Genomic DNA, 72,089 nt, shown 5'->3' with positions numbered 1-72,089 from the left:
GCATTGATATGATGGTCTTGTTAATGAAAGTACATTTCCTGGAATTTTTCTACTGGTAACCTTAAGTAATACGCTGAAGCTCTTTTACAATTATTTTCATACTTTATTATAAAGGGAAAAAATCCATTCATTGCAAATATATTCTGCATTTGCAATACTGTACTGTAAATGCAGAAAATTAACACTTAAGGGCAAAGTCTGTAAATATACAAGTGGATATAAGTGACGTGTGTGTAATACGAATAGAACACGTGAAAAAAAACAAAGAAAAATAATTACTGCAAACACCATTGCTGTAAATCTAATTTGATTCAACTATAACTACAAATTTTTATTATTTTTATTGTTATTTTTGTCTCAGTAATTCACAATAAAACTAAACTCATTACAAAACAGACTAATATCAACAACATTTCTGGTCTGACAAAATAATCCTCCACTTTTTCATCCATTAACATATACCAACAATCGAGTTCTGACTGTAATAAATCTTAGATATTACACTATCATGCAAAGACTCTCCTTCTCCAGAAAATATCAAAAACAGTACCAATTCCATATCAAATCAGACTCAGCATATAATATACGTTACAAGTAATTATAACAGTGAATATGGGAAAGCAACCCATCAATTCTATGTACCACAGCTATTAAATAGGATTCCATACAATATTCTGTTAAACACTTATAACAAAAATTATATCAAAGCAGCTGATATAACCACAAGAACGAACATGTTAGTAGCACAGTTATAATAGTAACTTATGTTCTTCTAACCTCGTATGTTCTTTCTAGTACTAGTAATCTCTAGTAATAATATACAACCACGAGTAAATATTACAGAATATGTAATATTTAGTTGTGTAGACGAAGGGATATTGCTACTCCATATACGCATGACGATGAGAATAATTGTATTATTATTTTGTATTATTAATATAATTTGTCCACGTTTGTACGAGGGAGGGCTAAAAAGTTGTGATAAACACCTAGAACAAAAGTGATATTAAAGCAACTGATATGACCACAAGAAAGACGAAGATATAAGAATAAAGAACATAAATTTCCTTCACAATTCTGTTATTAGTATGTTCTTTCTTTTCGTTATATTAGTTGCTTTAATATCATTTTGGCGCTAGGTATCTATTACAATTTTCCTGGGCTCCCTGGTACTTTCTTACAAATATGCGCACATGTATATACTGTACATGATATGTATAAGCAACAAAATGTATAATCAATTGATTATTCTTATTATTAATAATAATATATAAGTAATTATTATTCAGTACGATAAAGAGCCAAAAGGCTATTTTTCCGGCGACATAAATTAAGCTAAGGGGATAATAAATCCCGTATTATTTTATTTAACAGCCGGGTACGAAACTCGGTGATCGAAATCCATCGAAATCTAAGAGTTTCATGCCGAAGAACTATCGGCGAGTCCAAGCATAAGTCATCACTTGGGTAGTACAACACCAGGCAACTCATGTCAAAGGTAGAGCAAGCTCCGTCACTATCCTTAATATTTTCTCATAATGTAAAACGCAGCTCCTAGGAGATGTATTACTGTTTTACATTATGAGGAGAGGTCACTACCCAGACCGGTTTCGACCTTTATTGAGGTCTCCGAGTTTCGTCTCGGAGACCTCAAAAAAAAAAAAAAAAAAAAACTGCAGCCACATCAAATGCGGTATAGAAAGAATCATAACAAGCTACCAGGTTTACGGAATACCGGGTAGATCGATGGAATGAAATCTCTTTTTCTTAAGAGATGTAATCCGCCTGGCCAAAAACAAAAATTACCCTTTGGCACTTCTCTCTACGGATCTGGAAAAGGCGTTCGACAGCGTCAGACACACGTACTTGCAGAACATCCTTCAGAAAATAGGTGTGGGCTGGAAGCTTCGGAGAACAATCAAAAATATCTACGCAGAGGCCTCCACCCAAATAGCTATCAACGGGTTACTCTCGGAAACCGTTCCTATTAAAAAGGGGGTAAGGCAGGGCTGTTAATACTTCGAAGAAAAAAATTAAAATCTTTGGAAATTTCCATAGAAATAACCTTTCCTGTGGTTTATTCCCGCAAACTCGGCCCCTAACAGTATTAAGCGTCCCCTTCACGGAGAGCCTGGTACTGCCTGTTAAGAAATTGCGGGAAAAGTGCGCAAAGAAACTAAAACCATTTAAACCCAATTATTTCTCCTTCTACGGAAGAACAGTAATAATAAAAACAGTAATAATCCCCATGCTAATGCATACAATAAATATAACTAATATAAAAAACCCCAAGAGAATCAACTTTACAAAATACTAATAGATTTTTTTTGGAACGGAAGAAAGCATGAGGTTAAGAAAGAATATCTACAACCCGAAACCAATCAAGGGGGTTTCTCACTTCCGAAATTAAACTACCGATTCTATGCAAACACTCTCAAAACCATAGGGAAAGCCTTAAAATCTAACCATATTTCAGAATCCCTAATTAAATACTTTCTAGGGCATTTTCTCCCCTACTTCGGGACCACGGGACATGCTGATCCCAGCGTAGAGGTTGTGCCAGAATGGTATTACTCACTATGCCAACAGCTTAAAAAATTTAAAACCGAAGGGAGGGAAATCCTAAAATTAAATCCACAAGCAAGTTATTGGGATTTCTTTCAATTTTCCAGATGTGATACGACAAATATAGAAACTAACATGGAAACGCTATTTCAAAATATCAGAAATAGCTGGGGTCAGCCATTTCACTGGGATCTGGCATGGCGAATAGCCTATGGTCGGCTACCGGTGAAACTGGTTATGTCCCGATACAATTTAAGACCGTGATACCCCTTCTACGACGTCTGCCAGAGCGTTGAAACGGTGGGACATTTTTTTACTTGTGCCCCCCGGCCCGTCGTATCTGGCAGAGACTAAGCACAGTACTACTGGGAATCCAGCCGCTTACACTAGAGGAGGTCTTGTACCTGCAATTTCCCCCACCAATCAAGAAAATTCAGAAATTTACAATTTTCCTCATCAATGTAATCAAGTATCACATCTGGAAAGTGCGAAAAAAGTCCCAAATCAGCGATGAAAGCAGTATACAAGCCAGAATACTCAGCGGGATCTATTTCGACCTCCCTAGGTTTTTCGCACAAGAAAGGCATATACTCGTACTAGGGAATGGGAGGTTTGTAAATAAATGGTGCAAACCTCCTATCCTCTGTGTCTTGAGACAGGGCCTAATCATACCGTGTCTCTTCCTTTAAAAAGTAACATCTTTTCTGTTACAGTTCATATAGGAGGGGGAAGATCTGAGAACCCGGGCTGCGAAGGCTTACAGCGAGGCGGTGCTGCTACTTGTGAGCGGCATCTATCGGACCAGATTCTTCCCCGAAATCTTGTTTTTCTTCCTGGTATAAGGTTGGCCAGTTATTTATGCTTCTTAAAAAAAAGAAGAAGAAAAAAAAAACGCTCACAAGTTTTATGCTCTAATTCACGCACTAATGCTTTAATTCACGCAGTAATTTTACCATTTGACTCCCGTAGTTAAGTGTTCTTTTTTTCTTCTTTTTTCTGAAAAAAAAAACCGCCTTAAGTTTTATACTAAAACAGGTATTAGGAGATGACCTCCATAGACACCTGGTTAGTTAAATTGTTAATTTAAAATTATTTTACTAGCGCAAACACGATAAGTTTATTTCAAAGTTTTTTTTACAGAACAGATGCAAGGAGATGATGTTCACAGACCTTTTAGCCACAACCTCTGGGTTATACAGTTAAACAGGTTGACTGAGGTCTCTTTACTACCTCCTACTATCATACTCTACCTTTCGTTCTCTTCCCCTCTTATTACCTGCTGACTTTCAGCAATCTGTATACTCCAAAGGCCGATGATGAAAGACATGAACTCCCATTCTACCTACTTACTGATGAGACCTCAATAAAGGCAGAAACCGGTCTGGGTAGTAACCTCTCCTCATAATGTAAAACAGTCATACATCTCCTAGGAGCTGCGTTTTACATTATGAGAAAATATTAAGGATAGTGACAGAGCTTGCTCCACCTTTGACACGAGTTGCCTAGTGTTGTACTACCCAAGTGATGACTTATGCTTGGACTCGCCGATAGTTCTTCGGCATGAAACTCTTAGATTTCGATCACCGAGTTTCGTACCCGGCTGTTAAATAAAATAATACGGGATTTATTATCCCCTTAACTTAATTATTATTCAGTTTAGTAAAATGGAAACAGCACTCACAATGAAACTTATGCAACTTGATAATTATACAAGGATAAATATATAACTACTACGAAATGTGCCCAATATACAGGGTGTTCGGGATAAATTTGACGTATTTATAATTAATTATATTTTTCCGTAAGTTACATGTATTAACACACACTTCTATTCATTTAAAAGTTTGGACCCTTCTTCATTCATATACAAGATGTCAGAAAGGATGGATAGCTGGAACCCACCTGAATCATGGAAGAGAATAACTTGTATCATGATGATTCGTGCCCGCCATCAAAATAAGGATATTACGACTGCTGCCCAATGCTCCCTGAATACAGTAAAAACAATCAGGCATGAACTAGAGACTTGCAATGGTGACTACGAGGATGTAGCAAGAAGAAAGATCCCTAGCAGACGATCTGATTGCGTTCGTACAGCAGAATTCCTCGCAAATCTGCAGGAACAGGTGTTGAAGAACCCTGGCATTGGAATTCGGGCTTTGTTCGTGGAGTTGCTAACTGTAGTCAAGCCCTGGATAACAAGGGTAGCCAATGGTAGGCCGTATGTATGGCAGCAGGATTCGGCCCCTTGCCACACCTCTGGGAAAAGTCAAAAATGGTTGTCTGAAAATTTCTACGACTTCACCAGTCCAAATGTTTGGCCTCCGAACTCCCCAGACCTTAACCCCATGGATTATTTTGTATGGGGCGCAGTTGAAAAAGACACCAATCGCACTTCCAGTAATACAAAAGCCCAGTTAATGGATAAAATTAAAACAGTTTTTGCGGCCCTTCCCAGGGAGACTGTAGCATCAGCTTGTTCGAGGTTCCGAAGCAGAATTGAAGCTGTGATCGATGCTAATGGTGGTTATTTTGAGTAAATCTTGATGATAGTATTGTAATTAACTCTGCCTGTAATGTTTTTTTGTCAATTCATTAAATTTAATAGATACAAAGAAGATTTTCTTTTTCCTTACGAAACTGTCAAATTTATCCCGAACACCCTGTAGATTTAATGATGACAAGAAATCGGTGCACCTGTAGAAAACTCGACCATAGAGCCACAATCGGAGATCCACTGACTTTACGCACGAAACCGATACCCTTACCACCAAACTCACCACTCTTGTACGTAGAAGATTGCTTGCATTACCTTTAAGTGATGCTTAGGTAAAACTTTCATCCTAAAGATCGTGTGCTTTAGACTGGAATTCAAACACTATTATTATTATTATTATTATTTTTAATAGTTTTATTCTAAACATGCTGCAGAAGAGAAGCGCTTCATGAAGGGATACGAACATTTTATGAATGATTTGGGATTACGTAAAGCACTAGAACGGCATATTTAATTCCAGTTGAGGTGGGTAATAGTTTAGGCTAAATGCAGAAAATATAGAAACTATTATATTCAGTAGTGCTACTAGCCTGTTGCAAACTAATCTGGTAAGTGAGCATGTTGCACATAGCGAAATTCGGTAAAAAGATTAATTGATTAATTAATCAATTAATCTTTTTTTTCTGTTCTTATTTTTGTATTCCTAAAAATACGTGAAAAAATAAAATGAATAAAAATGAATAATCAAAAACATTATTCACATTTTAAACTTATCGTGAATTATGAGCATCCCTGTATTTCAATCATGTAATAGCTTTTTTCTGTTTTCGAAATTGCAATTTAACTTGGTATTTTGCTAACACTCTTTTATTATTAGAACTAAATTTTCTAAATTTAGTTCTAATTTAGTCTTCTACATTTTCATCTATTAGTCTTCTAAATAGTTATCTATTGAAAACATTAATAATCTTTTTATATTGAGATTTCGAATCATCTTTGGTATCTTTTATTGCCCTTTTGATCGTCTCGTTTCTTCCATTTCTTAGATTTTATGAAATATCCTGAAAAAATATAACAAAATATTTTGCCAACTTTATATTATATATTTGTTGTATTTTTCTGTTCCATGATTTATTTCACACGTAAATATATAATATTGTAAAATCATTTTACAATAACAACGCACCTAAAATGATGCCTTTCTGGATTTTTCTCTGCACATTATTTAATCAACTCACTGAAGGCTATTCATAAAAATATCAGTTCACTGATGGCAGACAAGAGTAATGCCTCTGTTTTGTAAAAGAAGTCGGAAACTCTAAAGAATCTCATATTATATGATAATCTTAATTATTTCTACTTATCTTATCCAGTGGCTTTAACAGGCCGCGCCCACAACCTTCCAAGCATGCTTGGATTTCATAGCCGAAGTACGAGGATAAGATGGTCAGCCCTATGCCTCTCTTCATGACCGTAATCCATGTGCGTTCACGGGGCTCGGTTTGCCTGTTTGCGGTGGGAAAACGCCAGATAAATTGGGGAGAAAAACCCTGCTGTCCACGTCCGGCTAACTTGGCTATATCTGAGAATGATCCTTAAGCTGCTTAAGTCAGACGGAATCGAACCCAGGACAATCTTTTCACAGGCATATGGTTGCGAAGCGCATCACCACATGGCTAACCGTGCAGATATTATTAATTTTTTTATAATTAATTATTATTGCATGAATCTTTTAGCAGCCCTAAATGGAAATCATTGCATACACAATTATTCTGATTTAAGTATTCCACTACTTGTGGAATTTAAAATATCATACTATTTTGACAGTTTTTGTGTTCGTTTCAGCAATAAATACTGAGAATATTTAGTCAATGAAATGAAAATGATGTTCATGATATTTAAGTCAATTAAATCATTTTTTCAGGCTGAAAATACAACTTATTTGTTGTCTCAAATGAAGGTTGAGAATCCTACTGTGCAAGATCAAGTTCAGGTGAGTCTTCCGTGTTTCATTCAATAAAATAAAAATATAATGAGACTGATTGACCAAATACAAGTTCTGCAAGGCAAAGATGCAGAGAATGTTGATTTTTTTTTTTTGCAACAAAGGACAGTATATACACGTATGCATTGTATGTGTTATGGTATATATTGCAGATTAAATTATGGATATACTAACCACCATGTCATCAATCTCCGTTTAAATTAATTCGATTGTTTCGATCCGAATTATTTAAATTTCCAGAGTTTTCCGGTATCGTGATGTTGATTGTTCCAGAGCCACTCAGAGACATGCACATAACTCATATCGGCCTCCCTCATGTTGAAAACGTGTGATGTATTAGTGCCATGGTTAGGATAAGGTTAAATAATGCGAGCGCCCTCCCTACAGACCAAACATGGTAATTTTCAAACCAATTCCGTTTCGCCATAATAATCGTGGTGGGATTGACACCATTGAAGAAATATCTCTCCATCATGATATTTTACAAAAATTCCTGATTGATATTCGAATGTAGTGTCTGCAGAGTGCAGAAGGTAGCCATAAGAATAAATCAGGCAGGAAATTCGAAACGAGTTACGTTGAAATCCGCTTTATCAGTTGAAAGATAATACAAAGAGTTTCCTGCATAATTCGTATATCTTAAAATTTGCCACAAAACAAAAAACACGTTTAGCTTTATTTGCTGAAATTACTTATCTTATTTATTCTACAATATCATAATCTAGAATAGCTTTCACTATACTTCGAGAAAAGCACATACACACACACACACACACACACATATATATATATATATATATATATCCATGTAACTTTAGACTATGCATGATCGATCAACTGATGAAGTTTATTACTTTAAATACTCTATCAAAAGATTTGCGCAATAGGATTATTACATATTTCTCCATCATGCAGGATAAATGCTTATTTTACTTATATTTCAGATTTTGACATATCTTGCCATCTGCCGTGAACAGAAACCAAATATATCAGGACTTGGATATTTTGATGTGGACCTTGTGCTTATGAAAAATGTACGTACTTTATTTCTTATTTGCTTTTGTTTAGCAGATTAGCATATCGATTTCACCATGAGTAATTATTTCATAAATGGAACTGCTTAATATATATATACGTATATATGGAACATCATATTATATATATATATATATATATATATATATATATATATATATATATATATATATATATATATATATACACATTTCCAGAATTTTCCGATATAATGATATTGATTGTTCCAGAGCCACTCAGTGCTGTTTGTCGGAAAGCGGACAGAAAGAAAGTAGAACCTAATATCGCTTGTTGAACATCTGAAAGTTTTCTTCCAAAGCTCTGGAAGACTTTAGAAGACTGCACTTTTGTACAATCTTCCAAAGAATGTTTTGAATCAGTCTAAACACCGTTTCAAAGCTATCTCTACCAAAAATCTCTGTTTTATCGATGATTTGGGAAAGACGTATGGCCATTCTTGTATAAAATAAAGCTGCCTGTGTTTTAGTGGCACTGAGGGTGAACAGGTTTTTTCTCTTCTGACTAATTATGAATTATCTTGTAGAATGGGATATATAAACACTGCGTGGACAGAAGGGGATGGAAAGAGGGGAACAAAAAGTTTGTTTGATCTGTTTGGAAAGTTTCGTTATGATTGGGTCAAATTTATTTTGAGGTGGAATGGAGGGTGAGCGACATCATATCATAAAACACAGAAAGGAGATCAGAGTTTAAGGCACTCATTATGGAATATCTTGTAGAACAGAATGTGTGAGCGCTGCAAAGATTGTGCGATGAAAAAGGTGAATGTAGAGTATTGTCTTCAAACCTATAGACAAATGTCTCGGAAAAAACTTCTAAACCTGTCACATAGGTTTCGAAGTTTTAGATTATTAGCCATCAAGTCTATTGATGGCTAATGATGGAAAAGGGATCTATTGTAGATCGGTATGCCGACATCCATATTGGTTGTCACTGATAAAGTAATAGGCTTTGAAATGTTGCGAGAGTTAATGTTTAAGTTAATGTTCACGCTTGGCCTTTGTAATGAAAGAAAGGAAGCCAGTCTGAATGGCGAACTGTGAACTCACGAAGAAAGTGTAATTCAATATTTGGTTATTTGGATTCATATAAATACGATTGAATTCAAAGATATATAATCAAAGAATGTTAATGATTTTTTTCATAACTTGGAGAGTCACAGAGACACCAAATGATTTCACTGAATGGAGCAAAGGAATTTTGTGTCACAGACGGTAATGAGTTACGATTTGCCATTCACGGACACGGTACGTCAGTTTCGACAAATGTGCAAGATCCTCCTTGTATCGATATGAATCGTGCAGGGTTTTATTAGAAAAGTTGAGATGGAATGTGTTTGAGGCTGCTTGTAAAGATTCTGTAAAAATATATATAAAATACGTGTTTATATCTTTGTATCGTCGGTAATTAAATTAAGTTTGAAACACTACTTGAGTAAGAAAACGTTTTTGAAGAAACGAGCACAAAAATAAAACGGAATACTAATATTGAAAGGAAAATAATTAGTGATTTGTACTCTTAGGAATACTCATTAGCAGCGTCTCAGCGATTTTTAATTACTGCAAAAAAAAAAGATATTATTAGGTTATTCTACTGAGTTGAAATATTTTTTTAGATTTGCACAAATATTACTTATGGAATTTATTCGTTCAACGATGTCTAAGTAGAAGCAGTTCAAAATAAAATTTATTATTATTCAACGAATCTCAAAATCTTGATATGATTTAGATTTTTTCCTGGACATCGACCATTCATATGACATATAACAATTATGCTTGCGCATTATTTTGATATAGAAGACACGCAGAAAAACATAAATATAACGACATGCATTAGGAAGACAGAAACAAAACAAAGAAAAACAACAAAAAACATTTCGACGGAAGTGAAAGCAATTTTCCTTATACAGTATGTAATGAGGTAATAATCTTCAATTCTTATGAAGTGTGAGAGACATTAATGGAGTTTTTATGAATGATGAATATGGTAATGATAAATAGCGGAAAGGAAACAACAGTTCTGTTTACCTATTTCAACTTTGTATTATTATACGATATCTTATATAGAAATAAGATTAAGAAATAAATGAAGGAAAATGACTAATGAAATGAACTAATGATATTGGAAGAAAATACATCGCTGATCGACAAGCTTTATTCATTAAGCAGATTTAATCTAAAATTGTTTAATCTAAAATTATTGTTTGTACAAAAAGCAATTAAAATATTATTACTTAACAATGTTTCTTTTTTTTTTCTTTCAGATAATTGGTACCATCATCACCTACATCATCATACTAGTGCAAACAGTGCCTTACAAGCAGAACTAAATATAACGTTCTTATTCATCGTAAAGAAAGATCAAGATAAGATAACTCAAAAATTTCTTGTTGGAAAAAATCACAAGCCATTTCGTAAACGACACCACAAGAACCAAAGACAGTGAAAAGATAAGATACACCGAAGTTTACGAAATCATTGATAAAATCTTTAAACATATAAGCCTTATATGAGTTGTTTTGAAAGTGTATTTGAAAAGAGTATCACGTGCAAAGATGCTAAAATTATGACGCCGTTCTAATTTTATGCGCATGTGAAGAAACGAATATATATATATATACTATCTCTGCACCAGAATTTCATGTTCAATTGGTATGTGTATAAAATCCACTAATGGAAGTTTTGAAATATTTCGCTTGAGTTCTGCTAAGAACATAGGAGACACGCACAAAATCTCCTGGTTAGCAAAGGTTTTAGATTTTAGTCGTTTAGAAATTCGTTTTCTTATCATCTATGCATAAACTTTCCACTATCTCCACTGAACGCATTTTATGCATTAAAAAAATTAAAGAAATACAATTTAAAACGATTTTCTTCAACCATTTTCCCTAAAATTTTTACATTCTTTTTATATTTTTACCTTTCGTATTGGCAGATAGAAATACTAATATGGGGATTTCAGTATGAATATATATATATATATATATATATATATATATATATATAGTAAATTAGGATTTACTCGGGATGTATACATTTATAAAAATAAATTTAACTGACTAGAACTGAAATTTAACTGAAAGGTTTTTGTTATTCTTTCTCGGGTTCTAGTCAGTTAAATTTATATATATATATATATATATATATATGTGTGTGTGTGTGTGTGTGTGTGTGTGTGTGTGTGTGTGTGTGTGTGTGTGTGTGTGTGTGTGTGTGTGTGAAACGTGCTAAGAGAGTTACTGTGGTTATTTTAAAAAAGAAAACTTCCAACAGTTATGTATTAGAATTTATAATTATGCAAGATAGTTATGTGGGCATCAGTTTATGTAAGATAATTTTATTGAGAAATACGATTTCAGCTGAAGATTTTCTTGCATTGGTATTCTCCTCTTCAACGAGTGTCTCTTTCGAAGGTATGTTGGTGAACAGTGAAGTAATGTCAAAGCCAAATATGAAGTCAGAATCTGTCAGTGCTAATTTTAGTTTATTAACCTTTTGAAGTGTAGAGAAGTTGATAAATATTTGGCCAGTTTATACGTGAGTCTAAACTGGCGTGGGTCTGTACTATCAAATATTGGACGTAGGGAGGATTATTGGGTTTGTTGAATTTCGGGAACCCCATATATCTAAAATTGTTTTACATTTTAGATTTTTGGTAATCACTTTTGCCGATTTTGTGCTTTTGTTTTAATAATTGGTATAGTTTTTTTCCTTTCATTCATTTTTCTGGTATAATTCTTCTGGTCCATAATAACAATTGAATTTCCTTTGCCTGCTTTGGATATCATAATGTTTATGTTCTTGTAATAATTTTTAAGTGATGATGAGAGGAGTGGGTTTTATCAGAATAATAGCCACATATAGACGAATGTTGTTATTCACTGTGGGTGAGAGATCATAGATACTCCAATTGAAACGGATAAAGAGATAATAAAGGGTGATTGATGTGTTAGTGATGATATAGATCGTCTAGTAGATAGGAGTTGATAAAGTTAACAGAAGTGTAAAGCGATAGAGGTGCGGATGATTTTTTCTATTTTCTTATAATAATATATATCATACCCTCATTGTTATTTAAAACTATAAAAGTTTTTACAGTTGAAAATAACTTTAAATTTTTACAAGATAAAGAGATAAAGAGTTTCAAGATAACTATGTGTGTGTGCCTGTGCGTGTGTGTGTGCGTGTGCGTGTATTGTTATACCTTTGAAAAACTACATCATCACTCAATTTCCAAATAATCTCTTTTTCTGCTAACTCTAGACAAGTTTTGAAATATTTCCTTCGATGAAGATATATAACAATTTCAGTAATTGGATGCATCCAAAACCAATTTTGCGAAAACTATAAATCCGGAATATATGATATGAAATATGTTTTTCAAAATTGTCAGCGTATTTAAATCTACCAAGCATTCTACACCATTTTCATTAAGTATTACTCTACACAATTTTCCATCATCAGCAAACAACTAAATATTTCACTTCAAATCAATTTCTATATCGTTTATACACAGATTAAACAGTAAGGGTCCAAGCATAGTGCCATGAGGCACACTTAATTTAAATAGCATATTAGAGAGTTCCCATTCCTTTGGAACATTTGGTAATCCGCGATCTGATACCTAATCAAATCACAAAGTTTCACGAGCATTGAGAATTAACAATTTCATAACTACTTCCGATTTATCATCTTCTATTCACATGTCATTGCGAGTCATATTATACAGAAATATCCTTACGTGGATGATAGACCCTTTAAAAGTGGTCTCTCAGTCACTCCAGTATTTCATCTGCTGTCTTCTTACTAATATCAGACCTGCTAAAGTTATCCTTTTATTTTCATTCTTTTTTGCAGACGATACAGGAAGTAATTCTGGGATTTCCTTTAGCCTACTTGGCTAAATATGATCCCTTAATCTGATTTTGCCTCCTTACCATGCTGGTCAGCTTTCTTAACTGCACGTGAGCTGATCACATTTTTCATTATAAACCCTAAAAAAGCACTTTTTTGTTACAACTCCTCTTAATAATGGTAGCATTCATCTATCTGACACGCAATCTTTAGCTTTTTTAGTCTCCATAATCAACTGAAATTCCTAACACACCAAGACACGTTTTTTATTTTTTTTTCGCAGCTACGAATGCATATCCGTTATACTGATAATTCAGATTTGTATCCAGGAGTATGTTTTTTTTAATCCTAATATGTTAGAAGCTGTGAAGAAACGCAATCGCCATCGAGTTATTCTTCAGCTTTCAATTCGTCTTAAAGTTATCATGCGAGCATTTTCTTTTTCTTTCTTTTTTTTTTGCTTTTCATTATTTTCCATTTAGCACTATGCAAAACTAGAGTTTCATTTTTTTCTCTGACATGAGATGGCTTTTCGTTCAGGGACGATATCACAAAAAAACCTTTACAGATTGAATAGGAATGTTTTTCATAGTTGGGAATAGCAAACTCAAACATGAACACAATGCATAAGCAAAACGAAGTTAACGAGTTTTAATGGTAAAAAAGGATTGACTGATAAATAAATCCTTTATAATTTATAGCACCAATAGTATTTTTGGGTGTGTTCTGAATAAACAGACCATTTTGATCAACGAAAGAGCCATACGACTTCAAGGGTGGATCTATAATATCTCCTGTTTCTATAGAGCATTTTCATTTTATTTTATATTGTCATTAGTTATTGTTGGTGCAAAGAAGCACCAACAATAACTAATGTACACTAGTCTCCAGATGTTTGCAGCTACCTGCGGGTTTTTCCATTCGGGTGTGTTCTGAATAAACGAAGCGTTTTTCTATTATTTGTTTTGATTTGTTTTGTAAATTAAATGAAACATTAAAACCTGTTGATAATTAATTTTACAGATATAATAATTTCAGGCGTAAATGCATGCGTGACATTACACTTGCTCATGCATATTAAATTTATTAAGCTGATTGTCTTTAATTTTAAGAAATTTCCAAGACAGTGATGACCTAAGGCTGTGGTGGCGAACCTTTTTATGTGCGCGTGTCAGAAGTTTACATATCGAGTTGCTGGCGTTGTCGACGCGTGCCAAAAATTTGCAAATCAAGTTGCTGACGTGCCGGGCAGTTTTTAGTAGGGGACATATTAATAGAAAATTAATTAGTTAATTAATTTATATTATACAATAATGTATAAATAATTATTTATAATTTTATAAAAAAATATTTATTCTATTTATAGTATTTATTTATATAAAATTTATTATTATATTATTAAATTGATTTTAATGATGTTGGTTTGAAAAAAAAAAAAACGGTAGTGAGAAAAATATTTCTGCATTGTAACTCACCGTAGAAGACAGCAGAACGATGTCAACTTGTCGACGAAATACTTACCGTATTTACTCGAATATAACTTGCCCTCGCTTATAACTCGCATCCCTGATTTTACTTTATGAAAAAAGACATAAAAAAGTTTTGTCCACTCCCACAGAAATTATGCTGTATAGACTTAAGGGAACCATATGTTGCACTGAAACACGGTATCTAACTAAAAAACTGTTGTCAATTTTTCAAATACATGAAATAAGTGTGAGTTTTATTGCATTTGAAATTCTCGATGTCATTGTGACAGATCACAAAGGCTAACTTCAAATAAAATTCTACCACGACTTGAAACGTGCGATATAATTTCGGTGACCATACGATCTTTATAAGAGGACAGTCCTTTATTTCACTGATTTTTTTTCTAAAATGTCCATTTCGTCCTTTATTTTTGAATTGAAATAGTAAATTGAATATTAATGCCAACATATTTAAAGATGCAATTCAAAAATTTTACCAAACCTACATTGATTATTTAAATAACTGGGACAGCTGCTTCGTGGAAATGAAAGTATTTGAATGGGTCCTACTATGAGAAATCCCTCTGCGGGCGAAGATCGAGGAAAGTGTTTTGTTCATTACCAGCAGAGGTGACTCGTGCATAGGCACTGCAGAACTGCAGTACCTCGAATTTTTCTTGATATTAAATATGTTTATTAATTTATTTATATTTGTTGTAATATTTAATTTTATCATCAACAATCCTATACAAATCTTATTTTGTATAAAAATAATAAAAATCCATCTTGTAGCACTTAGGAGGGCGATGGACGCTAGCAGCACTGTGTTAAAAACAGAGTCAAACTGCTACGCGTGCAAGTATATGCATGTCTTAATGATATGCGAGCTATTAGCGTAATGCAGCACTGTTCGTCGCACAGTTCCATTGTTGTTTTTATGCAGTTTTGGGCCAGTAGTAGCGCTTTCGTAGTGCTTATCGTGTTTACTCCGTCTCTTTAAATATTTGGACATTACAATTAAAGGATTTAATTGTAATGTCCAAAAACTGTAAATCCATTCCTTTAATTACAATTAAAGGAATGGATTTTATTTTCAATTTTCGAATTATACTAAACTGTATAATTTTATCGATAATAAACAATATTTTTTCATGTTTAATTTTTTTTTTTGAATTTCTACCATAATTTTGATATTTTATCCAAACTCATATACACTGTACTTACAGTGTGTATGCATATTTCGAAAGTTGCAGCACTCTCACGATTTCAAGCCACGAGCCGTCACTGATTTCCAGTCACTGAAACTTAAACATAAATAACGTCAAACTATTTGATGAATTTTCGTACATTAAAAGTTATGTCACCAGTGAAAAGATCGAGGAATGGCGACAAATTGACGAGTCCTGCCGACATAGATCGGTTGAAATTTTTAAATATTTCGCAGATAAATGCGTATCTTTTAAAAACATTGTAAAAAATAGTTGACTTTTGCTTCTCCCTGGATCTAATGCCTCCACTGAACGAGTATTTTCATTAGTGAACAATAGGTGGACCAGTGAAAAAAAAAAACAATTAAAAATCGAAACATTGAAAAGCATGAATTTATATCAAATGGAACTTTGTCATGAATTGTATACAGTTTTATGAATTTTTAAACCAGAAACCTGATTTATTACAAAAAGTTCATTCTTGTGAAAAGAATAATTTTTTTTTAAGTAATAATATGATTGTTTAAAATACTATGTATATGCTTATATTGTACAATAAAGCATATACATAGCTTTTTAAGCTATGTATATGCGTTATAAAGTTTTTTAGGTTTAGTGAAACAAACAAACCAAATTTTTTTTTATTATTATGAAACAATTTCTGATTTGTCCTTTATTTTCTCCACAAAAATATGGTCACTGTACATATAATGCCCGTGTGAGTTGCCCTGCTACCTCAAACGCAAACAAGCAGAAATAAAATTCAACCAAGCGTTGAAACTTTGTGTGAGTTGAGCCCGCAGGTAATGAGAAGTTCCGTCGGAACGATAAACGATACCCAGTCATGAACGTGTTAAAACTAAGAAATATATAGTGAATGTTGTTATGACAGTTTCAGATATTATGGAATTCGGTTGAAGAGTATTAGCATTTCATCTCAACACTTGTCGGTTGCCTTTGTGTTTGGGCCGCATGATCTTTCGTTAATTCCGCACCAATCACATGCACGTCTTCATAACTGCTCTCTCGTGTAAAACAAAATGTAACTTGCACGTATTGTAATAACTGAAAAAAAAGTTAAATAATTTATAAGCATATAAAAGGATATCACTTGTAAATCGTTGGCGTGCGAGCAAAATTCTTGTAAGTGCCACTTCTGGTACGCGTGCCATAGGTTCGCAATCTATGATCTAAGGCATCAGAGTTATACAGATGTGTTCGCCAGTCCAGTCATTTTACAGAGGATTCCAAATAGCAGCACCTTTATATATGCAATTTTTGGATTATCTTTTTTCAAGGCAATTCTTTCGAACCAATTCAACGGTTTGTACTGGAAACGGTGCAGTTTACTAATCATATATTCTTTTCTTACATTTTTTCCGGGTGTGGTACTACCACACCCGGAAAAAATGATCTGAGGACCATGCAAAACGCATCTCTAATGCGATTTGCATGGTCCTCAGAATGTTCAAAATAAGTTGGCCCTCGTTAATGCTATTTACTTCATCATCTTTGAGTTGCTTGTTTGACTATTAACGTATAGAAATACAAGCAACGTAATTGCTTTAATCGGCAAATGCTAGAAATTAGACCGTGCAATTAAGATTGCGTTATGATTATGTTCATTAAATTCATGTTTTTCCTTTTCGGACTCATCTGGGAATTTACGTCGTGGAAAGTGCCTCCCAGTAACTGCTTAATCAATGAATGAATTCCATACAAGAGATGGTACTGTTTCTTTTTTCTTGTCTTTTGGACTCATATGCAATGTTAACAGCTGTAGTTTTCCCATCTTGAATAGCATTCTTTCTGTCGTTCTTGCAGACATTTCAAATAATATTAACAAAGAACTTAAATGCATTACATTGTTTGCTCATATCTTTGCAACTGGATCGTCTGAAAGAACTGATGGAGATTTACAAGAATTGTGCAAGGATTACAAAAGAAACAGGAGGTATTATGTTCATAGGTAATTTTGTGGTTTTTCCGGGATGTGTTGTCTTTTGGCATATGAGGTGTTTAGCTTAGAAAGTCAGGAAGAAAGTATATTTTCCACAATTGCACTTTTGACGACATTTTCCTTAATGCTTTTCCATCCATTTTTTCTAGTAAATAGAAAAAAGAGTTAGGTGAGCTCTACTTAGATTAGTCTTACATAAAAGATGACTATTAATGCAGATCTTCATTTAGTAAATGTTAATATGTTTATAAAAATAATTATTTTATATCTTTACGAATGCGATAGTGTTGCCTGCTGGAGTGGAATGGACAGGTTATATTACATCATAAAAGACTCAAACCATACATTCAGAATATTTAGTTTGTATGCAGTACAACTCAGCAAGTCCACAGATTGATTGAGTTTATAACAACTAGGTTCAATTGGAGACAACATACAGGAGCTATCTTTCTTGATGCTGCAAAAGCCTTTGATTAAGTTTGTCACAAAGGTCTAATTTACAAATTAATTACAGCCAACATTCCACAATACCTTACTAAACTCATTGATTCTTATCTAAAAGACCGGAAATTCCCAGTTAAGCTGATCGGAATCAGATACTCTATAAAAAGAATCACCGCAGGTGTACGCCAAGGTTTGCTGCAATACCCACTTCTTTTCAACATCTACGTTGTAGACATCCCATGCACGGCATCAACCACCATGGCTTGCTATGCAGACGATATGACAATTTTGACCAGATCGCTTATGCTGCACTTAGTTACGCAGCAATTACAAAACGCAGCAACCAACCTGGGAAAAAGCTTTAAGAAATGGAGAATAGATGTTAATTTATTCAAGAATCATCCAACTACGATGAGAACGACACAAGCGCACGAAGGCAGCTCTGCTCATCGATACAATCGCTCTCACACTGCTCTAAATTGGGAGAGCCAGGCTCGATAATCTTTTATACATTTAATCGACTCCTTAGAGATGAAGGGATAAAAATCCACGGGATTGTCGTCCACCTTTCCATAAAAGTTAACAGTTAATTTTAGTTGGATTGACATGACCGATTCTCGCTTGGACGTTTGACGAGAACGAACGTTTTCACTTCTTTCCCCTAAATAACTTCGTTTCATTTCAGTGGCATTTCATGTTTTTTATATTGCAAGTGCTCATTCCAGCTTGAATTTATACTTTATCTCCTCTACATGAAACGTGCATGAGGTTAATGACCACGTAGGCCCCCACCGGCGATGAGTACCAGTGGTGGATGTATAGTTTAAAGGAAGGTAGAAAACTCTAGTGAGGCCTAGTAAAAATCACGATTCTTCCACCCTTACTTTGAGCGCTTTTTGTGTCGCTCGTCTTGTCGTCAGCCCTTCGGAACTGCAAGATTCTTCTTTACTGGTAGATTCTCGATTGAATCTATGGGATTCATATTTCTTCGCTGGTAGATCCTCAATTGAATCTACGGGATTTCATACGTGGATTCTAGGATCCAATTCTGAACGTGTGTTCTAACACTTCCAATCTTTCGCAATAAATGACGTCGTTGACACTGACGCAGTGATAGAGTCCCTGGACAGAGGACTGGGCTCTATGCCTACTTAAAAAGCTACTCAAAAAAGTTCGAAATGGAATGGTCAGGATTTCTGAACCTCTATTCTATGACGGGAAATGACGATGAGAGTGAAGATACTGTTCTGGTAGAGGAAAACCTAGATTGATGATCATCACTCTCTCAGACTGCTGAGAGGGCCATGTGCTCAAGAAGTGAAAAACACAAGCCACACAACAACCCAAGTCTGATGGCACTGACGAATATGGACCTACCTCTGGCTCCTCTTCTCTCCCAACGAGGTTACCTCCAATCATACTGAGGGGAAAAGCGGAAATGGACAACCTTAGAGCCATCTTGGATAATCTACAGATAGCCTACACAATGGGCAAGAACATGGACGAGGATATCAAGATACAACCCACCACGGTGATGAACTACAGAAAATTAACAAAAGAAATGGACACCAGAGATATTCAATATCATTCTTTTTCCCTGAGCTCAGAGAAAAATTTCAAGGTGGTGCATCGTGGAATTTCTGAAGACATACACCGAAGAAATAGTTGCGGATCTCTGCTATCAAGACCTGCCACCCATCATGGTCAGTAGAAATCGGAAACCACAGGTCTCCGATGCCATTGGTCTTGGTTGAGATCCACAAAGCTTACAAGGATATATACGAGTTAATATCTACCTTTGGGTTCAAGATTACACTAAAGCCCTGAGGAAAAAGAATCTCAACTGGGTAATGCCACAAATGTCAAACATTTGGCCATGCTCAAAAGTTGCACATTACAGATGCTTAAAATGAAGTGAGATCCATTTCCACTAACACCTGCACCAAGCCGAACAACACCTCGGCCAAATATGCTGATTGTGGTGGGCTCACACCGCAAACTATAGAAGATGTACCATCCATAGATTACCATCCAAAAAGAGGCAGTTTGAACTAAACAAACAGTCTACCTCCTTATCCAGAGTAAGATACCCAGAAGTCCATCACTATTCAACACGGGACAACAGAAGCCTACCTTCCCCAATCTGAGGATTCCAACAAAATCTAACAACAAACAAGTACATATGCCGATGTGGCCCTCTCAAAAAAGACAACTCAGGATCAGAATCAGATTAAATCACATTCAAACCGATCAGCTATAATTACTTCTTCACTTGCAAATATGCTCAAGGATATCAGAAAATCAAACCTCATTAAACACCACAAAAATATTTCTACATGAAACTCAAGCCACATACTAAGTGCACTCTCAGATGTATAGAAATAAACTGACCTCAGATTTTCTAAAGATATATATATATATACTGGGAGTTCAGGAATTTGCAGTAAGATATAATCCAGATATTATCTTAATAAATGAATCGCAATTAAAACCCGCAGATAACCCCAAACCTAGAGAATACCTCCTCTATAAAAGCGACAGACTCAACTGTAGATGTGGTGTTATCGCCATCTTCATTAAAAAATTACATCAATCAGCATTCTTTAACCAACCTTTCAACCACAAATATTGAGCTTACAGGAATAGAAGTACGCACAACCTCAGCAGGAAAACTAAAAATCTACGCAGCCTTCAACCCACCGTTAAAAAAGCTGCTACATTCAGATCTGAATGCCATCCTGTGCTCTAGAAAAGAAATTATTATTTCTGAGGACTTAAATTCGAAGCATCCTGCATGGAATAGCAGAACATATCCTCTTCAGCTACTCAGGTTTCAATTACGCAGTTATGGCATGCCCCACTGAACCAACGCATCACGGTATGTATGGCACTGCTGATATCCTGGATATATTAAACTCCAGTACAACCTAGAATCATTAAACGAGCTAAAATACGATCACAACCCAATTCTGCTCCAGCTAGGAAATCAAGATAAACTGTCTTCTCCCCCTCACGCCTTCATTTCTGGGGAAAAATTATTAAAACCTCTTCCAGAACATATTGGCCCTGTTCCTTATATTAGTTCCAAGGATGAAATAGAATCTGCAGTCAAAATTCTTACTCAGCAAATCAACACTGCTTTAAACCACTTACCGGCCATTAAAGATCAAACACGTATCCATCCTCTAAAGCTTTGTATCCATCATAAATTTCAACGTAATATCAATGGTATTACAACTTTAATATGCACTTCGCATCCATGGTAATGTAGACGTATATATACGTCCTGGCCGGTAGCGTGGTTAAAGGCAGTCACCTGAACCAAAACAGCCTGTAAGCCTAATAGATTACCAGAAGATATCATGAACTTAATTAGGTAAAAGAACCAAAGAAAGGAAAAGGTTTCATCATACAGTACCTGCGCGCCGCAAGATAAAAAGATTGTCAATAGACTGAAGAGCGAAGTTAGAGATGCACTTAAAGTCCATAAGGACCAAACTTGGGAAGCAAAATTAGCCTCTATATCACTCGGCGACCGCAACATCAGGAATCTTTTAAAATTTCTCAGAAACTAAAATAAATATCTTCCCCTTATCAAGTCAGACCTGGGATTTATTCATTCAGATGCAGAGAAGGCAGAAGTCATAGCAAAAAGTTTGAAGGAAAATGTAAGCCTGTATACTCGAAAACTTGAAGTTCATCCACTTGTAAAAAACTCATCGAAATGTCAGATACCCATTTTAACTCCCGGTTTCCCATACTAATCAAATTGCGCCTACTTCACCAGCGGAAATGTATGATATCATAAAAAACTTTTATGATATCATACATTTTACGATATTATACATCAGGACCAGGCGCTTTTTTGTTTCTAATCAAAAAGCGCCTGGTCCTGTTGGCATCACTAACAAAATCATCAAGTTGCTGCCTCGCAAAGATATTGTGTATATCTTACAAATATAATGAACGCAGTCCTCAGATTTCAATATTTCCCTTATCTTGGAAATTCGCATTTATAATATTAATTCATAATTAGGAAAAGACTCTCACCTACCTCAAAATTATCGTCCCATCAGTCTGATCTCTAATCTTGGCAAAATTGCGGAGAGAGTCATCCTCTCCAGACTTCAGGCCTCAGTAACTAAGCTAAACATTCTTCCTAAAGAGCAATTTGGTTTTCGGCAATATCATAGTACTACTCATGAAATTCATAGAGTAATTGAGAACATTACTATAGCTTTTAACTGGCATCAATACACAGGAGCGTTTTTTCTTGATCTTGTGAAGGAATTCGATAAGATATGGAACTTTGGATTGTTGCACAAACGTCATTGTTTGTATAACACTTTGGATTGTTGCACAAACGTCGTTGTTTGTACAACAATCCAAATGTCGTTGAAAATGGTACACCTAATTAAATCATCCCTTCACGATAGACTCTTGCAAGTCAGGATAGGTGGAGCTATTTCAAACTAGCGCTGTATCTTGGCTGGAGTTACACAAGGATCCTTACTGGCTCCGATTCTGTTTGCAGTATACATGTAAAATATTCCGCACAACCCAATGTCGTCCATCATGGCCCTCTGTGCAGATGACATAGCAATATTAGCCAGATCCCTTCGCCTTTGTTACCAAAAATGAACTGCAAGAAAACCAACCTTCTAGAGCAGTGATTTTCCTAATGGAGATTACATGTAAACCCTCAAAAGAGCACAGCCATACTCTTCACGTGCAGACCAGCAGCTCCTGTAGGGGATGTTTTTAACCCTCTGGCTTAACTCCTACTTCATAATAAAATTCCTTGGCAGACAGAAGCAAAATATCTCGGTGTAATGCTGGACAAAAGATTGATTTTCAGCCATCACATTACGACCTCATGTGCAAAGGCTTCTGAAGCTATCGCCCAGATCTTCTCCCTAAATAACAGAAACAGCGGGTTAAATTTCAGAATTAAAGTGCTTCTATACGAGCTAATGATTCATCCTGTAATTACTTATGCCTCCCTAGCCTAGAGCCATGCCTCCAACACTAATATCCTCAAATTGCAGCGTCTGCAAAACAAATGTCTACGAATGATCCTGAACACTCCATAGCTTGTCAGAGATGTGCAACTTCATCGAGACACAAATATCCCTTATATCTATTCCTTCCTACAATCTTTAGTTACAAAGTTCTTCCAAAAAACATCTACACACCCAAATGAACTAGTTCAGCAAGCTGTCAACTACGATGAAACGGATCAATTTAAACACCAAAGACAAAAAGCCATATTAATCACCAGTAATGATGCATAATCTCCATGCCCTCTCAGGGCGAGCAAACAGCTCATAAATTTCTTTCCTCATTGTATTTATATAGCATTATAAAGCCTCTGGCTTAACCCTTGGAATCAGTAAAGTTCATCTTTCATTATCATCGTTAATTTTAGCTGTGTGCTGTATGATCATACGCTGTTTTGGATGCATCATGCTCAGTTTCCTTCTTTTCCAGGACCGACTTCAGCATAGAGCATCAGCGCCCATCTTAATTTGTTCAATGCAATTAATTGTAAGATAAATTTGAAGACTTTAATTTATCAATTAGTATAATTTTAAATATGGAAAGCATAAAAGTCAAATGAACAACAGTATTTCACGAACGCCGTTTATGTGAGAATCACAAAGGATTTACGCTTCGTGTCGGATTAGATTATAATTGGAAAATACTGTAGAGACACACGGTCCGCGCGGTTAGCCTAGTGGCTTTGCGCTTCGCAACCATATGCCTGGGGAAGGAGTGTCCTAGGTTCGATTTCCGTCGTAGACGTGAGGAGCTCAAGGATCTTCCTCAGCCATAGCCAAGTTAGCCGGTCTTGGGTGGGCAGTAGGGTTTTCCCGCCAGTTTATCTGCTGTTTTTCATCCCGCAAGCAGGCAAACCGGCCCCGTGAACACACAGGGATACAGCCAAGAATACCTTGAGGCATAGGCGTGACTATTCTATCCTCGTATTTCGGTTACGAAATACAAGCATGCTTGGAAGGTTGTGGGCCTTAAAGGCCTGTTAAAGCCATTGGGATAGATGTAGAGACACACGGATAATTTGAATTTTGAAAAGATTTTTAAATAGAACCATATAATACGCACAGAAATAAGTAATCACTTGGGAAATTATTATTTTCCGAATTGAACCAAAGAAATGCCGAAATAACTCGTTTTACTTATTTATACAGGTTCGATCTTCCTTCGACTATAATCATACAGTCAGCGAAAACTTTGGCAGAAAATGGAACATTGAGTTTCCCAATGGGCAAAAAAAAGTTACAAATTACTTACAGAAAATTACTTGTCTACATCGGTGTCCTAAACCGTCAATTCACACTTCAAGCACGCAAAACAAATAAAACTAAAAAAAAAGAAAAAAAAAGCAACTCATAACAAAAGACAACATTCAATTGGATTGGTTGACACAATAACCGATCACGGCCGCTGATTTCTAGGTGCCGTTTTCTCTGCGCTTACCTGCCTCGCTTTGTGGGCGATTTAAAGCCACTGGAACGCTAAGAATTTAAGCCGCTGCGAATATGATGCAAGGTTTACGCGTCTAAAATTGTCCTCTTCATGAAGCATTTGCATTGCAAGCGAATTTTACAGATGAACAATAATTTCGGACCAGCCAATACAGCAGCTATTTTTGCAGTATTTGACTCATTGAATACTCTCCCCCTTCACCTTTATTGGCGTTAATAGATTAAAGTTATTACAAGCCCAAAATCTACCAGATGACTTGACTATAAGTAGAAAAGGAGCTCCTGAGAGCAATAATGTGTACCGTGTAGCCGTGAGTTTGAGCTGTCTGGTGTGAAGTGGAGCTAACAGGAAGAAATTTATGATGGGGACGTTGTTACATACTTTGCGATTCAGCTCGGATTAAACACACATTATCAAATTACCCAGTTGGATACTATGCGAATAATTATTATGGGTGATATCAAATATCCAAACATTGATTGGGTAGAGATGAAAGCTCATGATAAAAACAATGGAGAATTTATTAAGCTGCCACTTGACAGATTTATCCAGCAGAATGTGAAAGAACCAACTCTAGGACAAAGAGTGCTTTAAACCACTTACCGGCCATTAAAGATCAAACACGTATCCATCCTCAAATGCAGTAATTGAATTGTTTCTCGGGCTGTATGGCATGTGGCACGGTCTTGTTGAAACCACATGTCGTCCACATCCATATCTTGCAATTTAGGCACAAAAAACTGGATTATCATGTCGCGATAGCGAGCACCCATTAACTGTTATTGCTTACCAGCCGCATTTTCGAAGAAGAATGGACCGATGATGCCTCCAGCCCAAAATCCGCACCAAACAGTGACACGTTGTGGATGCATTTGTTTCTCAACAATCACTCGTGGATTTTCTGAACCCCAAATGCGAAAATTTTGTCGATTAACAAAGCCATCATGATGAAAATGAGCCTCATCGCTGAAGATGATTTTGTTCGAAAAATAAGCATCCACTTGTTGTTGTTCCATATTCCATTCACCGAACTCTCTTCGCTGTGTGTGTGTGTGTGGTCAGTAGGTTTCAGTTCTTGAGTGAGTCAATTGAACTTTGTAAGCATAAAGATGCAAATCTTTCGTGAGAATACGCTGTAGAGAGCTTCTTGAAATGTCCAATTCAAGACCACGGTGCCGAATTGATGTTCCTGGACTCTCAGCAACACTCTCATGAAATTCTTCGATGTTTTCTGTTGAACGACTTGTTGAAGGACGGCCAGAGTGTATAAGATCACTAATTGATCCAGTTTCCTTGAATTTTTTAATTAATCATTTTACAGTTGATGAAGTTAAATCACTATTCCGACCATATTTTGTACGAAAGTTGCGATGGCAACTTGATGGCAAAATGACAAGTTCTATATATATATATATATAATTTAGTTATTAAATTATTTCTAAAAACAATTTTGCAAACTATAAATCTGGAATCGATGATATTAAATTTTTTTCCAAATTGTCAGCGTATTTAAATCATCTAGCAAGCTCTCTACACCATGTTCATTAACTATTGCGCTACACTCTTCCAATCATCAGCAAACAACTAAATACAGCGTGGCCATAAAATAACTTTCCCTCTTTGGAGACATCTGTAGCTAAAACTAATAAACGGAATGAGACCAAATTTTATATTGAGACTTTTGAAAGAAGCATGGGGAGATGATTTCCGCCAAAAAAAGATTTAGTACCAAAAGTCACCGATAAGGGATATATTGGCGCTGGAGGAGCTGAAAACAAGCGGATAATTACATTAAAGGCAGATAAAATGAAATAATAACATTTCGACGGTGTAAGCGACAGCCGCGTCACTCATTCCAGCTGGATATGTGGTGCGGTACAATAATAATAATAATAATAATAATAATAATAATAATAATAATAATAATAATAATAATAATAATAATAATAATAATAATTTTGGCTGTGAGGGTATTTGAAATCCGTTGTGTATGTAGGTGGCGTTCCCAACTTGCATGTCTTGAAAGAGAAGATAAAACGGACTGTTATGAACATCTAATCCGACTCCTTACGCTTAGCTGTAGAGCATGTCGCACACCGGATGCAATTTGTTGTAAACAAGAAAGGTCAGCACATTGAAAATCATGTATGTGGTCCAGGGGACCCTGATTCTGATAAATAAAACATTATTTCCTATGAGTTAAATCACTACAATTTCTGTGTCTCTCGCAAGTCTTTGTTTTACTTTAATTATTATTATTATTATTATCATTGTAACGCGCCACGTATCCAGCTGGAATGAGTGACGCGGCTGTCGCTTATATCGTCGAAATGTTATTATTCCATTTTATCTGCTTATAATGCAATTATCCGCTTGTTTTCGGCTCCGTCAGCGCCAAAATTTCCCCTGTCCCCAACATTTGGTACCAAATGTTTTTTTAGTGGATATCAGCTCTCCATGCCTTCAAAAGTCTCAGTATAAAATTTGATCTCATTCCGTTTATTGGTTTTAGCTACAGATGCCTCAAAAAAGAGGGAAAGTTATTTTATGGCCACCCTGTATTTCACTTCAAATCAATATCTATATCGTTTATACACAGATTAAACAGTAAGGGTCCAAGCATAGTGCCATGCGGGGCACTTAATATAAAAAGCATATTAGAGAGTTGCCATTCTTTTCGAACTGAGACCGATCTGATATCTAATTAAATCACAAAGCGTTATACGCAATGAGATTTAACAATTTCTTAAGTACATCCGATTCATCATCTTCTATTCTAAAGACATATCATACACAGAAATATGATTACTTAGATAACAGACCTTTAAACAGCAGTTACTCAATCACTCCAGTATTTCATCTGCTTCTGTCTTCTTACTAATATCAGACCTGCTAATGGTATCTTTCCTTAGTCATTAGTGAATGACTCTGGGATTTCCTTTAGCCTACTTGGCTAAATATGATCCCTTAATCTGATTTTGCCTTCCTTACCATGCTGTTCAGCAATTTTAACTGCACGTGAGCTGACAATTTTTCCCTTATAAGCTCTAAAGGAAAAACTTTTTTTTTTGTTACAGCTCTGTGTAATGATAGCACTGGTCCATCTAACACGAACGTTTTTGCTTTATTTAGTCTCTCTCTCTCTCTCTCTCTCTCTAATTAACTGAAATTCCTATCACACCGAGACCCGTTTTTATAATATATATATTATTACGAATAACCTTTACTGATCACTCAGTTCTGTATATGTTATTTTCCCCTCTAATTGTTCGAATATGTGAGGAAACTTCAATCGCCATCGAGTAATCCTTCAGCATTCTACTCGTCTTAAAGTTATCACGAGAGAATTTTTTTGGCTTTTAATTATTTGTAATTTGCCTTATGCAAAACTAGAGTTTCATTTTTTTTTTTCTAACGTGAGATGGCTTTTCGCTTAAGGACGATATGTCAAAAAGCTGTTTTAGATATAAAAAATGTTTTTCTTAGTTGGGAACAGCACACAAAAACATGGATACAACACATAAGCAAAATGAAATTAATCAGCTTTTGATGGTAAAAATGCTAATTTTTACTATCATTATTTTTTAGCACGCAACAGTGTTTTTGGGTGTGTTCTGAATAAACAGACCATTTTGATTAAAGCAAGATCAATACGACTTCAAGAGTGGACCTTCAATCTTCTACTTCTATAGAGCATTGCTATTTTAATACATATTGTGAATTAAAAGAAGCACCAAAAATAACTAATTTCCACGCAGTGCTGTGCAGCTGTTTGCAACTCCGTGCGGTTTCTCCATTGGGGTGTGTCCTGAATAAACGTAATACGCATGCGCGACATTAAGCATGCGCAGGTATATGAAGTTTATTAAGCTGATAATCTTTGTAGGAAGATTCATATAAAGAAATTTCCGAGGCAGTGACGATCTAAGGCATCAGGGCTTTATACAGATATGTCCGCCAGTCACTTTTACAGAGGATTTCAAATCATAGCAGCATTATATGGAGTTTTTGGATTGTCTTTTTTCAAGGGAATTCTTTCGAATGATTGCAAAAGTTTGTACTGGAAGCGGTGCAGTTTACTAATCATATATTCTCTTCTTACATTTTCTCCCCGTATTGTAGAAATCGCTCATGACATGAAATGCAATTCGCAGCGTCATCAGAAAGTTCCAAATGCGATGAATATCATCATTGTTATTTACTTTCTAATATTTGAGTTCTTTGTGAGATTATTAATGTACAAAAATACAAGCAACTTAATTTCTTTAATTAGCAAATGCTGCAAATTAGAGCGTGCAATTAAGAAATGTTGCCATTTCAAGGGATCGCATACAACAACTTCTGTGATTATGTTCATCAATATCATGTTTTTCCTCTTCGGATTCATCTGGTCATATATTTCGTTTGAATTGGCTGCCGGGGGCTGCTTTATCAATGAATGGATTCCATATAAGGTACAAGAGATTGTACTGCTTCTTCTTTCTTGTCTTTCGGGCTCATATGCAATGTTAACAGCTGTAGTTTTCCCATCTTGGATAGCATTCTTTCTGTCGTTCTTGCAGAACATTTTAAAGAATATTAATGAAGAACTGAAATCAGTTACGTTTTGCACATCTCGATTCGATCGTCTGAAAGAACTGATGGAGATTTACAAGAATTGTGCAAGTGTTATAAAAGAAACAGGAAGTATTCTCTCCACAATGAATTTTTTGGTTTATAATATAAATACCGGGATGTGTTGCCTTTGGGCATATCAAGTGTTTAGTTTCAAAAGTCAGGAAGCCAGTATATTTAACACAATCGCACTTTTCACGACATTTTTCTTAATGCTCTTCCCATCGATTTTTTCTAGTAAACTGAAAGAAGAGGTAGGTGAGCTCTACTTAAATTAGTCTTACATAAAAGATGTCTATTACTCTAGCTCTTCACTTAGTAAATGTTAATATGTTTATAAAAATAATTATTTTATATGTTTATGAATGCGATAGGGTGGTCTGCTGGAGTGGAATGGATAGTTTATATTACATCATAAAAGACCCAAGCCATCGTAGAGATTATTTAGTTTGTACAAGTATCACTGTTGAGCAACAATGGGGATCGTCTTGTGGTCAACTGTGAATTTAATTGTAAACTGTTGTTATTCCATGTCATGTAAACAGCTAGCCCTAATGTTCTTCATTTTGATTAAAAATTCTGAGATATTTATATACAATTTGTTCAATTGTATATAAGGTTCAATACTCTAAGGTAGAGCCTCCGTAGCTCTGTCAGTATAGACCAAGCTCTTTGGTTTGAATGACCTGCATTGGAATCCCATCTAGAACGCGATGAATCTTTATCAGGGTTTTTAATTTGGAGGTGAATCACCTGGCCTAATATGGAGGTAGAGGGATTTTTCTTCCAGAAACCCGTGTTTTTCGTCCCTCAGAACACGGGTTTGTTCTACTGGCCTCACGTAGTTTAATGACAAACGTACTGAGAGGCATGGGGCTAACCATCTTATCCTCGTAATCGGTTAGGAAATACAAGAATTCTTTGAGGGCCGTGGACGCTTAACTGCGTGTTGCAGCCAATGATAGAATATCACTGTGCACTTTGATATTTTTATTTTAATGCTATTTAAAGTAATTAATTAAGTGTACCCATGACCCTTTTATCATGAGAATTTTCCTTCTTCCAGTGTATGTCTCTTTACTTTAAAATCTCCCATATTAATTGATAGACGTCACTGACTACGATAATTTGCTGATGAATGTATTTCAAAATCCCCAACACCCCGTGATCTGTCGATCGCACCAATCATAAACTCTTCAATTCACTGTACCAACAGGGAGATTTATGACCAGAAGACTTGCTCGCTATATTATCTTCATTTCTTCAACGATTAGGAGAATTAACCTTGAAATAATTATTATGAGCAATACTGCAAGCAGCTTTCAAATGTAGATAGAAAATTATATTTTCGCCTAAGGTTACAGGGCAATAACATTGAAAATAAAGAACAGTGTACTGACTAGAATAAAATAGAATAACAAAGAATCTTATTCTGTTTTACACATAAAAGGTTTTTTTTTTTTTTTTTGCTTTCACAATATAAATGAAATTTTACAGGCAAGAAGATGCATCATAAATAAGCTCATATTCAAAACCGCCACAACCCTTCCCGATAAATTTGACAAAATATTTTTGAATGTCTTTTTTTTTAGCATTGCGTCAGAAAGCATTTGATTAGAATAGGCATTGCATACCTGAACAGTTCCGCACACAATGCAAATTACTTATGCGGAAATATTTATGGATTATGCCCTAATCAAGAACCTTAATCAACTTTACCTATACAAGGTATACAAGGTAAAGTTGATAAAGCTCTGTATTACTAAAACCTTGGTATTTAGGGTCTAGCTACTCACTGAGGAGACCTCAAAAAAGGTGGAAACCGGTCTGGGTAGTGACTCCACCCTAATGTATTGCAGTATACATCTCTGAGTGACTTTGATTAGGCCACACATGAACTATTGTGCCCAGATTTAGTCACCTGGGTTTCAAAAGGATGAAGAGATGTTGGAAAGAGTCAAAAGGCAATTGACTAAGGTAGTTTCTGACTTCTGGAATGTCGAGTATGAGGAAAGATTGAGAAGATGTAATTTGCAGAGTCTGGTGGACAGGAGGAAGAGGGGAGATAAGGGGTTGTTATAGGATCAATCTTGGTAAGGGGTTGTTATAGGATCAATGCTGGAGAATTTCTACAGAAAATAGTGGGAGATTGGGGGAGAATCAGAGGTCATCCCTGGAAACTGTATAAAGAAGGTGTGAGTAGGGGAGTGAGAGGCAGGTTTTTTTTGTGTGCATGGAAAATACTAAGAATAGTGATCAGAACTTTACCCACCTTTACAATGAGTTGCCCTGGTGGTGCATCACCTTTAGACTTGAACTACGTTCAGGCACAAACTTAAATGTTTGCTTACTTGGGATTAGGAGTAAAATAACCAAGTTTATAAAATTACTTGGTAACCGTAATATACATTATTCCCAAGATATAAAAAACTTATATATATATATATATATATAAAATAACCAAGCATATAAAATTGCTTGGTTATCCTAATATATATATATATATATATATATATATATATATATATATATATATATATATATATATATATATATATATATATATATATATATATATATATATATATATATATATATATATATATATATATATATATATATATGAGGTGATATATATTTGAGGTGATTGAGGTGATATATATTTGAGGTGATTGAGGTGATATATATATATATATATATATCACCTCAATAAAGGTCGAAACCAGACCGGTTTCGACCTTTATTCTTTATTGAGGTCTCATCAGTGGAAGCCAGGCTAGAAATACCAAGATTTTAGTAATACAGAGCTTATAAGTATTTTACCAGAACAAGTAACCATAAGGTGTTATAATATTAATAAGCAAGGCAAAATACTTTCTACATTTATATCTCCTCTTGAGATTTTTATTATATATATATATATATATATATATTATATAATATATAATATATATATAATATATATTATATAATATTATATTATATATTATATAATATATATATAATATATATTATCCCCAAGGTAAAAAACTTTTCACACACACACACACACACACATGAAAATATAACCTGATTTCCGGTCAAATGGGGTATAGTTCTATCTCACGAAGCTCGTTTTGGACTCTTAGACACTTTATCAACCTTCAATTAGTAACAAAGACTTACAGACAATATGGCCACTAAATGACAGCGATATTACTAAATATACAGCTGATCACTGCACAGTACATTTAGTTCCCTATCCGTACTTGGTATCCGTAATCTCTCAAGATATTAGGAATTTGGTCATAAATTAATGTTCGACGTTTCATGACAGCAGCAATTAACACCAACATTTTTTTCAGTTTCTTTGAGAAAAACGCCGTACCTTTACTCTTCTAGTAGCCCTGTATCCAAAACCTCCTTAGCTTTTCTTTTAACTTCATTTGTGAACTGCTGCTCATACCGCACTATTGCTACCATTACCAAGCGAGTCACCCTTCTTACTTGCTCTTTGTAGTGTTCATGTTACTGATTATCTCCACCCATCTTGTGCCGACTCCACCAATGTCTCTTTCTTCCAGATTGCATACTTCACTTCTTCAGTCATCCATTTTACACCTACTTATTTAATCTCCTGACATCAATCTGATCATTGCAATACAATCAGTCATTGCCTTTGTCAGATAATTCCTGAGTACCAAGCAGTAATGATTTCCTTCCACTCCAATTCCTCACTCCATCATATAGCTACAAACCACTTCCTGATTTTGTCATAATCACCCACCTTATAGTTTCATAGATAGTCCTTTCTCCCAAAAGTCCTTGTTATGGCTTGTCACTACCCAGTGATCACGTCATCATCACTTTTAGCAATGGAAAGAAGATGTGACACTTGATTTAAAATACCATCTAACGATATAATCAAATCTAAGACAACTCGATCCAAGTGTGGCCTTCGTTACATACTCTTTAAGGAAGTTCTCGCTTAAAACTCAGACAATTCATTCTCCTTAGGTCATCATGTTGTTTCTTCATTCCAGTCTAACTCACCATAATTGAAATCGCCTCTAATAATTACCCTTTTCTTAGAAGGAGACCAATTTTACTAAACATTTATTCTCTCCGCCTTCAACCTTACCAGTTCTATAGCAACACCCTACTAAACATTTCATCCTGTTCACTTCCACTTCACACTATACGACTTCAAAACAATTGTTAAACTTTTCTCCTTAAGTCTTCACCCTAGACGGGATCAACTCCTCTACCATATCATCAATAGGACTCCTTCTCCAATTTTGTCTTATCTGTCTTCACGAAAGATCAAATATTCCTCCTTTATTCCTTTCAGAATGTCATCCTCGTTGAACCATGTCTCACTTATATCAAGAATATTTGGTCCAGTTCTTTGATAATTGCCGTAACGACTTCAGTTTGAAAATCAGCAACAAAAAGACTTCGAATTCATCGACTGCATTCTGAATGGAGAACCTTTAGAACAATTTTAAAACATTTTTGCTTTTTGATCACAATTTTTAGCAAAGACGGCAAGCTAAATAGGAAAATACACAGCGAAACCTGGTATGATATAAATTCAAACGAATGCATAGAACATGAAGGAAGTTTCAGGAAACACTTTGGCGTCGGCTACAAACGAAAGTTTAAAGATGAGCAATAATTTTGGCATAATGGCGGCGAGCTTTACGCTGACGATTGGATTTTGCCTAACTGATGTAGGACTGGTTTGCTATTGTTCGTACATGAAAACCTATTTTCTCACGACAAGCAGTAATGATGCTGGCGTTGCTTGCAGAGGCATTTAGGAACTCATTCATCAGTGTATCATTCAAGCAAGCGATTTTCTCATGACAAGTGCTCAGAAACTGCGCAGTCTGCTCTGCAATTTTATGTTTGTTTTGTGTGTGGTTCCCACACGAATGAGGTTATTGCAGTGGTGTCCAAAACCTATGGACGAACACTGTTTCTGGATATTAGAGTAAATTCAGGCGAACAAATTTGTGGCAATCTGTATATCTGCTGATTTCGTGTAGAAAGCGGATACACATTCCAATTTTCCGATCGCGCAAAGAGGTCACATGGTCGCACTCAACAAAATAAAAGTGACAAGGCGAATTATGTTTAAAGGAAGCTCTTTATGGAGGAATTAAGTTGAAATTGGATCATGTATTTCTCAACGACATCATCTAGATGATTTCACGGGAGAAGAATTGTTGGAAAGCTAGAAGACTGCAGTATTACTGAAATTGCCAGAGAGCTTGGAATCTTAACTAGCGTTGTATCCAGGGACTAGGCTACGTTTCAAACAATGCAATCATTTCCAGGTGTTTCGTTAGAGCTCGCTCTCGCACCAACACTGAACATAGAGACAGAATTTTGGCTCTAACAGCAAAACATAATCGACGCACCACTGCAACTAAGCTGGCATGTGGGCTCAATTCAAACACATGTACGCGGATATCTCGATAATAAACTGTGGCACGACGTCTGTGACAAGTACATCTGTAAGTACAATGGCCTTTAGTCTGCGGCCCGTTATCCACACCTCATTGCAGAGCATGTTTTCGGCGGTGTTTTATCCATTAAAATTGGACGAGAAACAAACTAACGTAATATTTAGATATCTGAGTCGTTTTAATCTCTGCTAAGACTCTTGTGTAGCTCAGTAGAAGTGGCATTTGCACTCTACAGCGCTTGACCCGACTAGAGGAACTTTTTATAAGCCTTTTCTCGACCGGTTCCAGAGTTAAATAGTCGATATCTGGCACCAGCCAGCGGGTGTTTCCTCCCGGAAACTCGGGTTTTTCGTCCTGTAAACGCAAGAAAATCGGCCGTCGAACCCACACTATTTTCAAACATTAAATATATTGTGTTAGGGTTAGGAACCACCAGATGGCGGCACTTACTAGTCGCCTCCTTCACTGCGTGCCGATTAATTAGTGATAGCCTTGGGCCAGCTAGCTCTAATTGGCTACCAGTGGAGATTGAACTGCCCACTCAGTCTCCAAAAGTTAGATAGGGCATAAAAGCGGCCTCGCCAATACCTTGTACGGGAATAAAAAGGCGTTAGCTGAATTTTTGTTTAAGATACTAGAAGACTCATGATCTGGCGTGAAAGTGCTACTGCTTACAATAGCAAGAATGTTCTCCAAAAGGATAAATAAGGACCTGCTTGGATCATGTTGTGAGGAGGTGCTATGCTTAAAGGACGCGCTTGCTATAAATGCTGGAAAAAGGGACTACGACTGGTGCATGATGCTGCACCGAATTTCTTCAACATCATGTTCGAATGTTTCGTGGTGCATTAGGCGAAGAATTCATTTTTATGGATGACGGTGCCACATACTACACGTACACAAACAGTGGAGATACTACTGGAGACCGAGGATATTAATCGAATCGAGTGGCCATAATGTTCCCCAGATGTCAATCACATAGAGCATGTTTGGATCTCAATAGGGATACATATTCTGCTCGAAATTCCTCTCCAAAAAATGAACAAGGTCTTATCTATAATCTGATAAGGGGATGGGCCAGTTTGTCTCAAGAACTCCTGAATCGCTTGGGCTAAGCATGGTACTACATTACGAGAGCTGCATCGCAGTTCGAAGTGGACATATTCCATACTGAAATGTCTCTTTGCATAGTTTTCTATAAGCACAGCACATTAATTCCCTCCCAACTACGTAAATTTACTCCGTTTTTAAAAACGTACTGCAATTTAATTTATACGAAATTTAAAATACAATTTCCGAATATAATTGATTATTATTATTATTATTATTATTATTATTATTATTATTTTATTTACATAATTGATACACAGTCAAAACAAGATTTCATTTAAACAAAAATTTGACTGGTGATACAGAACAATTCAGATTCTACACAAGAATCCAAGAATAGTCCGTCAGGAAGCGACGTAAAATATGGACTGTTCCAAGTAATTCTGTTTTTTGTAGGTTATATGGGGGTCACTTCGTTGATGTTTAATTGCTGTAAATAGTTGGATAGCTTCTTTGAAGTTGCACCAAGTGCACCGATAACAATTGGGATGAATTTCGTGTGTTTAAGCCACAGCCGACCAACTTCGATTGCCACATCTCGATATTTAGTAATTTGTTTTTCAGTTCTTTGTTGTTGATGTTATTATCACTGGGTACTGAGATATCAATAATCCAAACCTGTCGATGTTCGATAATTGTGAAGTCAGGTCTATTGTGTTTCTAATGCCAATCAGTTTATATTCTAAAGTCCCAGAGAATTTTTGCTGTTTCATTTTCCAATACAGTCTCTATTTTATGCTGCCACCAGATATCAGAAGTAGGAAAGCCATATTTTTTGCATACATGCCAATGAATTATTTTGGCCACTCGATCATGACGGTATTTATATTCAGATTGAGTTATCTTGTTGCAGGCACTGATTTGATGTTATACAGTCTCATCTTTCTGATCTCATAATCTTCATTTGTTTGTTATTATTGATGTTCAAAATTTTTGCTTTGATTGCATCAGTTTGTAATGTCTGTTCTTGAGCTGCTAGAAGGAGCTGCTCCTTCTGTTTCTTTTTTAATGTATCTGTACTGTAGCCATTGCCACGTCTTATTTACGTCAATTTTGGCCTCAGTATATCGAAGAAATTCGCCATGCAAGAGTTTATTTTTCCCGCGCACATATCGGTTATTTTGTTGTTTCTTTTTGTAATCGGATTTGTTTCCTGTTGCTTTTAGAAGGCCCTCTTGTGTAATTGCTTGAGGCATTGGCTCAGAGCTATTGTCGATGTAACTTCTTAAACTGATTTCTTCTTCTTCCACAGTCTGTCTCACTTGCAGCAGACCCCGTCCACCTATTCTCCTCGGTAGGTACAACCGGTCAAAATCATTTCGTAGATGTAATGCATGATGCATAGTCATTAGGTTTCTAGTTTAGCGATCCAGTTTGTCCAGGTCTTCTTTTGTCCAATCTTTTATGCCAGCTGTGTATCGGATCACTGCAATAGCCGAAGAATTCTTTGCTTTAATCCATTTAGTTTTGGCTTCAGAATATTTCTAACTCTTTTGATGTATTCTGATGCTGCCTGTTGTTTAACTTTCGAGTGGTGAATATCATTGGCTTCTAATATTCCTATGTATTTATAGTGTTCGTCAGCTGAAATTGCTTTTATATATTTCTCTTCATCAAAATTAAAACTACTAGTTTCATTAATATTTCCTCGTATAATAGAATTATTCTGTGTTCAATAAAGGATCTATTTGCTGAACCGATTTTCCGTATAACTTCAAGTCATCCATGTACAACAGATGGGAAGTTTTAATATTACATTTAAGAATTTCATATCCAAATTTTGTTTTCTTCAGAATCAGAGACAAAGGTATCAAAGAAATGTTGAAGAGCATTGGTGACAAGGAATCACCTTGGAAAATTCCACGTTTAATGCTGATATCTCTAAATTGTTCATTGTTCACTATTAAATTTGTTTTCCATGATTTCATAGCAGAAGCCAGAAACGATTATATGTTTTTGCTAATTCCAAATAATTTTAGTGATTTTAGGATCTAGGAGTGTAGGAGGGATTGAGTGCTTTCTTGTAGTCTATCCATGCCATGTTTAAGTTAGTTTTTCGTCTTTTTGATTTTCTTAGAATCATTTTATTAATAAGGATCTGGTCTTTTGTTCCTCCAGATGTTTGAAAATTGCCTTTTTGTTCAATCGGATACATCTGATTATCTGATAAGTAGTGTTATATGGAATTTACTATGATTGCAGTGAACAGCTTAAGCATAGTTGGTAGGCATGTTATTGGACGATAGTTACTTGGGTCTGCATCCTTATCTTTCATTAAGCGAAACGTGCACCCAGATATCCTCCAGTCTTCCACAGTGCCTGACTGCAACAAATAATTAAATTGTTCTGCCATTCGATCACGTAGACTAGTTAGGTATTTTAACCAAAATCCATGTAGTTCGTCTTTGTCAGCAATCCAGTATTTAATTTTCTAGCTTGAGCACTGACCGTTTCTAATGATAATGACAATTTTATTTCTTTTTGTTTCATTTCTGATTCTATTTCCTTAATCCATGAGGCATCTTTATTTTGTTCAAGAGGATTATCCCAGATTGACTTCCAAAATTTGAGTGTTCTTCTTTTCCTGCTGAATGATGGTTTGCATTTGTATTTCTCTGGAGAGACTGAAAGAACTGATGTTGGTTGTCGAAATTGCATATTTTGTACATATTGGTTTATTCTTGCTTCATATCTTTTAATTTTCTGTGCAGTCGCTGTAATTCTTTATTTTAGCTTTTCGGTAACTTCAACAATTGTTTTGTTGGGCAAATTATGTGTTAATCAATTTTCTTTTGATTTTATTATTTTTTCAACCGATCTTCTTTAAAACTCTTTAAGTTGCTCAGATCAGCTCGAAGTTTGTTGACTTTTCGTTCCAACCGGATTTTCCATTTTGCAGATTATTTCAACCTCGGCTTTTGCTCTTTCGGTTGGCAGCCAAGCTGAAATGATATTGGCTATGCTGTATAGGAGCTGATTTGTTTCCTTTATACTGTTGGTTGTGATGGTTTCGATTATAGCATTTGCGTCTAAGCTTTTTTATTAAGCTTAGATTTTTTGTAAAGTTTTTAATGGTGGTAGTCTTATACTGTCATTTATGGAGTTCATATGTTCCAATATCCCTGACTACATTCTACAGTACACTTCTGTCAAAACATTCTGATGTATGTCATCAGCTTGATGTTTACTGAGTTGAATTTCAAAGTTTGATATAGCTACCCCCTGATGATTTGCTGTTACTGGAGTTGTTGGTTTATTACGTAACTCTAGCAGCTCAAGTTCAGTAAATATTTTGTTACAGAAAATGAAATTCGTTTGGCCCATAAATCTTTGTTCTGTTATTGCAGATTCTAGGAAATTTTGTTTCTAAAATACGCTTTCAGAAACCTAGTTTTTACGGTGTTGATCTGTAAAAATATTTCATAACTTCTCTGTTTTCTTCTACCGTCCATGTTTTACGTTTGGTTGGGTTTTACGAGTGAGAGCTGTGTCCTGTAGTCCACTTGTCGCCAACATCTGACGCAGTCCTTGATAACCCAGGCGTCGACTGCTCTGGTATGGATCTCTTCTTCCTTTTCACCATTAAGATGGGGGTTGGAACACTGTTAGTCTCGTTTCTCAGTTGAGACCTGCCTGACAAGGGTGGCCCTGCTGGCAGCTATGCTACCGCCAGAATAGTTCTCAACATCACTGAAGCATGCAAGCCCCACCACCACCACGACAATGCCGTGTTCCTTCGGGGGTATTAATACGCACATGACATACTACTGACCAAACTATACTCAATAAGTATAAGAGGAACACTGCATACATGGTTCAAGAACTACCTCTCAAGCAGAATACAAGTAACAAAAATAGGTACGTGTCACAGTCGGAGTATACAAGTAAAACACGGTGTACCTCAAGGTGCCATATTATCACCCACTCTATTCAACATATACATTAACGATGTTCATAACATATCCATAAGAAGTCAAATATTTCAATACACAGATGACTGCACTACTAGCAATCCACACAGACATTAACACAGCTCTCTGCATAGCACAACAAGACCTAAACGAAATCTTCCACCAAAACGCAATTCTAATTAACGGCACAAAAACACAGATGTTGATAATACACAACCCAAGAATAACACGCCCCGCATCACTATCGATACATTGTCACACATACCGCTGCATTAACAACAAAAATGCCTGCCAATGTTCCGAAGTCAAACCTGTAACACACGCAAAATACCTCGGTCTCTATGTAGATTTCCACCTTAAATGGACAAAACATATAGAATACCTACACACCAAACTCCGGATCATCGCAGCAAAACTCTTCCAAGTTAAAGATATTATTCCACCCAACATAAAAAAAAAACTCCTATATTACGGTATCTGCGAATCCCTACTCAGATACGGAATAACAGTCTATGCAAATACATCAAACAGCCACCTAACAAAATTAGAAACACTACACAGGAAAATTGTGTCAACAGTGATCTGAACACCTTACACGCAACAACCAATATCCGACAAGCACATGGCGATACACAGAATTCTGAGCATTAAAAACCTGAAACACTAAATGACATTAAAACAAGGAATTACTTCAACATCATCCATCGAAACAACAGAGACACATATCGTATAACACGACCTACAACAACTCTCTACACACCCACACCTTTCAACAACTCATACGGTTCTTTTGTGAGATCACATCAGACACCCACGCAACTCAACAGCCTACCAAGAAAGTTAAAACACGTAGATAACTACAGAACATTAAAAACGAACTCTGAAAAATATACCAACAAAGTTAAGAAACCATTAACACTAATATACACATCACAATTCACTAGCATCCAATGCCTACATCCCATACATAAACAGTAGCAACAACACAAATAGTGAAGGCTAAATCCCACTCTCTTCATAAAAGCTAATCCAAGCTTCGAAGTAGGTGGGATTAACCTCACTCATATACAAGTAATCCTTATAAGAAAATGCAAAAATTTGTATGTATAATCACTCTTTCTCAAACTTTAAAAAAAAATTTTAAAAATTAAAAAAATAAAAAATTATACAAAAAATTCTATTTAATCTTCATTGTTAATATTAGAAGAACATGTGATGTAAATACATAATATAAAGGCAAAAAAAGTATTATTAAAATTTTTAATTGAAATCCAATGTAGGAATTGCAGCACTTAGTGCTGAACTCTGTAAAATTATAAGGTGCAATGTCACACAAGATGTTTATTGTATGTATAAAATATATTTTAGCTAATAATAATAATAATAATAATAATAATAATAATAATAATAATAATAATAATAATATTATTATTATTATTCTCTCTGTTCACTTCTCAGCACTTCAAACCAAAGTTTGAAGTGCTGAGAAGTGAACAGAGAGGACTGCAGTCAACAACGAGTGAAGAACAAAGGATGTTGCCATCTTTTCAATCACGCCATAGCTGCTCATCCCAGAAAGGTGAGTCATGAAGTGCATCAAATGCCTGGAGGAAATATCGTCCGACGGAAATCATATAACCTGTAGAAAATGCAGTAGGATTTTTCACTTTACATGTGCAGCTTTTCAGAAACAACCAGGCAACGTAAATCCAATGCAACACGCGAGGAATAGAAGAATCTACCCTGCAGGAAGATTAAAGAAACGCACCTAAGGCAGCTATCTACGACGGAGCCGATTATACACTAATAGAAAACAACTAGAGATTCCAAAAGCCAGCTTAGTACATGTTGTGCAAGAACTCTTTGACAAAGAGAACGAACAAATAACAAAAAAAATCTAGCGAATATGAAGACGTGGTCAAACAAAATAATTTAGCAGTGATAGAAGTGTTGCAAACGGTAAAAGACATTAAAATCAGCATTAACACACTATCTTACAGGCAACACAATTTGATGAAAGAGACATGCGAACTCCATCAAGAACTTGATTCTATAAAATTACAATACGAACGCTTAAATCAGCAACAACATAAAGGAGATCTTGTCATAAACGGTCTTCCTGAAACTGCACCTAAAGAAAACCTCAGAGACGTAGCTTTAAAATTAGGCCATGCAATTGATATCCCTCTACAGCTTAACGACATTCAGACCGTAAGTCGGATTCCTAGGAAGAGCAAAAAAAAAAAAAAAAAAAAGGCTTGCCACGATCTGCATCAGTCCTAATTCGTCTTACAAGCAAGTCCAAAAGAGACAATCTCATAAAAGCCAGTAGATAGAAAAAAACAGTTGCCAAGGATTTTCACACATTATAAACAACACACCAATCTTCCTATTCGAATATTTAACACCATTCAACCAGAATCTGTTGTACCAAGCAAGAAAAGCAAAAACAGTAACAATTACCAATTTTTGTGGATCAGATATGTTCTTGAGGAAGTCACAAACTTCAAAGCCGATACAAATTAATAGGCTCAGAAGACATAGAAAGGCTGCCACAGTGAAAAAAAAAGTCTCCTAATTAGTTCAAAAAGAAGACCACAATAAAAATGAATGTGAACTACCAAGACAAATACAATAACACCAGAATATACCGGCAATTTTACTTTGATCAGAGCTTTCAGATCACTCATTTGACCTCCCAAACATCAGCCTACTTCCAACACAGCTATCAAATCAATAAAAAAGTAACTAACCGGTGTCATCCTCAGATAAGCTCAGTAAAAAGCTTCGAGTATGCAAGCTGATACATTACATCTCAACCGAGATCAAGAGAAAGGAAAACAAAATATTTATTATGTTGAAATGCTGTAGTTTCAGCGCTTAAATACATTAAAAGCAAAAATTGTAAAATAAAATGTAACTTATTGTTATACTATAAATGCTGTTAAAAACGTAATCTTATTCAATTGCAAACTATAAATTACCATCTATAGTAACTATTACTAACACATTATACAAAAAACGGAAAATCTGTTTGAAATTCACTGATAAGAAACCCTCTAAAACAAGATGTTTTGTAAATGCGTAACATGCAATCATAATTTTAATAATAAAAAACACTCAATTAAAAGAATACTATTATTATTATTATAAGTATGTAATTTTTAGAAATTTGTAATTTTGTAATTTGTATAATTTTATGATGTAATTTTTATATGTATGGAAGACATAATAAAGTGTTAAAAATATTATACGGACACCTTCATGGAGTCGGAAGACCCATCTCGGGAGAACCAATCTATCCATACGATCTATCATACCTCTCCTTGAACCCATTAACAGAAAAGCACTCACAACTGAATGTGGTAACGCATTCCACACTTTCACCACTCTCCAAGCAAAAAATCTAGTCCTCCCACCCCTACTGACCACAGCTTTATTCAACTTCCAGGAATAACCCCTTGTTCTGGTCCCTCTAGCCAAGTGCTGAAACATTTTCCCTTACGTCTATCCTATAAAATCCTCTAAGAAACTTAAATGTTTCTATCATATCCCCTCTTTTTATCCTATCAACCAACTTCTGCAATCTACACACCTTCAAAGTATCTTCATAGGGAATTTTCCACAGGCCTATCAATACCTTTCTCCTTAGTTCTGGCAATAAATTTATATCAACATTTAGCTGTAATCATGAATTATTGTTTTTCATATTCAGGTAAAAATATGATTCTTCCTTAGCTTTTGGACACTAGTGTATAAACCTATAGTGCATGTTGTACTGTGGCAGTATAGGCTTGTATACTAGTACAGATTTCCGGACCAGGTAAGAATAAAGAAAAATGTTACAAAAAATGTACAAAACTGATAACAATGGCAAAAACGAACCTTATCCCAATGGTCCAAATTTGGACTTTTTCAATCCTACAAGTCTCCAATAAGCGAAGCGTTTTTCTCACAGCGAGGGATGAAATTTATCTCCCACCTAAAGACACTCACAAGCATCCATTCTGAGGGCTGGATTCGAGTCCCTAACCTGTTAGTTGTACAGCGGGTACGCTACTCACTCAGCCAAACAGGCCGCGAACTATGTAGTCTACTGTGTCGATTTTACTGTCATTTAATTATTGATCAATCATTTAGTATTTTCATGGAAGATGGAATGGGGGGGAAGTACTGCAGATGATAGCAGACGAATTGCAACCAAAAAAGAACAGGAGACATTAGGGAGGGTGGCTGTATATTTGAAACAACTGGTGTAAATTCTTACAAGTGTATCCAATTCAGAGTTTCATCGCTTACAGTTGTCTAGTTAGCTACGACCCGCGCATACATTTCCCGAAACGATGCAATGGTGGCATTCCATTATAGTGAGAGAGCCTTTCAACATGGCTCAAGTCACTGTTAATGTGTTCTGTGAAAATTGCAAGACCATATGCTTCCTTTTATATTTGTATCAGCTTTATTTATGTGTTTAAACATCCATTGCGACAGATGTGCGAATATTTTTGATCAGATCGTGTCATATTGCAAAAGCAACGATTAAAAAAATGAGAAATAAGTGGTAGCCGTTCTTCATATAGGAAAAACTTTTAATTCAATTATCCAATTTTCATTGCAATTGTCATTTCCCTCATTTAAAAAAAAATAAGCAACCCCTTAAATATATCTTATAAAATTTTAGAATGTGTGATTTTTACGCTAGTGTATATACTGAGCGAGCATGTTTAGATGAACGGTACAGCAATACTTGAAATCAACAGAGTAACGCAGCTTACTTAATTCTTTTCGTATAATAAACGCATCACGCATCTCTCTCGGAAGAATGACGTCTTGGAACGTTGTGTTATTTTATTATAAGAACAATATACACCCTTTGTTGCTGGAGCACGACGTCTTTGATGTACAGCCTTTTACAAAGATGTCAACTTCCTTCTTCAGAGGTTTTCAGGTTATCGCATTTTGATGTGCACTCTTTGGATTCACGTGTTTTGAAGGAATCCTATGTAAAGATAGCAGTGGGTTACGGATGAGGAAGTCCCGTTTACTGATTCTTTATTCTTTTGTTACATTCTTGATTCCTAGCGTACATTTGTTTTCTTTAATTAAATGCACGCCATTATTTGATTTCGAACAAAGTAGTGAAGATACAGTGCTGGTAACTGTGGTTCTTCTCGGTGTCTTTGTTCTGTATATGTAATTCTTTTTGTACAGAAGAACCTCAAGATTATTTTTTCTTATTCAGAAATGTTATAAATAAGCGATGCAAGAAAATGCATCCAGTTTAAGGGATCGTGCACGACAGTAAACATTGCTGTACTCGGTTGTGTTTCAAGGTATCTGCTTTTGCAGATTGTTTGTTTGACAAGAAGACATTTTCCGTCAACTGTAAAATTCTTGATTTCATTCCTCCGGATATACGAAAAATGTTTTTGGTTTTCCTCTATGGATTTTCTAATTCATTTTTAATGATCTCCATCGCGATTATCCCATCGTGACTATCCTTATTTTCTTAGTTTTTCCAAATTATATTGAAGGCAATTAATGAGGAAATAAGATGCATGCTATGTCTAAACAAGTGAATATAATTCGATCAGTTGAAGGAACTGATGACGCTCTACGCGGATTGTGTAAACTTGTTAAAAAAATGGACTGCATGTTATCATTTGAAAATTTCCTCACTTTTAATATAAACACTGAAATTTATTGTTTTTGGGCTATAGTATAATCACTGGAAATATTCAAGAGATCGTTTGGAATGTGGACGTCTTTTGCATTTTTCGTGATGCTTTTTCCTTCAATTTTCGTCAGTAAATTAAAACAGGAAGTAAGTAATAGAATTTAAGCCTACTCGGCTTGATTACACACATATTTTAACAATGTTGTCTGTCTGTTTAGTTATATACTTTGCTCATTTGTCATCAGTAAATAAATGAACTAGATCATTGGCGACCGATTTATACTACTTGGAAGCCAAGTATATCATTCCTATTCACTAGTCATTGTGCACCTATGTATATATATATATATAGATATATATAGATATATATATATAACTAACTCGGCTAACTCGGCTATGGCTGAGGAAGATCCTTCAGCTCCTCACGTCACCGACGGGAATCGAACCTAGGACACTCCTTCCCCAGGCATATGGTTACGAAGCGCAAGGCTAACCGCGCGGACCTATATATATATATATATATCACTATAAAAATATATAAAAAATATATATATTTTTTATAGTGATACGATGTTTCTTATAGTGTTTACTTGCTTTCTATGTTCTCACCTGAAAAGTCGGACAATCCGATGAAACATATTACATTTTGAATAAATTTAATTGTTATTCTAGTCTCGTGTATAGTCAGTATATATAAATATGAAAAAAAAAAAATATATATATATATTGAAAATATGACAAAATTGTCCGATTCATAGGTATATAAAACCGTTTTAATGAACCCTAATTTATTATTACAAGTGTAATAAATTAAGTATCAAAGTTTCTGTCGTGTTTTATTCTCCTAATAGAGTTGCCTTCCCATGTTTTTTTTTAACATTATTGGAGATACACAGGCATCCTCTCTCATATATTCGTCATCACCGTCGTTGATTGATTTTCCATGAGGCCGTATATTATGGGTGAATTCCGATGTTCCTAACCTTAGTGTTTATATGCATATACTTGGTGTATTTTGCGGTTGTATTTTCTGAGGTGCTATGTTGAAAAATTCGAAGCTGTATACGTGAAATATCTCTACTTGTTTGCTAAGATTTCCAGAATTGTAAGCCTATTAAAAATAGTTAAAACATATTAAAACAGCTTTAGTAATTAAAAATGTAACTGTGTTTAGCAACTCGAATTGAAACCATATGGGTTTCAATTTGGTTGAAACCCATATAGGTTCAGCCAAATGGGTTTTAACCAAGGAAATACCCATTTGGTTGAAAGGTCAATTTTATTATTGTGAGGAGAAATGGAAGTACCAAGAGGAAACCCAACCACAAACCCGCATTCTGTCGTCGACTAACCCATTGCTCGAATGCTGATGCCCTGTTACCAAATTCACCATTCATGTACGTAGAGGATTGCTTGGATTACTTTTAAGTGATACTTAGATAACATTTTTATCTGAAAGGTTTTGTACGTCAGACTGGATTCAAAAACTATTATTATTATTAACCTGATTTTCTAATAATTTTATTTTGAAAATGATGCAGAAGAGATACAAAAGAAGAAATGCGAAGTGATCAGTCGAAGAGATACAAAGGTTTTATGAACGATTTGGGATTATTTCCAGCACTGGAATGGCACATTCAATTCCAATTGACGTCGATAATAGTACAGGGCCAAAAGAAGAGAAAATAGTCATCATCATCATCATACGTATCAAGGATTTAGGCCTAGCATGGCCTGTTCCGGCTTTAGAAGTCATCGTTGAATCGTTTAAGAGGACGTCCTGATTTTCTTTTTCCTAATGGCTTGTACTTTAAGGCTTGTTTTGGTAATCTTTCTGTTTTCATTCTTTGAACGTGTTCCATCCATTTGTGTTTATATGTTTTAATTTTTTCTATTACTGGTTCTTGGTTTAATTCTTTCATAATATCTTCGTTTCTTTTGTGATCAAATAGGGTATACTTTGCAGTTTTTCTCATAAACTTCATTTCTGCTGTTGTTAATCTTTGTTTGTCTTTTTGTTTTATTGTCCAGATTTCACTTCCATACATTAAGACTGGTAGGGCTAATGTATTGTATACTTTTAGCCTGGTTTGTTTTTGAACTAGGTTTGGTTTAAATATAGAGTTAATTACACCTGTTATTTTTAAATATTTTGCAATTTTTTTGTTTATATCTTTTTCATTTTCATATGTGATCATACATCTTAGGTAGTTAAATGAATTCACCTGTTCTAAGATCTTGTTATCTATTACTATTTTAGTTCTTGCTGGATCTTGTCCTTTAAAGGCCATAGTTTTTGATTTTTCCGTTGATATTATCATACCATAATCTTTGGATATCTCATTTAGATCTAAAATAGCTTTCTGTAAGTTATCTTCAGAATTTTAATTATTATTTGGTCGTCTGCAAAGAGGAGAGTGTTTAAGTTAACTGTTGGTGAAAGGACGCGCTCTCAGGGGACCCTGTAACCCCTAGAGAGTGCGTACCCGGGGTGGCGGATAGGGGAGCCCACCATGTGTGTGTGTGTACATGCGCGTGCGTGTGTGTATATATATATATATATATATATATATATATATATATATATGGTGGGGTGGTCCGAATATACTGAATAAGGACTCGTGGACCAACAGGCCATAAGGGGCAATCATCTTGATTGTAAGGGAAGCGGCACTCCCATGGACCCCTAGCTGGATCTATCCTCTCCTTCTTCTACTTTAAGGAAGACCCACTTACTTTAATTCCTATAAGGCCTTATCAGCCAACTCTTCTTACTTTATGACCCTTATGCTATTAGAGTACTCGGGGGCCATGGAGTCTTTTCATTTCTGGACTTACAACTATGTCCTCTCTATAAACCTTACTATGTTTCTTCTGTAATCTACTCTTTTCCCTCCAATATACTCTATTCCTCCTAGGGGTTTAAATTCGGAAGAAGGCTAGTTCAGAGAATAGTAAATATTATATTCAGCGGTGCTACGAGTAGTAGATGGTTAAGAAATAATCTTGTGAACATGGTAGATATAACGTAATTCGGTAAAAATATTTGCATGTTGTGAACTGAAGTGCTGATGTTTTGATAATGGGCTTATAGAGTAATGACACTTTTTGAATCTTCGGTGACTTTCTTTGTGTGATTCGTACAAAATAACTTGGTGCTTATTAACTAAAAATTTAAGAATTTCTGAAAGATATATCCTCTAATACCTTTCTACAGGGTGGCCCATAATTCACAGAGCGGTTTAAACGTTAAATATCTTTTTCTTCCTTTTTTTATAATGAAATAAAGAATCCTGAGTTTTTTTTATTAGTGACGAAAAATCACGTAACATAAATGTCTTCCATTTTTGGCTTCACAAAGGCGGGTTCTTTCTAGGGAATGTTTTATGACAGCTGTTAGCGTTTCTGGCTGCAGCTCCCTAATTTCTGAACGAAAGTTCTTCTTCAGCTCTTCAGATTAGCCGAAGGAAGAAATCGAGAGATGTCAGATCTTGAGAATGCGATATCCAATCGATTAGAGATTTCCGACGAACTTCATGAATGAATAATGGAATGAGGCTTTTCAAAATAAAATAGCACGATGTTGGGGTGTGAACTTTCCAGTGATTAATTTCGAAAATATTCCTTTGAATACATGAAAATAAAACATAGAATCAGAAAAAAAAAATAATAATCAAAAAACGTATTCACATTTTAAACCCATCCTGACTTATGGTCCGGATGGGTTTAAAATGTCCTGCATATTTCAAGCATCGAATAGTTTTTTCTACGTCGTCAGTTACAATTTATCCGGGTATTTTCCAGCACCTGTTTATTATTTGAATCTTCGTCTTCTAATTTTTTTATCATAAGTATTGCAAGCATTAATTATCTCCTTATATTTTAATTTGGAATAATCTTTCATATATTTTGTTACTCTTATGGGTCGTCTCGTTTCCTCCATTTCTTAGATTTTACGAAATATTCAGATAAAATATAATAATATTTTGCCATCTTTATATTATATATTTGTTATTTTTTTCTGTTTTTTTCTCAAATTTATTTAATGACATCTGTATAACTGCTTTTACAATATCGATTTCTTAGATGATGTATTCTCTAACACAAGTGCTGATGTAACTGTCAATATCATTTATTTTATTTTTTCATGGATTGCTTTCTAAATTTGATTCCGAGAGAATTCTTGTTTTTCTATCTTTGCAGACACTTTTACTCTACCTTTTCTGGGTGGCATTTGACAATATTTATAGATTTGCCTAATGAAGTTCCATAATTTTGTTTTTCTTGTCAAACGTATACTGTTTTCCAAGGATATTGATATTTTTTTTATATTTTATGCTATTCAAATATTTCATCTACTCATCTCTGTTCCTGTATTAATAAACGTTTATAAATCTTAAATTTCACTGCGATGCTTATTTTCAGCATTCGCATTTGCGAACTTTATTTTATATATTTCTTCTATTTTGATCTGTTGTTTTTTCTCAAATTTATTCCATGACTTCTGTATTTTATTAATTTGCTACATAAATTTTTTTATTGTAAAATAATTTTACAATAACATATCTTAAAATAATTCCTTTCCGCATTTTTCTCTGGCTGATTATTTAAGAAAACTGTCTGAAAGGCTATTAATAGAAATATAAAAGCGCTGATGGCAGATATGCGAATGCTTTTGATTTGCAAAAGACGTCGAAAGCCCTAAACGATCTGTTATTATCTGAAAAGCTTCATTATTACATCTAATGAATTAAATAATTTGTATAATTAATTATTTTAGCACGAGTATCTTAACACTGAACGGAAATAATTGCACAGAAAATTGTTGTGATATTTAATTATTCCAATATCTGTAGGGTTTAAAATATCGTAGTTTTGGGGTCATGTTTGAGCAATAAAAACTGAACATGTTAAGTCATTAAAAAGAAAGTGATATTCATAATATTAAAGTTAAATAAATCATTTTTTTTTCAGGCTGAAAATACAACTTATTTGTTGTCTCAAATGAAGATTGAGAATCCTACTGTGCACGATCAAGTTCAGGTAAGTCTTCCATGTTTCATTCAATAAAATAAAAACATAATGAGACTGATTGACCAAATACAAGTTCTGCAAGGGAAAGAGGCAGAGAATGTTGAATGTTTTGCAACAAAGGACAGTAAATTAATGCCTGATGAGCATAACTTGCAGTTTAGATTTTCTGCAAAATAATAATTGAAAATACACTGCAGAATTTCTTAGAGAATGTGATAAAATATCTGTCTTTACAATTAAGTTACACTCTTGATCGACTACTTGTCTTCTTCTTCTTCTTCCTAACATACAATTTAGGCCAAGTGGCCTGTTCCTGTGTCATGCCATCTCTTTCTTGGTTTCCGATTCTTCTTTTTCCACTTATTTTGTATCTGTATAATATTTTTGGTAGTCTGCTGTTGTCCACTCGATTTAAATGTTCTAGCCATTTTTGTTTATACTGTCTTATGTAGTAATTAATTGGATTTATTATCAGGGATTGTAAGATTTCTTCATTTGTTTTGTGGTCCCACTTGGTATATCCAGCTGTTTTTCTGAGGAACTTCATTTCTGCTGTTTGAATTCGTTTTTCATCTTTCCTTTTTATGGTCCATGTTTCACTTCCGTATAGCAGAGTTGGTTTTGAAAAGAGATTATATAGTCTGATTCTGGTGTGTTTTTGTACTAGGGATGGCTTAAATATATTACTCATTATGCCGTTTACTTTGACAAAGTTTTATATTTTATTGTTTATGTCTTTTTCTTCTTCGTATGACAGAAGATCTTCCCAAGTATCTGAAAGTGTTTATTTGTTCTAGTATTTTATTATCTATCACTATTTTACTTCTTATTGGGTTTTCTCCTTTGAATGCCATTATTTTTGTTCGACTGGTTGTTACTTTTGTTTTTGAAAAACAAAAAACTCAACTTAAAAAAGACTAGTTTCGAAGCTTTATTTCTTTGAAATAAGCAGCCCTTTCTTCAGCAATGTACTTTGTTTTTAGAAAGCGTTTCTAAAACGGTCACAAACACATATGGAAGGTACAAAATCATTTTTCGAATTTTGCTCATTCTTCGCCCATCAAAAGCATGTCAATTGGAAGGGAATAGGAACAATATGAGGAATAGCACTGACATGCAAGACTGTTGCTGTCCAAGCTTTTGAGATTTTCGACTCACTTTGAGTCACAAGAAATTATGGATATGCTAACCACAGCTTCATCAATCTCCGTTTAAATTAATTCGATCATTTCGATCCGAATTCTTTGAGTTTTAACAATTTTCTGATGTCATGATGTTGATTATTCAAAATTAAGTAGATATTGAATAACACATTATTTCTTAGCCGAATAAGAAACTCAAAGATAGGAAATCTACTCTAAGAGTTTCAAGCCGAATATTCCATGCTATTCGGCATGAAATTCTTAGATTAGATTTCATACCTTTGAGTTTCTTATTCGGCTAAGAAATAATGTGGTATTCAATACCCACTTAATTTTGAATAATTTTACTTCGCCGAAATGAAGCGTGTTGGCTCTTATTTGAGTAAATGATGTTGTTTGTTCTAGAGCCATTCAAAAACGTGCATATAACACAAATCGGCTTCCTTATATGTATTTTGTTATGATACTGTTTTCCCAGCAATGTTGAAAACATTATGCATTAGTTCAATGGGTAGGTTATATGCGAGAGCCTTCCCTATAAACGGAACATGGTATTTCTTGAACCACTACACTCCTACAAAAACAATGGTATTGGGATTGACATCGTTGATGTATCATCATTGTAATCATGATATTTACAACATTTCTTGATTGATATTCGAACCTAGTGTCCAGAGAGTGAAAAAGCTGGCCATAAGACCATAAGAGGTCTGAAATTCAAAACAAATCACTTTTACATCCATTTATATATATATATATATATATATATATACACACACACACACACACACACACAGTGTGTGTCCCAAAATTCACGCAAGAAGTAATTTTGATAGAAAACACAGGTGTTTAATTAAAAATTGTAATTTCTTATTGATTCATAAAGAAGTATACAGTATAGGGTTATGCATGGAATAGCATATCGGGTAAATTGCCTCCACAGCTCTGCTGGCACATACGCACTATTTTGTCGAAATTTTCCATCACCGTTTTGCATAAATGTGGCAGAATTTCGTTGATACAGCGCTCAATTTCCTCCTTCAAGGCGTGGGTGGTCGTGGGCTTGTTGGCATGAACCGTAGACTTCAAAAAACCCCAAAGAAAAAAGTCCAACGGCGTTAAGTCACATGATCTGTGCGGCCAATTCGGATCACCAAAACGGGAAATTACACGACAGGATATGACTCATGCAGTAATTGAATTGTTTCTCGGGCTGTATGGCATGTGGCACAGTCTTGTTGAAACCACATGTCGTCCACATCCATATCTTGCAACTTAAGCACAAAAAAACTGGATTATCATGTCGCGATAGCGAGCACCCATTAACTGTTATTGCCTTACCAGCCGCATTTTCGAAGAAGAATGGACCGATGATGCCTCTATCCCAAAATCTGCACCAAACAGTGACACGTTGTGGATGCATTTGTTTCTCAACAATCACTCGTGGATTTTCTGAATCCCAAATGCGACAATTTTGTCGATTAACGAAGCCATGAAGATGAAAATGAGCCTCATCTCTGAAGATGATTTTGTGTAAAAAATAAGCATCCACTTGTTGTTGTTCCATAATCCATTCAATAAACTCTCTTCGCTGTGTGTGTGTGTGGTCAGCAGGCTTCAGTTCTTGAGTCATTTCAACTTTGTAATCATAAAGATGCAAATCTTTCGTGAGAATACACTGTAGAGAACTTCTCGAAATGCCCAATTCAAGACCACGGTGCCGAATTGATGTTCCTGGACTCTCAGCAACACTTTCACGAAACTGCTTCGATGTTTTCTGTTGAACGACTTGTTGAAGGACGGCCAGAGTGTATAAGATCACAAATTAATCCAGTTTCCTTGAATTTTTAAATTCATCTTTTCACAGTTGATGAAGTTAAATTACTATTCCGACGATATTTTGTACGAAAATTGCGAATTGTAGCTGCCAAACCTTCATTATTTTTAAAACATTGCTCAACAATGAAAATGCGTTGTTCTTTCGTGTAGCGCTCCATTTTTAATAACCCTGAACTGTCAGCTGTTACGCTGTCTTTTTTTCTCGTTGGAAACACTTTACCGCACAAATTGCGCTAAATTTAAATCTTGCGTGAATTTTGGGAATTCTATATATATATATTAGGGTTCCAAAGTAATTTTATAAATAAACTTGGTTATTTTACTCGTAATCCTAAGTAAGCAAACAGTAAAATTTGCGCCTGAACGTAATTCAAGTCTAAAGATGGTGCAACACCAGGGCAACTCATTGTAAACGTGGGTAAAACTCTGATCACTATTCTCAGTATTTTCCATAATGTAAAGCACATCTCACTAAGAGATGTATACTGCAATACAGTATTGGATGGGTCACTACCCAGACCGGTCTCAACCATTTTTGAGGTCTCCTCAGTGGTAGCTTGTCCCTAAATACCAATGTTTTACTAATACAGAGCCTTATCAACTTTAAATATACAAGTTGCTACAAGGTGTTGTTTTGAATAAGAATCTCTGGATTTCACTTAGGTGTAAAATAACCATGTTTATATATAAAATTACTTCGTAACACTAATATACATTATTCTCAAGGTAAAAAAAAAATTACATCTATATCTTCTCCAGAGATTCTTATTCAAAATAACACCTTGTAGCAACTTGTACCGGTAAAGTTGATAAGGCTCTGTATTACTAAAACCTTGGTATTTAGTGTTAGCTACTCACTGAGGAGACCTCAAAAAAGGTTGAAACCGGTGGGTGCTATTATGAGTTCGCTCTCTTAAGGTTTTTGCCTGAAGGGAGCAATTTGAGTCTCCGGGGAAAGTGTTCTCCGGTACGGCCCGGTTAGGGGCTTTGTCAGTGACAGAATGCTTTTCTTCGGAATATGAGCGGTTCTGCTCGGGGTGGTTGTGGGTACAAGGCCATCACTGAGAGCAACCAACGCTGAGATGGACGGTCTTTCGCTCACAATTGAGCGGCCCAGGGATCGTCCTAATTTTTAGAGACGGATTTACTTATTCATAAGGTTGAAACCGGTCTGGGTAGTGACCACATCCATAATGTATTGCAGTATACATCTCTTAGTGAGATGTTTATACACCTTTACAATGAGTTGCCCTGGTGTTGCACCACCTTTCGACTTGAACTACGATCAGGCGCAAACTTTTACTGTTAGCTTACTTGGGATTAAAAGTAAAATAACCAAGTTTATTTATAAAATTACTTGGTAACCCTAATATACATTATTTCCAAGGTAGAAAAGCGTTTTTACACATTATATATATATATATATATATATATTAGGATAACCAAGCAATTTTATATGCTTGGTTATTTTAGCTCCTAATCCCAAGTATGCAAACAATTAAGTTTGCGCCTGAAACAAAGTTCAAGTCTAAAGATGGTACAACATCAGGGCAACTCATTGTAAAGGTGGTTAAAGCTTTGATCACTATTCTTAGTATTTTCCCATAATGTAAAGCACATCTCACTAGAAGATGTATACTGCAATGCATTATGGGTGGGGTCACTACCCAGACTGGTTTCGACCTTTCTGAGTAGTGACCCCACCCATAATGCATTGCAGTATACATCTTCTAGTGAGATGTGCTTTACATTATGGGAAAATACTAAGAATAGTGATCAAAGCTTTAACCACCTTTACAATGAGTTGCCCTGATGTTGTACCATCTTTAGACTTGAACTTTGTTTCAGGCGCAAACTTAATTGTTTGCATACTTGGGATTAGGAGCTAAAATAACCAAGCATATAAAATTGCTTGGTTATCCTAATATACAATATACCCAAGTTAAAAATTTATTCCCATATATATATATATATATATATATATATATACTATATATATACAGGGTGTTCGGGATAAATTTGACATATTTATAATTAATTATATTTTTCCGTAAGTTACATGTATTAACACACACTTCTCTTCATTTAAAAGTTTGGACCCTTCTTCATTCATATACAAGATGTCAGAAAGGATGGATAGCTGGAACCCACCTGAATCATGGAAGAGAATAACTTGTATCATGATGATTCGTGCCCGCCATCAAAATAAGGATATTACGACTGCTGCCCAATGCTCCCTGAATACAGTAAAAACAATCAGGCATGAACTAGAGACTTGCAATGGTGACTACGAGGATGTAGCAAGAAGAAAGATCCCTAGCAGACGATCTGATTGCGTTCGTACAGCAGAATTCCTCGCAAATCTGCAGGAACAGGTGTTGAAGAACCCTGGCATTGGAATTCGGGCTTTGTTCGTGGAGTTGCTAACTGTAGTCAAGCCCTGGATAACAAGGGTAGCCAATGGTAGGCCGTATGTATGGCAGCAGGATTCGGCCCCTTGCCACACCTCTGGGAAAAGTCAAAAATGGTTGTCTGAAAATTTCTACGACTTCACCAGTCCAAATGTTTGGCCTCCAAACTCCCCAGACCTTAACCCCATGGATTATTTTGTATGGGGCGCAGTTGAAAAAGACACCAATCGCACTTCCAGTAATACAAAAGCCCAGTTAATGGATAAAATTAAAACAGTTTTTGCGGCCCTTCCCAGGGAGACTGTAGCATCAGCTTGTTCGAGGTTCCGAAGCAGAATTGAAGCTGTGATCGATGCTAATGGTGGTTATTTTGAGTAAATCTTGTTGATAGTATTGTAATTAACTCTGCCTGTAATTTTTTTTGTCAATTCATTAAATTTAATAGATACAAAGAAGATTTTCTTTTTCCTTACGAAACTGTCAAATTTATCCCGAACACCCTGTATATATATATATATATATATATATATATTCATTTTTAATATAAACTGACTAAAAACCCGAGAATTATAACAAACTGAGATTTATTTGAAAACGCAACATGTTTCGTCGAGATTGACTTCATCAGGCGTTAAGAACATAGAAAGATATTAAAAGACAATGAAATAAACTATACAATTATAAAGTTATGATATTCGATTGTAAATTACAGTTATTATGAACTTGAGCTAGTCCGTGTTAAAGTTCTATTGTTGTACACTTGTGCGTGTGTGGAACCACGCGATCTCCAGTATCTGATAGCAGAGCTGAAAGAGTCAAGCAAATTATAGCTGAGATTATTGTTCATATGAAGATGGTCCAAGGTGATTTCATTTGACTCTACAATGGGGCGTTCTACCTCGTCATGGCAAATGTGTAGGTTTAAAGTTGTTGTCCAGTTTATTTCATGTTGGCGGCTTTCGTTGTTCGTGTTTATTGAAAACAGGTCATGGCCTGACAGGGTAGTTGCGCTGGTTCTCTTATAAGCAATGTCTCTCTGGTGCTCCTCAAGATGTAGGAGGATAGATTTCTCCGTTTGTCCATAGTAAGGTTTTCCGCACTGACATGTGACTTTGTATACACCTGGAAATTGTAGAAGGTTGTGAGATTGTTTATAGTTGCTGAAACTTGATCTTATTTTTGGTAAGAGTCGAGAAGCACGTTTGTATGTTGAATTTCTTTAAGATTCTACTCAGTTTTATGGATAGTGTGCTGATATATGGCAAGGAGATATAACCTTTGGAGTCGTCCTGTGTCTCTACGATGCTACGTTGACGGTGGGATAATTGTTTCTTGATACTTTTTAAAGAGTAGCCATTGCTTTTAAAGGTCCATTTAAGATGTTGTAGTTCTTCTTCATCTGACAGTACAGATCTTGCACGATTCGCAAGAGTTGATATAATACCCAACTTTTGCGCTGGATGTTGATGTGAGGACGCATGCAATAATCTGTCCGTGAGTGTTGGCTTTCTAAATATAGAGACTTTTATTGATTCAGGCGTCTTGGTGTGTTTAATATTAAGGAAACAGAGGGAACTATTTTCTTCAATTTGCATGGTCAATTTTATATCCTGATGGAGGTTGTTTAAATGGTTGAGAAACTGTGAAGATTGTCAATATCATGTCTAAGGAAAATTTGGTCTTGGACATAGGAATGAAAGAGGAAAGCAATTAATAGAATTTTGTATACAAATGCAGTTAGTTGTAGCAAATGCACTATTTCGAGTACCAAAATGAAGAAGAATATCACCTGGAAAGCGCCTGGGAATTCAAATAAATATTAAATAGATTATATATTGGTCAAGAAAAGATACAGAAACCAAATAAGAAAATGCAAAAACTATCGAGGTTCCAACATCAGTAGTGACCATAACCTTGTCTTAATGAAAACCGAACTGAAACATGGGAAACAAATCCAAAGAGACAAACCAATAAGATGGAACCTTGAAAAATCAAAGAGTAAAGAAATAAAGAGAAGATACCAAGAGGCAACTGATCACCACATTCCAGTAAACATAAATACAGTCATTCCTCGACTTACGTTTGGGTTCCGTTCCATTCTCAGATGTAAGTCGGTTCGGACCTAAGTCGATACATTAAATCAATAGAGTTATACGGATTAGGGACTTAACAGTATTAAGCATACTGTCATTTTACTTTTTAAACCGTATTATAACACTGTACTCTGCGTCTATGCCACTATTAAAACAGAAGAATAATTATCCAAACCTTCCCTATGAGAAGGACGAGGCTGCGACTCTTCTGGTGTAATCTTTGTTTATTTGATGAAAACTGATCACAACATTCCAGAAAATATTTAGTCAGAATAATGCTGAAAACCAATGGAATATGATTAAACAGTCTATTACAAATGCATCAAATCAGTTATAGAAAAATACAGAAAAAGAACAAAGAAAACATTGGATAACAGATGGAATACTTGACCTTATGTATGAAAGTGGGAAATTTAAAAATACTATTAAAGAAGAAGATGTGGCCAAACACAAATATCTTAAAACTCAAATTACAAGAAAATGCAGATAAGCCAAAATATAATACCTGAAAGAACAATGTAATAACATAGATGAATTATTTAAAAAATAAATCATAGAGAGAGCCTAAAGAGAAATTAACAAATTAACTGTCAAATTAAATATGAATAACAAAAACAATGCCATCAAAGACAAAAATGGAAACTTACTCATAGAATCTGAGGATATATTAATGGAATGGAAGAATTATAATGAAAATCTCTACAATGGCGACGAACTTGATGTTGATATTAGCATAGAAAACGGAAAAAAAAAGATAATCTATAACTCCAATAATGCGAGAAAAATTTGATAAAGCACTATCCTAAATGAGTAAGAGAAAAAGTACATGTGTGTAGACAATATTCCTATAGAACTACTACAAAATCTAGGTAATGAGACAATATCCTTATTCTATCAATTAATAGCCCAAATCTATGATACAGGAGAAATACCAAAGGAGTTAATGAAATCAACTATAATACCAATACCAAAAAAAAGAATAATACTAATAAATGCAGCCAATTTAGAACAATAGCTTTAATCCCACATGTTAGCAAAATTCTGCTAAAAATTATTCAAAATATAATTTATTCAAAAATAAAATGCCTACAGGATGTTGACCAAGTTGGATTCAGAAAGAAAAAGAACAATAATAGAGAGAAGAATAGACTTTAATAAAAATACTTATATTTGCTTCTTTGATTTAAAAAAGCGTTCGATAAAGTAAACCAGCAAATACTCCTAAACTGTCTAACAATCGGCATAGAATTGAGGGATAGAAAAATACTTTCAAATATCAAAATGGACTGATTAAAATCAATGATAAGGAGAAATAATAAATATAAGGACTGGATTAAGACAAGGATGTATATTTTCACCACTTTTATTTAATTTATATATTGAAAATACAATTCAGAAAACTAAAGATAATATAAATATCGGCATAAAGATAAATGGTGAGCAAGTCATGTGTATAGATTTGCTGATGACATAGCCCTTGTAGCAGAAAACAGAAGAACGTTAAAAGCAATACTAGAATTACTAAATAATAACCTCGAAAAATATAAAAAGAAAATCAACACAGATAAGAATAAACTCCTTGTTACATGCAAAAACTCCTATCAATATTGAACATATAGACATCCGCGCGAAACAAATAAAACAAGCAAAAAGCTTTAAATACTTAGGAAGCCTAATAACAGAAAATGGCAGAACAAGAGAAGACATAAGATCAAAAATAAACAACGCAAAAGGCCAATTCTTTAAGATGAAAAGCATTTTAACAGGAAACTTCAACCTACAATTGAAAAAAAAAATAGTCAAGACATTGATATGGAGCATCGCACTGTATGGATGTGAAACCTGGATTCTAGGCAGAGAAGACGTAAACAGATTGGAGACTTTTGAAATGTGGTGCTGGCACCGCATGAGCAAAATAAAATGGACAGAAAAAATCGAACGAACAAGTCCTGAGAGAGATAAGCGAAACAAGAAGTTTAATTAGATCGATCAAAATTAGAAAGGACAGGTGGTATGGACATATACTTCGGCATGATGGACTTGTGAAAAGAATAACTGAATGCAAAATAGAGGAACAAAGAAGAAGAGACAGACCAAGGAAAGGCTTTGTTGACCAAGTCAAAAGAAAGCACAGGTTTGAGGAGTTATTAGGTGGTTAAGAAGAAAGCCAATGACAGAACGGAATATATATATATATATATATATATATATATATATTATAAAATTAAATGTATATACCGAATTAATTTACATTTAATTTGAAAGGATACAATAATCCATCATCGGATTAAGTTTATAACTTTAAATAAAATTTTACTAATATGCTACTTATGAACTATCTCATGATTTGTGAAATACGATTGTTAGCTATTTCTGCACCGTGCAGGATAAATTCTTATTTTAGATATATATATATTTCAGATTTTGACATTTCTTGCCAACTGCCGTGAACAAAAACCAAATATATCAGGACTTGGATTTTTTGATGTGGACCTTGCGCTCATGAAAAATGTACGTATTTTGTTTCTTGTTTACTTTTGTTTGCATGTCCATTTCACCAAGATTGATCATGCAATAAATCGAACGCCCCCCCCCCCCCACACACACAAATAAAATTTAACACATCGGTGTTATGTGTCGGAAAGCTCTCAGAAAGAAATAAGAACTAATTAAGGCCTTGTTGAACAACGAAAGTTGTATTCCATAATGATTTTTGAATAAATAAAAAAATTGCTGACTGTGGTTTGGTGGCATTGACCGTCACCAGGTTGTTCTCTTTTGTCAGAAACATAGAAAAGAGATATTAGTGTTTAATGAATTAATTATAGAATACCTTGTAGAATGGGATATAAAAACAATGCATGGACAGAAGGGGAAGGAAAGAGAAGAATGAGGTTTGCTTGGTCAGTTTGGGAAGTTTGCTATGATTGGGCCATATTGAGTTTGGTTGGTATTGAGGTTGAGAGACATCATATCACTAAGGAATAGAAAGGAGATCAGTGTTTACGGCACACATTATGGACTATCGAGAAATAATTCGACAAACAGGTCATTCAGACAGACTATCAGATGCTGCGGAAACCTTTACACATGTCACATAGGGTTTGAAATGGTGAGATCAGTTAACTGATGATGACTTTCGGAATTATCGTTTACTAACTAATTCTCCTGGTCTATGGAATGGATGGAAAATCAGCTTGTCTGCATCATGCAAAGCAGATATCAGGTAAGCACGAAAATTGTAAGGATAATACTCGTAGCTTGAAAGCGTAAATTCTAAAGAACTACACCTTCTCCAACAACGCGTTGTTGGAGAAGCTATTCAGAATCGTTTTAATGCTTTTATGAGATTAGGCTAGATCAAACATGTAGTGAGCAGAGTTTGGTAAAATAGAATATTTTGTCTTTTTCATCAATGCAGAAATTTGGAGAGGAATAATGATGTCAGGAGGTCAGACTAGTCTTTGTTCGATATTACAATAGTTCTATTTGGATATGAGAGAGAGAGAGAGAGAGAGAGAGAGAGAGGCCAAAATTTGCTCTCAGTAGCTTCGGTGAGAAGGCAAATGGTCTAATTACCGTTATGAACAGAAAGCAACTTTTGTACAGAAAGTGTGGATTTATTAGTGGACAATTTACAGCTGTAACATGCTGCATTGTAGGTTGAATTAGTGGTTTAGTGTTGGTTTCAGCCACATGGGAAATGCTGAATTATTTAGAATCCCACTTGCAGACTTGTTGGAGAACTAAGATTTGGATAGTGGTTGTGGAACTTTATTGTATTGGACGATGAAAGCTATTATAGATGTAGTTGTTGGATGTAGGTACATCCAACAGACTAGAAAAAACAGTCGTACTGAAAGTACGACTGTTAGAATTTCGTTATTTTACAGAGACATTAGATATTTTAAACCAACACCTTACTAAAACTCTTAAAAAGATTGCTGTTAAAAAAAGGTATCGTAGTGTGCACATAATATCAGGTGAATCAACATGCATATATCAAATAATACTCTTCATTGGAAGAGGAAAAAAACATTAACAAACTTAACAGCCAGCCCTGTTCTTCATTTAAATGATACCAAAGGATGAAAAAATATTTGCATGAATTTCAAAACTGAAAAAGCTGAGGAATTTCTTGTTTGCTGTGATCATAAATATTTATTTCAGGGTAAACATTTTTTTTTCTTTCTTTCTGAGTTAATTTTCATTAGAAAATAAGAATAAATAATTATTTATTTGTATTGGAAAGAATATCTAATATAATAATTGTGTTAAAATATACATATAAGTATCCCTACTGTGAAATAAATGTCGGGCTGAGAGGACAGCAGTCAATTGGGACCAACGGAAATGAGTTTTACATAGTTGAACTATGTAAAAACCATAGTTCAACTTGTTTTGAAATGTCACATGGAGAAATATCAAGTGAAGTACATGTAAGCACCAGTGGCAAATCATACACTATGAAGATCAGCACAAATGTTAAATCAGAAGAATAAGAAAAAACAAAATACTGTATTTTCCACTTTATTTAATTTCTGTATGTTAGATTCAGTAAATAAAATTTGTTAATAATATTATATTCAAATAAAAGGTAACATAGAAATTAACAAAGTATATATTACAGAGCTAATATTCATTTGAAATAAATTCTAGTTTCCTAGCTACACAAAATATAAACAAACAAACAAGATGTCTACTTGAAAACAATAAGTGTATATCTTTAATCAGGAATGAATAATTTTAGGATATGTTTCATCACAATCATGTGAATGCTAATCACTTAGTCATATGTAAACGTTTGAGAAACATCCAACCATGGGGAAATTATACGTTTTGAATAATATCGCAACTCATATATTACAGGATGTGATTAATTCAAGCAGACTAAACTACAGTTCCAAAGTGTGATAGAAGTCGAAAACTAAGACAGGAAATAAATGAGATTAACAGAAAGGCAAGCACTGAGTTTACTTTTCTTCCACAATGTTGGTAATCAGAGAAGCTCCAGAAGCACGGGAAAACAAAACGTGTGAAATTATACCTTTTGAACAATACTGCAAGTCATCTAATACAGGATGTTATTAGTTGTATACAAAATAACTAACTATAGTTCCATAGTCGGAAAAGAGAATTGAAACTAAAACCGGAAATTGATGAGTCATCTCCAAGAAAACGAACAGAACCAAACGGGCGGAAATTTAAACGATGTAGTCAACTATATTTTCTGGTTATTTACAGAAATATTGTTCTGTGTGAGCATTTGTATTGTGCTTTAGATATAAAATTCAACTGTTTTGGAATATCGTTTTTGGAATATTGGCATTCAGAAGAACCATTCTGGAAAGACTGTAAGTAATTTAAATTATCATTAGAATTTCTAGAAAGAATTCCCATAGTCTTTAGAATATGAATATGGAATATAATATGTATGAGCTATTAAAAAGAAATGTGTGTGTTTGAGGGACACTAGCATATAATTAAATTATTTCGAAAAGCCTAAACGCTGCCTCCACTAGACTCTACTATACTCTAAGAATTCCCATATTCTTTAGAATATGAATATAGAATAAAATATGTATGAGTTATGTAAAAAAAGTGTGTGTTTGAGGGACACCAGCATATAATTAAATTATTCAGAAAACCCTAATCACTGTCGCCATCACAATTCTACTCTAAGAATTCCCACCCATTAATAGGAAAGAAATACCCCAAAATCTATTGGAAAATTAGTACAGTCATCTATAGACAACCAAAGACAAAACATGATGCCAATGATGGATGTATGTCACCCTGGTAAAATTTCCAAATATCTTATCTCAAAAACATTGCCCACAATTCCATATGCAAACCAAAACACCATGCGATATCACAGAGAGACATATGTTCCCCAGAAATTTCCAAACACAAAACATCATGATTCATTATCTCTAAATATCACCCACAATGCATTATGCAAACCTAACACACTATGTGATGTCCCTGACAGAAGGGGGCCCAGCGAAATTCCAAACATTCCAAAATTTATCTTATCACTATCCATCACCCATAATGCCATACGCAAACCACTTACTTATCTACAACTCATAACAATACAGATACAAGACAGTGACATTGGTTCTCCCAATTTACCCTACCCGTATTCACACCTACTCCAACAATCATGACACGAATCCTTACCCACTAATAATATCTTCCTTTTCCATTCAAAACAATAACGTCACTTGTTTACAACTATCAATTACGTCACTTATTTATAACCAACAAATTACATCACTTAACTACATCTGATAATAACAAATATTCACGTCACGATTCCTCATCTTATCTTGATCTTGATCTGGTTCAAAGTGTCCAATCAATCACGACACGAATCCTTATCCACGAATATATCTCCCTTTTCCATTCAAAACAATCACGTCACTTATTTACAACTAACAAATTACATCACTTATCTACATCTGATAACAATGCACACTCATGACACGATTCCTTGTCTTATCTTGATCTTGATCTGGTCAGAAGTGTCCCACCAATCATTACACAAATCCTTATCTGTATCGTCCCCCATAATTCCATATGCGAACCAAAACACAAGAACTGACGTCACTGACACATATGCCCCAGGGAAATTCCAAACATTAAAAACTTATGACGTCACACACAATGAGGTCATCAAATAAACAACCAATCACGTCACGATTCCTTATCTTATCTTGATCTTGATCTGGTTCAAAGCGCCTACCATACTACTGTGGTTAAGGCTGTTTTTTAAGATTCCATAAAAAATACAGTTCAGGTTTATATGTCTGCAGGTGTTCATCAGTAGTGAAAAAGTTAACTAAAGAAGCATATTGAAGAAACGTGTAATAAAATTATATGGAAATTCGGTCATTTAGATCTGTTAGGAGTATTAATTTTTAGTGTCTTAGCCATTTCCAAGGGTAGTGCAGAATACACAATTATTACGTTCAAGCTTTTCTACTAATTACTAAATATGTTTTTACACTCGCATAAATATTACTTGTAGAATTTAGTTATTCCACACTGCCTATTTACAAGCAATTCAAAAGAAAATTTATTATTATTCCATGAATTTCAAAATCTCAATATGATTAAATTTTTTCTTGGATAATAATCGGTCATTCATGTGACATGTGAGTATAGCACATATGCTTGCTCAGTACGTGGATATAGAAGAATCGCAGAAAAACATAAATATAACGACATGCATTAGCGAAATAGAAATAAAGAAAAGGAAAACAACTAAACCAACAAAAAAAAGAAAGCATTTCGATGGAACTGAAAGCAATCTTCCTTACAGACGTACGTAATGTGGTAATAATCTTCCATTCTTAAGGAACTTATCGAGTGTGAGAGATATTAATAGTGTTTTTATGAATGATAGGGATATTAAATCACAGATTATTTCAAAGCCGAATAAGAAACTCAAAGATCGGAATCAAAGAGTTTCATGCCGAATATAGAAAACTATGCAAGTTTTGACGGACTGTAGCTAAGCTAAAGCACATAGTTCAACACTAGGTCAACTCGTAGCAAAGGTGGTTAAGCTCGGATCACTATTCTTAGTATTTCCCATAATGTAAAACACATTTCCTAGGAGATGTATGATGTCATACATTATGGTGGAAGGACCGGTTTCGACCTTTATTGAGGTCTGATCAGTGAGTAGGTAGACCTATATAATACTCAGATTATAGCGAAAAGAACTTATACTGGGTGATTATAAAATAACGTCAAGTGTTCAGAGCCCTCTATCGAGTAATGTATTAAACGAAACACACCAATATTCGGTAGACGTACACAGTGGAACATGGGGATTCGATTTAGCGAAAAAAAATAGTATCAAAAGTCGCCAAAAGGGAAATTTTGTGCTGCCAAATTAATTTTAATGGTGTGACTAATGAATGACTAAATGGCAAATGAGAGACAGCACACATCAATTTCATACGTTTATTGTTAATTACAAACGAGGTTCAATATGACCACCATTCCGATGTTCCAGGAACTGCATACAGTGCACGACATTTTCCACAGTGGCTCGCAACATATCGGAATTGATTTGCCTCACGTGTAACGTTATTTGATCTTTCAAAGTTGGAATATCGGATGAATGTTCTTGATACACAGTGCTTTTAAGAAATCCACACAGCCAAAAGTCACAAGGATTGAGATCAAGCGATCTCGGTGGCCATGGCGTGGGAAATGCACGACTAATGATTCTTCTGTCAGAGAAATGTTGTCGCAAAACACGCTCTACCTGAAGTCCGATGCGATGTGGGGTGGTGCACCATCCTACATGAAGATGGTCGAATCGAAACATCCTCTTTGCTGCAGTTGTGGAACCACAAACTTCTGTAGCATATTGGCATAGCTGTTAGCACTGACGGAACAGGTCACTGGTCAATTTTGGCGATTTTCCTCGTAAAAGTATAAACCGATGATAAAAGATGCCATAAATCCACACTACACTGTGACTTTGGGCGAGTGGATAGGCATCTGCAGACACATGTGCGGATTAACAGCCCAAATGCGACAGTTGCATGTGTTAATATCGCCGTTCAAATAAATGTGCGTTTCGTGACTCCATAAAATCTGCCACGGCAATGCATCATCCACTTCCATGCGCGCTAATAATCTCAAAGATAAGTCGATTCGTGTGGTCGCATCACCAGGGTGCAATTCTTGAACATGACTGATTTTATAGGGGTAAAACTTCAACATCTGATGTAGGATTTTCCACACCGTTGTGTATGCGATATCTGTTTGCCGGGATATTGCTCGTGCACTGCTGATACCCTGCACATTCGTCATCTCCTGTTTCACAATAGCAGTTGCAACTTGTTCAACTTGTTGGTGATTGATTGGTTTGCGTCCTCTGCCTACCTGCACACTGCTAGAGTTCCAGTAGTTTCAAATCGCCGAATCAGTTTTTGTAAGTTTGTTACGCTAATCGGTCCTTTTCGTAAATTTTTCATACGCCGAAAGTCACGAATACAAGCACTGGCATTATTGTTCTGCTGATAATAGAGTTTGACTAACAAAGCACGCTCATGTAAGGTAAGAGGCATCGAAAAGCAGTTCGTCTAAGAATGATAAGAAATCTTACATGCTTTCCTTTTATTGCATGATCGCTCACAAGAAACTCGATAATGCAAATTAATGCATTTTACTCGGTAAACAGCGCCAAAATTTCCTCTGTTGGCGACTTTTGGTACTATTTTTTTCCTGTTCCACTGTGTACGTCTACCGAATATTGGTGTGTTTCATCCAATACATTATTCGCTAGAGGGTTCTGAACACTTGACATTATTTATAATCACCCGGTACTTTGTTATACCAGTTGCCAAAAAGGTGCACCATAACTTAAATATAAAGAGCCAATAAAGGCTTCACATCGGCGATGTAACATTATTTAAATTAAGGGGATATTAAATTACACATTATTTCAAAGCCGAATAAGAAACTCAAAGATCGGAATCAAAGAGTGAAGGTCTACCTACTCACTGATGAGACCTCAATAAAGGTCGAAACCGTTCTGGGTAGTGACCTTCCACCATAATGTATAACATCATACATCTCCTAGGAGATGTGTTTTATATTATGAGTAATACTAAGAATAGAGATCAGAGCTTTACCCACCTTTGCTACGATGTTGCCATAGTGTTGAACTATGTGTTTTAGCTTACGCTACAATCCGCAGAAACTTGTATAGTTTTATTCGGCATGAAACGCTTTGATTCCGATCTTTGAGTTTCTTATTCGGCTTTGAAATAATGTGGAATTTAATATTCCCCTTAATTTAAATAATGTTACATCGCCAATGTGAAGCCTATTGGCTCTTTATATTTAAGTAATTGTAACGATAGATACTGGAAAGGAAACAGCATTTCTTTTAACTCATATAAATTCATATTATTATACGATAACTTATATGGAAATTGGATTAAGAAATAATCGAAGGAAAATCACTAATGAAATGAACTTACCCTATTGGCAAACGCATCGTTGAACGACAAGATTTACTCGTTAGGCATTAAACAAATTTATTCTAAAATAGTTTTCAGTCAGATTTCTTTGTACATAAAAATAATTAAATATCACTACTTAACAATGTTTCTATTTTTTGTTTCAGATATTTGGCACCATCGTCACCTACACCATCATATTAGTGCAAACAGTGCCTTTGAGACAGAACTAAATATATTGTTCTTATTCACCGTTAAGAAGGATCAAGATAATTTATTATTCTTTGCTTGCTGTTGTAAAATTCACAAGCCATTAGCTAATCGACACCACAAGGTCCGAAATGAGTGAAAAGATTCATTGACAAATTCTATAAACACACATGCCTTATATCGATGGTTTTGAAATTAGTATATCCTGATTAGTGCATCGTATGCAAAAAATACTAAAATTGGACGTGGTACTAATTTTATGCACATGTCAAGAAATAAGCATATGCCAGCTATACACTAGAAGGACATGTCACTTGGTATGTGTGTAAATTCCACGAATGGAAGTTTTTGAAATATTTTGCTTTGGCTCTGCTAAGAAGATAGCAGACACGCACAAATTCTCTGAGTTAGCAAGGTTATTAGGTTTAATTGGTTTACAATCGTTTTCTTAGCAGTTACACATAAAGTATCCCCATCGCTCGAATAACCCATTATATGCATTAAACAAATAATAAGAAAAAAAGTTCGAAAACGTTTCTCTTTTTTTTCATCATTTTACCTAATATTTTTGCGTTCGTTATACATTTTTACCATTAATATTAGCAGATCGAAATACTATCGTGAGGAATTCAATATGAATATTTTTCAGGAAAGACTATTTTTTTGTCTTCTGTTGGATCAGTCTCATTACTGTTAGCAAAACAGCATTTCCTTCCATTCTTCTCTTCTGTTTGCTTTCCTCCTTTATTTTGTATTATGTTTTTAGCACAGTCGTTTCTTTTATTTGATCAAAGGATCTTTTCTCTTTTTTCCTTTTTTCCTCATTACTTTTTCTCCTTTGATTTTCCCTTCATTATTCTTCTCGTCAGACACTCACGTCGAAAGATATGTCCAATTCATCTGTATCTTCTTGTTATGAATGTCTATTTCCGTATTCTGTGTTCATTTTCAATCTTAAACAGCACTTCATTAGATTTTTTTATCTGTCTATTTTATCTTTTGCATTCATATCCCACACCACATTTCAAATGCCCCCAGTTTTCCAATATCTCCTGTTCCCATTGTCCATGTTTCGCTCCCATAAAGTGCTGTGCTCCATACATAAGTGTTTAGAAGTTTTCATTTAGTTGTAGATTTAAGTTTCCTTTTAATACCTTTTCCATTTTATTGAATTGGTTTTTTTGCTATGTCTGTTCATATTTTTATATATTCTTTTGATCTTCCTTCCTCATTTATTGTACTCCCTAGGTATTTGTAATTCTTTACTTGTTAAATCACTTTTCCATTTAATTTAATTCCCTTTATGATTTTTGGTTTCTTGCTTGCCAGTAGAATTTTGTTTTCAACATTTATTTTCATGTGATATTTATTAAATATTTCATTTGTTTATTATATATATATTATTTCTGGGAAAACGCCCATGTTACTCCTCTTAATAAACTATTATAATTACGGCTATTTTGCCTGCTTCAGTTTAGGAGTGCCCCTGTTTAAATGTCATTGGCTATTTACTCACGGATTCTTAGGGCGTTGTAGATGTAAATTTACCAAAAAGTATATGTAGCATAAGGAAGAGAAATTTATACATACCTTTTTCTGGGTGTTGAGGCTTTTCTTCTTTATGCGATGTCCGAAAACTATTGAGTGTGTGGAGGGGGGTAGGCAATTTGGAAGAATTAAATTAGAAAAACCCGTTTTTTTTCCCGTAATATATATATAAACAAATATATTATATTCCTATATTATATTATATAGGGGGGAAGGGGAAAGGGGGTTGACGGGGTGCGGTCCGTTTCGACTATTCTCGGTCGTCATCTGAACACATTGGGAAAGTGGATGCTATGTCAGGTCGGGTAGGTGCTTCTGTTTTTGAAGTGTTTGCGTTATCGCCTATTGGTCGGGGTTGTAACCTCAATTTTATGTTGTGAAGCTTCCAAACCTCGGAGATTATGTAGGGCCTGTGTACGTTGATAGAGTTTGCGTCACATTTTATGGCTATTGTTTCCGATATTCTTAGCATTGTTTTTGTTCAAGGGCGTGAACAGCTATTTCCGTTTCTCCTGTGCTTTGTATTCGATTTTTCTTTTTGATGTTACGTTTTTTAGTGTTTAGATGTTCTGGAATAGGATGTTACAATCACGGTAGTGTTCTTGTAGTCTTGCCCATAAAGACCTGATGGTGGAACCTGTGTAGGTAATATCAGTCTTTTTGGCAGGGAAATTTATAGACTACATTGTGATGTTCAAATATTTCTTTCTGTGTGTGAGGTTTGGTGGATTTTAGGAGATTTGCCAGTTTTTGGTTTGTGGTGAATACCAATTTGTAGTCAGTATGTTTGAAGATATATTTATAAGCTTTGTATGTGTTTTGGGTGTATGGTAGTTTGATAATTTTTTGTGTTAGGAAGTTCGTTTTGGTACTTGGGTTGTTTTGGTGGTGTTTTGCCGTCTTGTTTGCGTAGTTAATCATCGGTTGTGTAGGATAGTTGCGATTTATGAAGATGTGTGTTAATTTTTTTATTTCTGCGTTTAGATTATTCTGATTGGTTGAAAATTTGTAGGCATTTATGAATTGTGATAAGAAGACAGATTTGTTAACAGAATATGGATGGTATGAGTGAAAATGGAGGTAGTTTCCGATATGCGAGGGTTTGTGGTATATTTTCGTGGCTATTTTGTTGTGTGTTCTGGTTAATGTCAATTTAAGAAATTGATGGATTTGTTCTGGACAGAAACCGAACAGAACAAATCCATCAATTTCTTAAACTTGACATTAACCAGAACACACAACAAAATAGCCACGAAAAAATACCACAAACCCTCGCATATCGGAAACTACCTCCATTTTCACTCATACCATCCATATTCTGTTAAAAAATCTGCATCTTATCACAATTCATAAATGCCTACAAATTTTCAACCAATAAGAATAATCTAAACGCAGAAATTAAAAAAACTAACACGGATCTTCATAAATCGCAACTATCCTACACAACCGATGATTAACTACGCAAACAAGACGGCAAAACACCACCAAAACAACCCAAGTACCAAAACGAACTTCCTAACACAAAAAATTATCAAACTACCATACACTCAAAACACACACAAACCTTATAAATACATCTTCAAACATACTGACTACAAATTGGTATTCACCACAAACCAAAAACTGGCAAATCTCCTAAAATCCACCAAACTTCATACACAGAAAGAAATATTTGAACATCACAATGTAGTCTATAAATTTCCCTGCCAAAAAGACTGTGATATTACCTACACAGGTTCCACCATCAGGTCTTTATGGGCAAGACTACAAGAACACTACCGTGATTGTAACATCCCCATTCCAGAACATCTAAACACTAAAAAACGTAACATCAAAAAGAAAAATCGAATACAAAGCACAGGAGAAACGGAAATAGCTGTTCACGCCCTTGAACAAAAACATACCCCGCAGATCGACAAGGCCATCATAGTAGTAGATAGACCAGACAATGAAACAATGCTAAGAATATCGGAAACAATAGCCATAAAATGTGACGCGAACTCTATCAACGTACACAGGCCCTACATAATCTCCGAGGTTTGGAAGCTTCACAACATAAAATTGAGGTCACAACCCCGACCAATAGGCGATAACACAAACATTTCAAAAACAGAAGCACCTATCCGACCTGACACAGCATCCACTTTCCCAATGTGTTCAGATGACGACCGAGAATAGTCGAAACGGACCGCACCCCGTCAACCCCCTTCCCCCCCATATAAATAATCAACCCTTTCACCTTTCCCCCACCCTATACAATATAGTAATATAATATATATGTTTATATATATATATATTACGGGAAAAAACCCGGGTTTTTCTAATTTAATTCTCCCAAATTGCCAACCCCCCCCTCCACACACTCAATAGTTTTCGGACATCGCATAAAGAAGAAAAGCCGCAACACCCAGAAAAAGGTATGTATAAATTTCTCTTCCTTATGCTACATATACGTTTTTGGTAAACTTACATCTACAATGCCCTAAGAATC

Source organism: Typopeltis vanoorti, chromosome 1 (assembly GCF_054136105.1).
Source record: "Typopeltis vanoorti isolate ZY-2024b chromosome 1, IOZ_Tvanoo_1.0, whole genome shotgun sequence".
Classification (NCBI taxonomy): domain Eukaryota; kingdom Metazoa; phylum Arthropoda; class Arachnida; order Uropygi; family Thelyphonidae; genus Typopeltis; species Typopeltis vanoorti.
The sequence above is the reverse complement of the archived record's forward strand: the minus strand, read 5'-3'. Positions refer to the sequence as shown.